We start from the raw sequence: 62,248 nt of genomic DNA on the forward strand, positions 1-62,248 counted from the left end.
CCTTGAAGAAGAAGCGACTTTGGATCTCCCTAAATTATGCCGCAGGACCAAAATGTTGGTGTCAGAAAAGTGGCCAAACGGGACATTTCAAAGCAAGAGAACAATATTTTTTTTAACCCAAACGTGACCAGGGGGGAATGTGACGAAAGCCAGGCCTGAAAGAGAAAAGAGGAAAAAGGAAGCAGATGCTTGTCTCTTGGCTGGGATTTTGACACACACACACACACACACACCACACACACACAAACACGGTGACAAAACAATAATGACCAATAGCAAGTAGATCTCAATTGTCACGGGACAGCATGTCAGAGGTCACATACCTCAGCATGTACTCGCCAAAAAAAAATGCATCAATTGTTTAATGCGCTTTTCCCTCAGCAAGAAATGACGACGAAAGCAACACTGGCATCACTTGATGTCGATGAAAATATAAAATTATATATTAACTAACATTAGTGATAGACCGATTTTTCAGGGCCGATACCGATACCAATTATTAGTTGTCAGGTCGGCCGATAACCGATATCTGAAGCCGATATTCGTTTTTTGAAAAAGGGGTAAAATGGTGTCAACATTTTGAAAAACAGCAACTCCAAAACTTGATTAGTTCATGTCGGCAAATCGTTTTCTTTTAGTTGAGACATTAAAATTTCAGCAAAGTTCACTGGAGGTGAAAAAGCAAACAGGCAGCTTACTGCTGATTGGCTGCCACCCACTGCACAAATACCAATCAGGTGGTGTTGTGGGCTGGCCAAGTAGGCTGCAGCGAGCCAAAATAAACCTTCTTTTTTTTGAAAGGTAAAAAAAGAAAATGCCAAAAATCAGCCTGGCTGATCATCAGACTATCGCGAACTGACGCACCCGTCCAAAGCAAACGCTATCTTTAGTCTTGTTTGTCCCCCGAACGGGCCGACCCAACATGCTTGTCGTCCGCACCGACCGACTATATACCGCGGAAGTAATCTGACGTCCTATTTTGTGTGTGGTGTCTGTGGCGGGGCAGTGGCGGGACCTCGTTGAAACAAACGTGGTCTCCAGGGGCCCGCCAAAAAGAGAGAGAGGGGCAGATGTAGTGAACAAGAGTCTGGGGAATCATTTAGTACGCGTTTGCGCGCTCGTGTGTGTGCGTGTGTGTTGTGTTGTGGGGGGGCAATCCATCCGTTGTGGTGGCGTCTAACCTTGGCGAGTCCTGCCACGTGTGACGGGGTTACACACTTTGCTGGCGTGTCGAGGATCATGCACCTTGTCTGGAGGAGTCAGCATGCGTGTGTGTGTGTGTGCGTGTGTGCGCACATCGGCATTCAAAAATGAGACACAAAAAGGTAGAGAAAAGGGAGAGCAAGCTTGTCAGATTGTTTAGTGTCTTTGTATGTTCTTGCCCCCGGGAGAAAGGCAGGGGGGAAAAAAACATGCCTGTGTGTGTATTGTTCTGCTTGTTAGGAACACACACACACACACACATGCACGCACACACACGCACGCACACACACGCACGCCGGTATCATGGGGAAAGGACAACAGGAACGCGGCAATTGTCCTTAAAAGAATGAAAGACAAACACCGAAGCGAGCACACCCGAAAATGTTTGTCGTTGTACAAAGTTTGTTTTGTGGTCTCGCAGGTGCCAAATCGATTCCTCGAGGTGGCCCAGGTGACGCTTCGAGAGTTCTTCAACGCCATCGTGGCCGGCAAAGACGCCGACCCGTCATGGAAGAAAGCGATCTACAAGGTGATCTGCAAGCTGGACAGCGAAGTCCCGGACACCTTCAAGTCGCCAAACTGCCTGCAGGAACTGCTGCATGACTAACGAGGCGGACGCAGGAAGCCCCGGCGGGTCAGCGCCGCGGTAAACGTGCAACTCAGCCGTGCCGTACGATGGACGGCGAGATGCCAAGAAGAAGTTTGTCATGGGCAAAGACGACGTTCTTCCTGCCGGCCGGTCGCAAGAAACAAAACGAGCGTCGCACTTCACGACCCATGCATGTTCTTCATCCTTTTGCGGACAGAGAACGGAACCAACTAGAAATAAAGAAGATAATATATAAATATAAAAATCTTTTTATTGTGGATGTTTGTAAGTGTCATGGACAATTATGGGAAAAAAAAAAAAAAAGTGATGTTTCTGTATTTTTTTTGCTTTCCTCCTTTGTGCAAGCTGACACACTTTCACACACTCTTCCTGATTAGCACAGCTCGGTAGCATTCCCTCAATTCCCTTCTACGTTTACATTCTGTTCGTCTCATTCGGTGCGGCAAGACTTGATTGGGTGTTTGTTCTCAAAGTTTGGCACGTTCATCCACCGCCGTTTGATGGGTTGAACTTGAGCAAGCCTGTTGTACTTTTTGTGTGTGTGTGTGTGTGTGTTTGCGGCTTTGTTTGTTCAATGTTCTTTCCAAACACAAACATGATGGAAATGCAAGTTGGTTTTTCCTTTTTCTATTTGATGATACGTCAATCAAAAGACATGAGGGCGTCTCCTTTTTTTCTTGAAGTAAAAAGTGGATCTGCTGTATTGAAATGTTTACTGGACTCAAAGATGATCATTCACCACAACAATCATTCCTGTTTCTGCTGGTTTCGGGATTCTTTTTTTTTTTTTTTTTGCAATTACTTCCGCCTCCTTGATGGGAAGGGGGGGGGGTGCGGGGGGGATAAACTGGCTCGAGTGATAACAATTTGCACAAATGTAAAACTCATGGCTCCCATCTAATGGTGTCTGCAGACAAAAAAAGTCACTAAGTTTTGCTCCACTTTGGGCATTCGCGTCAAAAAGCTCAAAGCGTCACACGGCCCACTTTTAACAGCAGCAAAAAAAAAACAAAAAAAAAACACACACACACTGCTGTATTTTTAGATGTTCTAACGACTGACCATTCTGATATTGTTTTATTTATGATGATAATCGCTGTTAATATGATTCGAATTCTTCTAATTAAAGCTTGCTACACATTGGACCTCTCATTTAGTCGTCCATCACACTGCAACATGAAAATAAATTATTGACAAAAAAAAAAAAAAAAACGAAAAAGTGGAGTATGTTGTATTTTGTGGCATTCACCATCAAACCAAGCGGTAACCAGGCAACACGATGGCCACTTTAAGTGCGTCGTCCTCGCTCGCTGTGTTCTCCATCAGGACATGTGATCCCTCCTTGTTGTTGCTGATGAATTGAAAAGAGGAGCGCCGTGTGATTATTGTCAGCACAAAAGCCTCAAAAAGCTGCTGACGCCTAGATTAGCCAGTACAAAGACGCAGGGGCAGGACACGCACATGCGCGCACGCATACACAAACTCACACGTGAGGACACACATGGCCCATCTGCCCTTGAGAGCGGCCACCCCCCCCCCCCCCCCTCGCTTATGTGCCCCGATTTTTGGGTGTCCACACCTCGGCGAGCCACCTTCATTTGGGCGCTTTCGTCTCTTCTGGTGACACTTGGCGCCGACGCATATTGGATGTGCATGACCACATGACCACACGCCACACACGCCCTTGTGTGCACCAAACTATCATCACCGACGCGGCCTCAAGTGCAAGAAATCTACTGTGGGGGAGGGGGGGGGGGCGCACATCTCTGCCGTGCCACACACACAACAAAAGGGATCTCGCAAAACTGAAGGTTAGGATAGGCCGATTATCGCCCAAGTCGATTATCGTTGCTGATATTCAGCATTTTGTGTGGTCTCTACAAAATATGGATTTTATGAACAAATGGAAAAATGCTCATAGAAAATTCCATCAATTAATTTGATGCTATATTGGGATATAGAAGTTGGTTTTTTTTTTAATTATCTGTCATTGTTTGTTGGAAATTTTTAAGCACTAAAATACTAAAGGTATCGGTACTTGGTATCGGTGTGGGTTGAGTGGTCGTACTGTTATCGGATTGAAAAATTGTGTTATCAAACAACATCAACAAAAAGACTATTTTGGTCCCATAAAATAAAGAAAAATATTCAGCGTAAAATTCCCAGAATAAATCTTCCGAGGAATATTTTACTCTCAAATTTTACTGGGAACTAATCGTCTTTTTAGAGTAAACGCTACCTAATTTTCTGCGCACTATCGTTTATTCATTCAAATGTTCAGTTCATTTTTAAAAGAGATGCGACTGACCCTGGAAACTCGCTGCTCTTTTTGTTTCAGTTTGACCATCAAAGCGAAATCAAAGTTCAACATTTCAGTGAGATTAAAATTTGATTGCCGGTAGAAGACTTTGGGCAGCACATCCTGTATTCGTCGAGGTTTTCATTAAAACTTTCAAAGGCATGCTGATGATACTGGAAGCACCCTCCACTTTTTGTTAGAATTTTAAAACAAAGACGTCTACCGGCTTAAGATAAGAAAAAGAAAATCTGTTTGCAAATCCGAAAAGACGCTTGAAAGCATTGAAACAAAGTGTTGGAGTATTTAAAAAAAAAAAAGAAAATGATAATTTCCCTTTTACCACAAATAAAAAATACAAAGATTCATCTCCAAGTTAGTTTCGTTCTAAACTAGAAATAAAAAAAACTAATAATAATTTTTAAAAAAATGACCTTACCGCTAACAGAATACATTTCTTTCTTTATTTATTTATTTATTTATTTTTTGCAGCCTTGAATAATAATATGCGGAACATATTATGTCATGACGTGTAGGACCTGTCAGTTTGGGCCCATTTTCTCAATGCTTACTTACGTATGCTATAAATGGAAAAGTTGTGTCCCAACCTGACTACTACAAATTGTACAAACAATAAACATTTTACGTCCATGTTCCAAGAGATTTCAAAGTTAACGAGGCTACACTGCAAGGTAAGAAAATTGGCCTGAATCCAGCAAGCAGTAAAAGAAAGAAAGTGCGCCATCAGCAAAGACTTTTACCTCTGCCAATGTTGGGCAAATATGTACACAAGAAAAAAAAAAAAAAAAGAACAAATGTCCATAAAAGTCAGACACATCACGGAACCATTAAGGTGTCAGACTCTATTTCACGCTACCGTGAATTGTTTGAGGTCTACGTGGAGGCCGAGCTGGACTACGTGAGACGACCATCCGTGCGTGAGTGCAAAAGCACTTGGAAAGACCATAAAACGCACAGAAGGAGCGAGATGAGCGGCTTCCCGTGTGCCAAACGGCGCGACGGACTGAACCGGAGGTGGGTGGGAGCACGTTTGCTTCTTTAGGATCTCTCTCTCTCTCTCTCGCTCGCCCTCTCTCTCTCCGTCTGCCTGTTAAAGCACATCTGAACAGCGCAACAATAAAACAGCTGTGTTTGTGTTGGCCTGCTGATTATTTCATTGTCAATCTCCCGCGCACGCACACGCACGAGATGGCATGATATTGCACGTTCTGCGTGAAGGCCTCTTACGGAGGGGGGGGGTAACAGAAGGTGACTTGTTTTGAAGATGGAGGTGCTGTGACTCGGCGACGGCTGCGGTACGCGCCAAACAATCGCTCGCAAACGGTCTACGAAGTCAACGGCGTGGACGTCCAACAGACGAACGAGTGATGCAAACCGGACCGCCGGCTTGCCGAGCGCACCGCAATCAGGCAGCGCGGCAGGTTTATTTGCTCTCATCGTCAACGATGACACCCAAATGCATCGGTTTGTTGCTCGGAAACAGCTGTTTCCAATCCCAAAACACTCAGCAGCACCCCCTAGCGCAAACGTTTCTATTCATTACGACCTCAAGCCATCCACCCTCTGTCTTCCTTCCTCCCTCCCTCTCGGCTTTAGCGCCACGCTATCCTTCCTTGCATCCTCCCTCCATTCCTCAAACCATTCTCGTCGCATCCTTAGGATCTTCCCTTCTTTGGTGGTTTTATGATTTTCATTGCATCCTTCCGCCGAACTTTTCACGCTCCCTAAATGACCCCTCTTCCATGAAACCCGACATTATTGTTCCTTCAATGCAGTAATCCCTCGCTCTATCACGGTTAACCGATCTGCGGCTACGTTTATAGGGACAAAAATTTCTCGAATCTGATCAAAGTTCCGATTAAAATTACGATCGGATGCGATGTTTTCATGGACACTAAAAATATTGATCCGATTAGGACCTACGTGTTTTTGGATCGGAACAAATTATTTTGACATGTGCAGAATGACCAAATATACCTAATATAGTCATGAATGAAGGAGCCGTAGCGATTTCCGTGCAAACAAACAAACAAAACAAAAAACAAAAAATCACTCCATCGATTTCTACTTTCAACATTTGCGTTATTTTGCATATTTCACTGCAAATGTACCACTTCAATCTTGCGTGCACTATCGTCACGGACATGCGCGGTAAAGACGGTTTGTTACGACGTTTCAGAATTTTCACGTGCACTGATCGGATCATCAATTGACCAGCATAACCACTCTCGTTCGGAATAATAATTTGAATCGGAATGGGCATGATTAACATGAGATTGGGTGTGCCAATGAATTTTCTTTTTTATTCCGATCAGGCATTTAATTTGAACAAATGTGTCCATGTAAACGTAGCTACAGTCTTGGTAAGGCAATGGATTCTGACAAAAAAAAAACGACATAGAATGAAAGAGATGAAGAAGGAATTAAATGCTTGTTGGAAAACTTTGCGGCCAGAATGTGTGAAGCCTCGTTTTACGTCAAATAGTCGAATAGCGGAGCCCAGAGTTCAAAGCAAACATGGTGGAGCAGCATTTTGCTGTTATGCTGCACGTGAATTGATGTCAGCCCCCAGTGGAAATGCTTTTAAATCTGCTTGTTGCTAAAAATGTTTTGTGCACATTCCTTTAACTCGTTCGCTGCCATCTTGGCCCACGCACCTTTCTTCCATCGTCCCTCCTCTCCTCTCCTTTCTTCTTCCCTTCAACCCCGATCTTTTTCCATCCGCCCCCCTCCATGCCTGCATCCTTTTCGTCGACACAACCGTCCTCCCTCTCTCCTCTCATTCAATCAGCAGTCTGCTCGCTAATCAAACACCATCTGCCCTTCCATCCCCAACCTGTCGGGAACAGCTGCCAGCCACTCTCTTAACAACACTTTTAACAACCCCGTCGAATCTTCCACCGCCTGCGGCCGGGCGGATGTTGCAGATGAGGGCCGCCCCCCTCCCAGACGGGGGCGGCGAGCGGTGCGCTTTTGAAAAGAAAACGCGTTTCGAGGGAAGCCACAACGATGGAGGAGTCAAACTAACTCTCACCGGAGCCGGGAACGATTAGGAACTGTCGGCAAAGAAATGACACGACTTCGGCAAAGAGGGGAAATGAGAAAGCAGAAGGTACAAACAAAGTGATAAAACAATGGCACTCCATAAACGAGATGATGCCTAAATAGTAATCGGGGGAAGAATCAGCCGCCTGCTCAAAAACAGGATTTGAAGCTAATGGTGGGAAGTAAAAAGCTCCCAGCGCGCACACACACACACACACACACACACACACACACAAAATCATTTGTCACATGCACAAGAGCCACATAATTGTCCATCAATGCCCATTTTCATGTTGCAGACATTCTTGTCATCATGCACAAACACGCAAATACTCGCAAATGATTTCAAAACATGCCAAAACATTCTCAATTGTTACAGCATATAGGCCAGATGTTCACCAGTGCACGTGTGTGAAAACGCGCACACGCGCGCACAGCTGCTGAATTTGCTTGCCTTTGCTTTACATTAAAACGCATCATAATACAAAACGCAAAACAAAACGTCGTGTGGCATAAACTCGGCAATTAAAAATAAATAAATAAACAAACACATTCAATTCAAAGAACTGAACTGAAATATGGCAGATGATTAAGAACCTTTGCTCAATCCCCCACAAATGTTACACGAGCTTGAAATTTGTCACGAGTCAAAGATGGAGATGCCGACGGCGACCATCACACACCCTGAAATGGTCACATTTGTCCAACAGAGAGAGGAGTTAAAAATCAATAAGACCTCGTGTAGAGCAGATAGAGGGGACTTGCACTCTCTTAATGCACATTTAAATGTGCGTGCGTGCGCACACACACACACACACGCACACACACACCCACGCTCACCAGCTTGAACACACTGAGGGAGTGTGTCAGCCACGTGCCACATGTCCAATTAGGGCATAAAGTCCATCAATAAGAGCCTTTCAGGGATACCAGGGGTTCCATCAGCTTGTGTGCACACACACACACACACACACACACAGCAGTTCCATTTTAATCTAACTCATTCCGACATTCTTCTGCTTTGTCCGTCATCGTGTTTCTATCCCGCCGCGGAAGTTAGTCGATTGCCGACGAGAAAGATGTAGATTTTTTTAGGTGTGTGTGTGTGTGTGTGTGTGTGTGTGTGTGCGTGCCAATCGGATCTAAAAGTATTGGAACAGTGAGGCCAATTCATTTATTGTATGCTGTAACCTGAAAAAAGAAAATGGGCTTGACATTGAAAGATTTCGACATTGACATTTTAATTCCTACCTATTCATTGCATCGTCTTTTGTGTATTTTATTCAGCGACAAGATACTGCATAACAAGTGAGAAGTCTGATTCCTTTGATGTCAATGAACCGACATTTTGACTGGAAATGACACTTTTCGTCTCAAAACGTGCATCCTCCAGCGATGGGAAGTTGACAAGCCGAGCGGCTGCGTGCCTCGGAATATTCTTTTAATCTCAAGATGTTCCCATTGTTGAGAACCAAGATCTCGCCCCCCCCCCTTTCCCCACCCCACACTAGCAGAGGAATTGAATTCATCAAGAAACAGATAGCCTCGTTGCAAAGTTACGCGCTATAAATACGTGTGTGACACACACGGGCAGCGGTGTCAGCTCACCCAGAGGATAATAACAAACTCCTACTTGTTGATCGCAACATAAATAACGTAACACACACACACACACACACACCCAACATGGACACAATGCACACACATCTGTGCAGACTCTTTGGACATGACAAGTCAGCTGGAGGGAGGAATGCAACACGGAAAAGAGGAAGAGAACATATTACACACGCCCCCCCCCACACACACACACGCACACGCACGGACGGACACCTGTCAACTGTCAGCAGAGGGGTCCAAACAATGGTGCTGAAGGGGGAAAGCAAAGGAGTTTTATGGAGGTTAAAAGAAGGTTAAGCTCTCGGGTTGGCGTGCGCCGCCACTCTAAATCAGTTCGGGATTTACAGTCAGAGCTCAGTTGCAGTCAAATGTACAGAGAAGAACGGAAACAAATCCTGCAGGAGAAATAAATAAAAAAATTAATAAATAACAGAAAAAGATTTGCTTTCAAATGTACAACCAAAAAAGGATACCGCACTGATTTGTGTTGGGAAATCTAAGCGCGTCATTGACACATTTTCCTCTTTTTCCGAAAAGGCCTGCTCCAAAATTTGGGAAGCCGCAGGTTTGTTGAAAGTGCCAATTTTTGGAACTGCACTTGATTCACTTTCCATCCTGTGTTTTGTTCTTACAGTGTGCTGCTGGGTTCTCCCCGTGCCTGCGTGGGTTTTTCTCCGGGTTCCCTCCCACGTTCCAAAAAATGCAAGGCATGTTGATTGGACACACCGAATTGGCCCAAGTTGTGAATGTGAGCGCGGCTGGTTGTTCGTCTATGTGTGCCCTGCGATTGGCTGGCAACCCGTTCAGGGTGTCCCCCCCCCCCCGTCTCCTGCCTGAAGACAGCTGGGATTGACTCCAGCACCTCCCCCCCACCCGAGAGCCGCATGAGGAAAAGCAAATAAAATACAAATGAATTCCAACGAAGTTGTGATGTCGCGTAAAACGTAACTGACACGAACGATCGTGGTGGAAGTTGGACTTCAAGCGCCTACTTCATAGCTGTGATCGATGATAGCCATCAGCCACAAGTGGACGTCTGCTTGCACTTCCTTATAAAAAATACTTTACGCACTTCCATCTTTCGCATGGACTCCAGCGTGCCTCTCCTGCGCTGAATTCAAAGGCAATGAGAGGCGACGCTTTCATTGCCCGAGAAAAAAGTTGATTGTGTTAACTCCCACAACGACGCAAGCGCCCCTTTATAACTGAGCCCGATTTAGAAAAGAGCAAAAGAAAAGAAATTCCACCTCTGCGGGAAGAGGAGGAAGAAGCCGCTTCTCCGCAAGTACCGCCACGGGAAAAGGCTTCGCTTGGTCGACAAAAAATCGTTTCGACATCACATTCAAGTGGCTGACACTGTGCTAAAGCGAATGGAAACAAAATTGCTGTCTTGGTAAAGTTCAACAGCTGGAAAAAAAAATTAAATCATAAAAAAATACCAGGTACGCAAAAGGTCCTCGCTCACTTATCTCCAAGTTTGGTCACTTTATTTTTTTTTCTCTGATGTCTCTGTTTTGATTGTGTATTAAATTTCGGGATGTCAATTTGCCTCCATTTTCCTCTCTCTTCTTTTCAAACCACCCGCCTCGTGTAAAAGGATGCCGAGCGTGACGTAACACGTCCTAATTGAACGCTTTTGGTGTCAACCTGTCAGACTTCAATTTGAGCTAGACTTGCGCTGGGCACGAAAATAGGCTCCAAAATATTGTGTCGCTCCGTGTCTCACGTGCTTTTGTTCGCACGGAAACTACAGTGGGGTTACTTCAAGCAAAGAATAAAATTGAAAAAAAAATGTTTGAATGTTGTTAGTAAATCTGGAGACTTGTGCTGCGAACTTTTTCCTCTTTAATCCGACTTTTACACAAAGTCCATGATTTGCCAGAACAAATTTGAAAACAAAAAACAAAACAAAAGAAAGAACAAAAAAATGAAGATGGTCAGGACAGACCAGTTGAACATCGGAAAACAACCCACGAAAGAGTTACTTGAGGTTTTAAGGGGGGCAAAGCAGGCTGATATTTAGTGATTGGATGCAACACACACGCACTCTCTCTACTTTCTCTCTCCCTTTTTCATTATAACGTAGCTTCTTCTTGCCGACTAAATCTACTTATTATTGTATTTGCGCTTTGTGCTCATATTTTCCTTATCCGGTTCTTTAATTCAAAATGACAATCTGGACATTATAATCCATCGTGGATTTAAAAATGTCCCCATATGCTCCACGGGCCCCCAGCAGTGACACAATCCAAATATTTTAGGCCTTATGGTGGAGAAAACAAAAAAAAAAGTGATTCAGATGGAAAGGGAGAGCAAAGTGACAGCATGAAAAGATCAGAGAAGGAATTTTGTAAACCACATATTGATCAAGAGGAGCAATAAAACCTAGTTGTATTTTTGCAAATTGATTTCCAACAAGTACGCCCCCCTCCTCCCTTGTTTTGTCTTGGTAATATAAAAAAAGGAAATGAAAGCTAACTCTTTAGATTAGATAAATTGAATTGCTGTGATCGCACACGCTTTGAGTGGATGAGCAAGCGCTAAATCTTCATCTCAGGCAGAGTGCGCGGCAGGTGAGGGAGGGGCTCAAAGCTGGAAATTAAATAGGGTCAATGCAGAGGGCAGAGTCGCATATTCCAAAAGAGAGCAGATGAGCATTTTTTGTGTGTGTGTCTCTCACTATCCCATAGCACAACACTCAAATTAAGACGCTCGTAGACCGAACCAAGCCAGCAACACTACGGCAGACAAACATCAAAAAGGAAGTTTAAAAAGTGTTACAAAATTATCTATACATATATATATATATATATATATATGTATACATATACACCTCTAATCTCGTTGCACACTTGAGTACAATGACAATAAAGGGATTTCTAATTTCTAATTTCTAATATATACACATATATATATATATATATATACACACACACATATACACATATACATATATATATAAAACCTATGTAATAATTTGATATGTGAACAAAGGTTCGGATTTATTGTACTTCTTCCAATTCCCTTTGAACATGTAAACCGAGCTGATCTACGACATCTGATCATTTTCGTTCCTCCCATTTTTTTTATCTTGTAATGTTTATTTGTTCAATTAAATCAAATCAATCAATCGGAAAAGGTGCCTTTGTGAATTGAGTAGTCCTCAAATTCTTTCAATAAATAACTTGTTTATAAAAATAAGAATCACAACAATTAACGAGTTGATCACAAATGTACAGATAAAACATGCATAAATACTGTCGACGTGCGAGACGACTCTAACGACTCTAAATTGTCCGTGTGGGTAAATGTGCGAGTGATTCGTCTGCATCTTCCCTGTGTTTGCCTGACACCCAGTGCAGGATACATCTCGTCTCTTGCCCAATGACAGCTCAACTGAAAACTGAAAACGGATGGATGGATTTTGGATCCATTGAACACGTACTGTAATTTCATCACAAATATGACTTTACTCTCGCTTGCGTGGTACTTGCAGCGTTGCAAACTTTATTTAAAAGGAAAAGAGCACCCTCTTGCGGTGAAAAATTAAAATGCAAGTCTCAAATAAGATGAAAGTTTTTTTTATTTTGTTTTTTTTATGACTGCATTTGAAGAATTACACCCAAATTGGTTCCTCATAAAAGATGTTGCAAAGTACACTTTTTGGGGGGTGGCTCACGGGCAGCTAGTAAAAAAATATGATTATGTATTATTGTTTTGATTTTTCTGCTAAAGTATAGACAAATTCGACAATATTGCACCCCATAAATGGGTGTATTTAACAAGTTTTACAGTTTACAGAGCGCCCGGAAAGTATTCAGAGCATTTCATTTTTTCCATATTTTGCTATGTCATAACCTCATTAGAAATTAAGAATTTTCTTTTTTAAATAAATAAAATTTCACCCCAAAAATTTAAATTGCAATAAAAAATTCAAAAGCATGTTAATTGTTGAGTATCGAATTTTGAGAGGGGAAAAAATGTATTCCATTTTGGCATGCAGCTGTAACATAAAACCAGACATCAAATAATTGAAAAAAAAACATATATATATATATATATATATATATATATATATATATATATATATATATATATATACATATATACATATACATATACATATACATATATATATATATATATATATATATATATATATATATATATATATATATATATATATATATTTATTTTTTTCTGTTAGTATGTGTTGCTGCATACAGGCTAACAGAAATATAGATAGATAGATTTATATTTTTTTATGTTAGTATGTGTTGCTGCACAGTGTGTGTTTAAAGAGGTATAAATCTTGTTGCCGTCCGTGCAAGACTTTTTTTTTTAGATGCGAAAACAAAACAGCCGTGAGTACACAAAACAGCTGTAGTCATTTTAAATTGAGTACTGTTTACTGATGAAATAGTTCCTATCGCCTTTCCTGATTGCCTGTAGACCGACCCAAGATGTAGTCTATCCCCAAATCGCCTGGGATTTGCACCAGTTATGAACCCACAAAAGCAACGAAAACGATCTGTATCGACAATGGGTGAACGAGTAGTTCCTGCAGCCTCCAGCAGATGTCCTCAGAGACCAGATTGTTTTCTGACTGTCCGACTCTAGCGTCTCTTGACTTTAATATGATGGGACTTTTTGTGACACACTGCACAGTGATCCAACGTAAACAATAGAATGTTTTTGAGGTCACTACAGCCACATTTCCACGTTCTGAATCTTCTGTAAATGCTGGCGCTGCAACTGGAATGAGGATTGAGAAAATGAGCCGCCAGGGGGCCTCAGTGATCCGTTGCGATCCAGGCAAGCGACAGCAAAGAGCTGAGTCTCGAACTCATCATCAGCTGTGAGCCCGAGCTCATGCAAAAAGATCACTTTTGTGTTTTGTCACGCAATTCCGGCAGCTATGCTCAGCAGTGTCTACTCGGATTTGCAGTGAGGCTGCGTGTTCTATAAGCATACAGCTGCTGGCTGATGGATGGCTTTTGATTCCTCCAGGAACACACAAAAAAAATTATATTGCCTCAAACACCAACAGCATCACAGTCAGCCTGGGTCAGTTAATTCTTTTCTTGTGGAAAAAAAAGAAAGCCGGAGAACATATAGCGTTGGTTTTGGGAAGTCACAGCTCATCAGTTGAGATGTTTCCAATATGATGGGGCTCTGCTTCTTACGTAATCTCTGCACAATACCTCTAAAAGTGGCACACAAAAACGAGATGACGAGGGGGGGTGAAGTTAAAACGGGGACACGGATCCCAGGAGCACTCGGTACAAGTTTTGGGAGGATCTGTCTTGCTCAACTGTAGTTAGCAGATACAGTCTGCAATTTTTACTTCAGTTGCACTTTTCTGCTTCCTTGTTATAAAAATAATCAAATAGTTTTACCGCAGTTTAATCATCCAGTGTGTTTAGTGAGAGTGTGTCAGTGCTTCTCGATGTTGAGGGGGGGGGTTGAGTGTGACCCTGTGGAACATGTTTTTTTCAACCATACTACAATAAAGTGTAATTGCACCTCCACTCCAGTAGTTGGCAGTGGCGCTCTCCTTACCTATCGTGCGCAGCAAATATTAACTCTACGGTGTCGGTTTGTTTTGCAACGAAAATGCTTTTATTTATAGTTGCGACGGAGAGTGGGTGGTGGGGTGGGAGGAGTGCCCAAATTATTTTCTTCTTGCTCGGGGGGAGAGGGTAACAGAAAATAATTGAGAAGCACTGAACTGTGTTATGGCAGCTTTAAAAACATGCACTTACAAGTGCAACCAGATGATATAACGGATAAAGTAAATCAGGTCACCAAATTGTTTTTTTTTTTTTATTTTATTTTTTTTTTTTTGGGGGGGTGGCATATTATAATATAGGATTTTACAGCACACTCTGTAATCGGCTGGCACACCTGCCACCCTAATGATGAGAAGCAGAAAATGGATGGATGGAGAAGTGATTGTAAAGAAATTTGTGTTTGTAAAATCATTTGTTCAAGGTTAGTGCAGCCCCACATACTCGTGGTTTGCTAACCGCATATTCGCTGATTTTACGCAACCTTAGTCCCTTTGGATCCAAGAAAATTTTGAGCTCACTTTCCCCCCTAACAATATCATATTAGCCAGAATTCAATGAAGCAACCAAAAAGAGTTCAAGTCCGGTTGCTAGTTAGATAGTACAGCACAGATTTTTGGGTTTCCCCAAGATGCCTTTGGGTGATCAGGACTTGAGACAAGTGTCTCTAAAGCACGGCGAGATCATCCCCGCTGTGCCAGCTTTCAGATTGATTACACTTTGCTCTGCGATCAGCTTTTAAATAATTCCTTCCCAGCAGGATGTCCAAAGGCAAGCCCAGATTAATGCATCATTAGAAATGTTTAAATTTATTCTTCCTTCAAGAGCTTTTATGCACCCATCGGGGTTTTTTTTTTCCACGCACAGGCAGTGAGAGGACAAGGAATGCGATGAAAAAAGATGCATTGAAGTCAGCGTTGCATAACGCGATTAGACAGCGGGGATCTGAAAAAGGGGCTCTATTGTTTGCAGGCATGTGAGGTGCAGACACACAACGGGTTAGAACCGCATGACGTGCACAATCAGAACGCACAAGCCACAGGAAGAAATACAGGAGGACATGCGCGCCATCTTATTTCACGTTGGAACGCGACGGCGAGTATGATGACTTTCGCTTCCGAAACATTAAAAGGGATAAAAAAAAAAAAATGAGGCTGACAGGTGAGGCCTGTTGTTGTTGTCTGCCTGTACACGTGAACGCTTGTGCACTGCTTCAGGCGGAACACACAACAGGATCACAACTCTGCTCTCCGTTAATAATTCATGTTTTTTTTTTTTAAACAAACCAGAAAGAGACATTCAAGCATTTTCTTGCAATTTCACCACTTCATCTCACTCGGGAATTTGTCACAGAATCTAATAAGTTCTGTGGTTCTGCCATAGAGTAATAACTGCGTTTTTACAGCCGTAATAAAGCAAGCAGGGCGAGGCCAAATATTAATCTGCTCCATGGAATGAAAAATCAGAATGAAAAATCAATCATAAAAAAGCTTTTCTTCTCAGGTTGTTTAAGTGAGACTTGATACTGGGGCTCATTTGGCGGCACTGAGGTTTATAGAATCCCAAAGAGAAGCGCAATTGGGGTGTGGATTTAAGTAGTTTAAAAGAAAATGAACAAGTCGATCTGCTTCTTTATCTAATTTGGTTTGTTCTAAAAATAAATAAATAATAATTAATTAATATATTAAAAATTTTTTTAAACAGCATCAAGTGATCTAATCGTGCAGCCATTTTTCCATTGTTTCAATCTTGTGAGTATGATAATTCCCAAAAACGTGACGCGTATCAGCACTTCCTGCCCGCTTGCCGTATTTTCCGGACTATAAGCCGCTACATTTTTTCTAGATTTTGAACCGTGCAGCTAATACCAACGGTGCGGCTTTTCTGTGGATTTTTCTTTCACCACTAGGGGGCGGTCTATTGTTCAGAAAATACGCTAAATAAATCTCGCGTTTTTTTTTCCTCTCGGGTCTGTTCTGTTTAAATTAGCAAAGTTGTTGCCGTGTTAAAAGGCACGAACTGTTCATGTAACTTTATGGGCATTCTCAGTACAAAATCATTCTCTACATGCAGTAAACAACTCATTTTTTCAACATGGAAAACTTATAGGTGCGGCGCGTATATCGTTTATTTTTTTCTCCCCCCCCCAAAAAAAGAATTGCTGCGGCTTATATGCGGATGCACCTTATAGTCCAGAAAATATGGTAATTTGCGGACAGAATTGGTAAACATTCAGCAATAACAAGCAACCCACCATGTATTATCGAGGCAAAAAAAAACGGCTGTTGTTGCATCAGTCAAGTTGAAAGTTGGCATCGCACCGACTGTCCTCGTCGACGGCAACGCAGCAACCATCCCAAAATCACGTTCAAATGCTAATTCAATGAAAATTACGGACGGTGTCCCTTCAAAGCAGTTTACCTCACTTAGCTTTTTTTTTTCCCACACAATCAGAATGACAACAGGACAGAAGGCGGCTACAATCAGCATTCAAGCAACAATTAGACTGAATTCTTTTTTAACGTGCAAGTAAAGTTAAGGTTGTGTGTGCACCCTGCATGAACAAAAGTGTGTGTGGAAGAGACTCAGCTGCAGCATTCATTCCCCATTAGCTTTTCATGCATCTCTAATGCAACCCGCATGCAGGATGTCTCCGCTGGGGGTGGGACACCACCCTCTGCTTCAGATGTGCAAGATGGAGGAGCTAGAATATGACATGCAACCTCTGTACAAGTGATTTTTTTTTTCAGAAATCATCGGGGGGTGCATTGCCACTAAATTTATGTATGAATATACTTGTAATATTTTTTTATTTATTTTTTTAATCCACTCTGGAGGAAAAAAAAAGACCTGACAATGTGTGACTGGTTAATTTAATTGTGTGTTGAAGTTGAGTGTTTATTGCAATTGAATAAGAATTTATGGCAGTAAGGCTGCTCGACAAAAATATTCATCATGATTATTTTAGTAGAAATTGAAATCACAATAATTCAAACGATTATTTTTTTGGAGCGAGGGGACAAATCTAGACTAATCAAATTCCATGAAACACAATAATTATCTAAGTTTTAAATATTTAAAAAAAAGTGTGAATGCATAAATTTGAGCAGGTTTCCTTGGACACAATACAACTTTATTTATATAGCGCATTTCACAACAGCTGGAGCTGTAACAAAGCATTTAACAGATGGTGTAATATAAATTCTAATTGTCTTTTACAATGATGTCAATTTGTAATCATTAAGTGTAATAATCATACTTGTAATTGAATTTCGATTAATTGCACAGCCCTACGATGGCATGGAAAACTCTCTAGGACCTTTCATCAAACAGAGAATCTTTATAAATTGAGATCACAGAACCAAGTCATAAGTTTTGGATAAACCATCAAACCGAGTGTTGCGCTCCACACGTGTGGTGAAGACATCTTCAAGGGGAAGTCAACCCAAAAATTTTATGAGAAGTATTTCAGTCAAATTTGGGATTGACGAGTCAAAATGTGGCATTCTGATTAATATGGCCTCTGGGGAATATGTGTGATGCAGCAAAATCCATCCATTTTTAGCTCGCTAAGGGGGCGGCCATTTTGTCACTTGTGTCGACTGAAAACGACATCACAGTTTCTCAGGGCTCAGATAACAACCAATCGTGGCTTCGCTTCAGAAAACAGGTGAGACGTAATTGGTCATTAGCAAAGCAAGTGTGGTGTCATTTTCAGTTGACGGAAAGTGACAAAATGGACGCCCCCTGACACGGCTAAAAACAGGTGGATTAACTCATTCACTACCGACCGAGTTAAAAAAAAAAAAAAAAGGATCTTTGACACAGTATTTTTCTTATTGATACGCGTTCAAATTCAGTGTGCGTAACATTTTTGCCTTCTGGTATACTGATGTGGCACAAAGATGCTCTCGCTCCCCACCACCAACTGTAAAATTGAGATAAGAATAAATGAGGTGAATTTGGGAGTGCATCAAGGACATGAAAGTGAACCAATTAAATGAGAGTCTTTGCTTGCTTTGATTATCTGCTCCGACTTTGGTTATCAAGAAGGAGCTGCAATCATAATGAGGTGCGAGATTGAAACCTGCTGGTGCGCAATCACGGCGTGATCCGGAGAATGTGACACAATATTATTAAGTGAGAGTTCCACTTGTGCGCAAGGAGCGTTTTGAAACACAATGAGGATGGAAAGATGACCTTGGTCACCTTGGAAGATGAAAAGCATGCAAATGGAGCATGTGCCCAGAAGCAGCTGCGCTCGGTTTGTTTGTTCGTCGCCAGAGAATTCATTGATATCAGACTAACACACTATTTCACGCTTCTCCAAAACTGTTGGGAAAGTCCAAGCGTGTTTGGATTTGGGTTTCTGCATCCTTTTCTGTCTTGGTCGTCTCAACTGTTCTTAGGCACTCGGACATATTTAGCCGAGATGCCAAATCTAGGAGGGTTCATTTTGGTTCTCATCAAGCCTCGGAAAACTGCATAAGCGCTCGGTCACTGGGCCGAGACGTGCCACATGTTTAAGGGGTGAAGAAGCCAAATACAAATTCAGTAGCTTCGCCGCGGACTACTTTGGAGTTGAGGACGACTCACAAACAAGGTACATAATAACAAAGTAAGTAAGTAAATAAATAAATAAAATCATTGGGCAAGTCAAAATAAATAAATAAATAAAATCATTGGGCAAGTCAAAATAAATAAATAAATAAAATCATTGGGCAAGTCAAAATAAATAAATAAATAAATAAATAAATAAATAAAAAGTGTGCAAAGCTCACGTCAACATTTTAATGTCTATTTAACGGTGCTGGTCGGAGATCTCAAAGCTTATATGTGGACACACAAATACACAAAATCTGTTTGAGAAGAGCGTTCGTGTGCAAAGTTGACTGAGTTCATTTATCAGGCAAAAAAACTAAAGACTGACGTGCTATTTTTTCCTCTGTTAAATTCATGTCATTGTGAGACTATTGTTTTATTATTTACAAGATATGAAATTTGTTAAAGCTGGATTTTCTACGTTAGAGGTATTATTAAGAAGATTGTCATATTTAAGGAGTTAAGTTAAGTTAAGTTTTTCATTTTGATTTATTTTCTACCCGTTACAGAGGATGTATAATTTAAATAAGGGCTGCACAATATTTTGAAAAAATATTTCCAATGTGATTATTAATATTACGGTACAAATTCATATGCGTTATTCTAAAAAAAACATTTTTTTTTCAATTTTCACGTTAATGTGATGTCCGTAACGCGGAAACCTCATTCATGAAAAATAAGATTTTTTTTTAAATGGACATAAGTGTTTTCCGCAGGACAGTGACGATACCTTTCCTGCATGAAAAATGTTATTTTATTCATGAGATAGTTTTATCAATACTGTAAGATGCAGCACCCATATTGCATGTTTGTCCAACATCCTACATCTCTACTAGAGTTACACCGTACAGAGTATCACAAGGCCGGGCCAACTGTCCTCGTTTCTAGAAATCAAAATATGGTCACCCAATTCAAAGACACTTGGACATGGACAAAATTTCCGGGGGGGTCGAACCCACAACCAGAGTGTTGCCAGACGACCACTCTACCTGAGCCATGCCGCCCCAATAAGGTGCCACTCTATTTTTACAAATCTCTTGTGCGGCGCAGCTGCTCTCAGACAAATTGGAGAGCCAAAATGTCTTTGTCTTCATCTGTGTCATGCACTCGCTCATGTTCCTCCTACGCAGCTCAGCTTGTTTGGCTGCAACTGCTCCCTTCACATCCTCACAATGGAGTCCAACTTTCGACGCCGTCCCTGTCAGCCCAAATGCAACCATCCCTCTCCGAGACCGCTCATTCTCTTTCGCGCACGCTGTTTTCCTCACCGTCTTTCCATATCTATTATTCATGAACGTGGCTCCGAGGGGAGGAAATAAAGACACATCCGCAGCTTTCTTCCCCCGTCGCTGTGACTTTTATGGCAATGCTTACACAGTGATAGAGTGGATTTGCACCGAGTGTTAAGTAGCACAGTCATGTGATTAATTGTTTTCAGTTTCAGAGACTGGAAAAGGACAGTTATCCCTCAGTTTAGTTCAGCAGATTGCTTGGAACGGACAACTCAACCGGTTAGTTCCAGTTTGCGATCAGACGACCAAGGAAGAAGATTTAATGTGACGAGCTGATGCCAGGCGCAATCGATGTTTACCATGCACGAATCACCTTTCAATAATATTGGTCAACAGCAAATTCGAAACAAACCAGAATTTGATCGAAACAAACTCAAAGGGGAAGTCAACCCCAAAAATTTCTTAACGAGAATATGTTCTTTCCAGGCCCACTCGTCGAAACACGACATCCTGATGAATATTGCATTTGCTGAATATGAGTTGAAAATTCATCTGTTTTTGTCCATCTCAGGGGACGGCCATTTTGTCACATCTCTCGACTTAATATGACATCAAAGTTGCTAAGGGCTTAGGTAACGACCAATCATGCCTCGGCTTCATTAAAAAGTTGACCCTTGATTGGTCAACTGTGATGTCATTTTCAGTCAAGAGACGTGACAAAATGGTCGCCCCCTGAGATGGCTAAAAATTTATGGACACAAATTTATTATCAATAAGAAAGACATGTTTAGACTAGTGAAAGCACATGTGGGGTTTTTTTTCCCCAAAGATTTTTTTTTTAGGTTGACGGCCCCTTTAAAGAAGGTTGTTGTGGAAAACACACACAAAGTGTGTCCATTGGGTAAATGACATGCAGTTGGTATTTGATATTAAGACTAAGCTGTTGAGTCCATGAGTGGCATGACAGGCCGAAATTGTTACTTAAAAAAAAAGGGGGGGGGGTTGATGGATTGAAACACAGCAACAAAATGACTTCATTAGCCTTTTTGCATAACCACAAAACACAACACAGATAAAGCACTATGCTAAAACCTCTTTATCCGACGCTGGTGGGTTTGGAGCTGCGATTGCCCTGCTTGCAGACTTTTTATTATTTAATGGCTGCCAGGATGCCAGTTCCGACACAATTTGGGATGGGAGGAGCCCAAATGGGAGCGCGGCACTGCGAGGCATAAGGGCTCCGTCTGCCGGGACTCACGTCTTGCCTCTCGGTTCCTCGTAAACACCAAAGCGAGGCGGTGCCACAAATGCAACACGCACACTGAACACGTGAGCAGCTAACGCAGGTACGACACGCCGACATGTTGCGAAATCCTGAACCTCATCACACTGCACGATCACTCAAACGTCCCCTTGCCTTTTTCTGAATTGGAAGCGGGAAAAAAAAAATGTTTATACCCGAGCCCTCCCCCGAGTGTTTCATCTGCCACACGTCAAATTCATCCATTGAACCGCATTTAATTTGTTACAATTAAAGTAATGTCTTGAAACAATCTCTGCTCTCAAGTGTTAATGAAGCAGCGGCTGAACAAAAACAAGTCTCGAGAGCGCAGTGGGATGTTTTCGAGACGTTTGGGTGTCCTTAAGCCCTTGCATCATCTCCTCGTTCCTCTCACGCTGTCTTGAGAGTATGCAGTCTCATGTCTTAATTACACGAGAGAAGGAGGGGGGGGGGGACTCTTCCGAGGTGCAACCATGCATCTATGAAAAACAAATGTCCCATTACACAGGAGAGAAGGGCGTCACCTGGTGATGCAGACCGAAGAGTTCGTTTTTCATCACGACCAGACAAGCGCAGTCGCAAAAAAGATCTTCAAGTGCATCCATTTGTGAGCGGAGGGTGCTGGAGCCTATCCCAGCTGTCTTTGAGTAGTAGGCGGAGTCCACCCTGAACTTGCCAGCCAATCGCAGGGCACACAAAGACAAACAACCACCCCCCCAAAAAAAGGGCAATGTGAGCTTTGAAGGTGAGGAGGAAATTACTACCCTAAAATGTAAAACTTACGAAACTTCCACTGCCAACTGCATTCGATCTTGTCCAGTTTTTTTTTTATTCTGATAATCTTAACGTCGCTGTGAGTGCACCTCAATCATCTTCCCAGTGTCGGTCGGACACTTTCCAGATCTTGATGGCTTATCTGCTTTGGCTGTGGAGGGAGGGGGGGGGCGGCTGACGGCGAGAAATGACGCGCAAATCTTATTTCAATGTGGCTCGACCGAGCTCAGATGAACATAAAATGTCATTTTTTTTCACCACTGGTGGCCTCTAACCACTTTTCACCCTCAAGCGAGAACAGGGAGGGTGTTCCAGGAACTGACCAATAATTTCAGTCATGCTTTTGTTCTATCAGTAGTATGCTGAAACATTGTTTGGTCCAACTTTAGGAGCAATATTTTTATATCACTCTTGATTGGCTGTTAGTCAGCAAATTAGAGCATGAGATGGAAATAGAATATGAGGTACCACATAAAAGCAAAGCAACGACCACAGAAATGGCTTTATCTAGCATACAGGTGTCAAACTTAAGGCCAAGGGGCTAGATATGGCTCTCCACATCAATTTATGTGGCCTGCCAAAGCAAATCATGTGCGTCAATGAAAATATCGACCAAAATTTCCGCCATACTTTTTTTTGTTACCTTTGTATAGTAACTTGAACAGTAATTTAGTATTATCCTTGAATTCTGATTTCCTGGTATCGAGATAAATATCGAATTGTCTTTTATTAATAAGCACACCCCTGCTATATGGTTCATCAGTCATGTCAATCCTGTGAATGTATCCCACCTGTTATATTTCATATGCAATAAGCAACAAAATAAAAAGCACCCAAGAGTGGATCGTCTGCTACGACTTAACAGCGTCTCGCGCCTTATAACCGCATGGCGTAGTTAGTACAAGTGAAAAGCTTCACTTAGCAGCTGCTGCCAACATACAGTGACCTCTGCCAGGGGGGCGCAGGGGCCTGGGGGCCCGCCTGCTGCTGCTTGCAACATATGATGGAAAAGCACTGAGCACTGATAAATGTTGATGCCACGCTATTTAGCTTTCAGTAAAGTGCATAGAGAAATGCAAAAACGCTGCCAAAAAAATTAAGAAAAATACTTGCTTGCACACACGCACAACATTAGATACAACAACATGGCTTCTTTCGCTCTTGGACAAATTTTCTGGTTCATTCATTCTTCTTAGCAGTGGCGAGTCGCATCTGTTAGAAGGGTCTGCTTGTAGCAAGAACGGCAACGGGAGCTATAAAGTCATAAAAGTCCACTTATTGTTTTGTACACGCCTCGTCTAGCCAGCAACACGCAACGATCTACAAAGCAAATTCTGGATCACTGGTTCCACAGTCGGTTCCCGTGGTAGGGTTATCGTTTGGTCCCGTTTGATGTCACACAACAAGCACCAATCCAATGTCTTAAATTTAGTTATTTAATATTAAAAAGGGAGGCCATGTACAGTGGGACATCCTGGAACAGGACAGTTGGAACAGGACTTGCCCTGATTCCATGTCCGACGAGTGTCAAATAATGTTTTCCTGTGATTGCAAAAAGGGGTCACACACGACGGCACAGTTGTGGGTGTCAAGTGGTCTCCCATTGTCCATCTCACATGCGCAGCCGGCGACATCATCCGCAAGGGGAGATCTTGCAGTTTACCTGCCAAAGTCATGCACGGACCCAAGCGAGTCCATTTCTGTTCCCGCAATGTCAAGCACTCTCACTGTAATGCAAATTAAGTGATGCCACTACATTAGGCTGGGACTTTGCTACAATCCATCCCACAACGGCGCAAACGCCCCATTACTCCCAATTGTACAGGTGCAAGGTCTAACAAAATACTGCCACTACTACCACATGCGGCCCATTAAACGTCTTAATCCGGCCCGCCAAACTTGGGAAAAAAAAAAGACTATAGCTTGTTAATGTTTTATTTTCGAAATACTCTGGTATGTCAATCACAGATATTTCGTTTTAATGCTTTTGTTCATTTTTATTTAAAATTAAATGTATTTTTTTTTCTCAGAACCCATCGTGGCCCACCAATCAAAAAGTTTGCCCACCCCTGATCTAATCAATGCTTTCTTAGTTGTTTTTTTTTAGATCATGTGCGGCTAAGTTTGCCAGGAAACGTGATCCTAGTCATGATACGCTTAAAGTGGAAGAATCATCGGAGTTGTTCTGAATGCAGCAGGCTTCATCTTGCTTATTTGTGATCAAAAAGTAACGTGGCACTGGCATGACAACTTAAGGCATTATCAGCATCTGTCACTTTATATTTCAGCAAACCAATGAATGAATTAGACTGCTTGAAAGCTCATCATGTGGCGGCAGGAGAGGAGGTTCTTATTCCAGTTTGTCTCCACCAGCTCTGCAGCTGACGGCAGCCACTTTGAAGAATTAATTAGATTCCCGAGCAGACGTTTCAGCTGTGGCCCAGAAAATACTTAGTTTGAGAAAATATTCTCTGACATGCACTCAACGTTGAAGGATCTCAGACGCTGGAGCTCAGCTGGGATCTGCGTCCTTTTAAAGGGTTTAAGTACATTTGAGAAAAAATATAGTAGACAATGAAGACGGAAAGGAAAAGAGATATAATCGAAAAAGAAGAGTAAACACATACATGCTAGGATTTTTTTTTGTCTAGTTACATTAGACACCGCCATAGTTATATTTCATTTTGATAGTTACACAGTATATTCATGGTCTTTTTTTTTTTAATTATACATGCATGCTGTAATTTTGATTTTACTATTTTCTTTATTGTACGTTAGTGGTGGCACATTGCAAAATGCACACAAATTGCGCTTACCGTACTTTCCGGAATAAAAGCCACTGCTTTTTTCCTAGATTTTGAACCATGCGGCTAATACAACGGTGCGGCTTTTCTGTGGAATTCTCTTTCACCACTAGGGGCGCTCTCTCGTTTAGAAAATAGGCAAAATAAATCTTGATTTTTTTTTTCTCTTGATTCTGTTCTGTTTTAATTAGCAAACTTGTTGCCGTGTTAAAAGGCACCGTTTCAACAATCTGTTTATGTACATTCACAGTGCAAAATCGTTCTGTACATGCAGCTAACAACTCGTTTTTTTCCAACATAGATGAGTTGCTGCGGCTTATATACAGGTACGCAGTCCTGAAAATGCTGTACTTTACCGCAAAAGGGATTTGGTTATAAACCGAGTATCCCCTGTTGTGAAAGGCATGGCAGTTTTTTTAAGTGGACTAAATCATTAGATTCAGATCAGCAAAAATAATTATGCACCAAATCGTTTGCAGCCCCTGAGCCCGCTTCCCCAACATCCACCGTCTCCCTGGGCATGACACTGAATCGTTGGCGAACGGGGAATCACCGATTCCGTGAACGGCAATAGCGTGGCAGTTTTATAAGGGACAGTAAAATCCCTCCTCCATCTGTCGCTGGCTGCTGATTGGTCGCTCGCAATGATTGACCAAATGCGCGTTTCTGAGTTCAGATGAACTAAGAATAGAACGAATCATTCGAGGTAGAGATCCATTTACTCACGTTCACTGAAAAGATTCACTTGGCGCACAACCACCAGGACTGAAGGGGAACAAGTCACAGAGACCCGTTTGAGACGGTTTACTCAGCCTCGGTGGACTTCGACCGTCTACTGTGGGCTTTTCTAGTTTTCTTGGTAAAGACACAATTTTGAAACGGCTCTTCTACCGTGCATAGTGACAGCTCCATTAACCATGATTCATAAATATTTCCATCATTTTGCTTGATTTGGATCATGTACCACTATTTCATTGAAATCCCAGCTGCATTATTCTCATCCTCTTAACGAAATATCTTTTTAAATAGACGATGGATGCTAAACAGTGAATTTAAAAGAGCACAGCACCCAGAACCATGCATGTCATGCGGTTCTGGCCATACTGCACCTTTGGCAAGATTTAAGGACTCTCTCTGATTCTATGTGTCCGCTGTAAGGCGTTTCCTCACCAGCTTATATGACATCTGTCACAACAAACTAAGCCTCTCCACACAGAGCGAGGCCTCATAGGCAACGGAGAGACACTGCGGCCCGAGACAGCACGCAAGCATAGAAGCCACAGGTCAGCGAGGAGCCTGCGATATTTTGACAGCGATGAAATGTTGCCTGGCATACAAACACCAACTGCAGCCGCTCACAGGCTTTGTGCAACACGCATTCTACTGTGTGTCAAAGAAGAACTTAAATGATACACACATCTTTGGAATACATAAATGGTCACGGGAAAATTATTCATTTGGGGTTGCTTTTTCCAAGTATGTGTGGGTAAAATGAACGTATAAGTTGAACAGGTTGTAAGTTCCAGGACTAGTCACACAGGACTTTATACTTGAAATCTAAACTCAAACCTAAAAGTTATCCACCCCCCTGGTGGAGCTATTTTAGGTGAGAAGGGAGGTTGCTTCAGCATAGGGATGCTCGTCTTGGCCAGGAATTGTCTGCTCTCTCTTTGCGCACTGACAAAGAAAACATTGCAGCATCTCTTTGTAGATGTGCTTTTTGAGCATCTGGTTGACATCAAGAGATGACTCGCAGTTTGGAGTTTGGGTTTGAAATATATCTATAGTGACAACAGTCAGTCCTGGAACTTTTTGGCAATGCCTCGTATTAACTCATTCACTACCAGCCAAGTAAAAAAAATTTATCTTTGACGTATTTATCCATCAATGGTAGTCAATGAGTTAAATACTACTAGGGATGGGTTTTTAAATAAATAAATAAATGAATTTTAAACAATTTTCCTTTTCAAAGCCCGATATCGATTCACAAAACCATACATCAACACTTTTAATAACGTCATTTTCACATGATTTCACGCCTCACGCGAGATCTTGTCACTCCGCAAAAGAAAGTAACGTATCAAATCAAAATGGCAGAAGCCGTGAAGTCAACAAGCATGAAGGCAGATGTATTTGTTTTGACGAGGTCATGTTAAATTAAAGATACATGATGAATGGAACTGCATGGGCTTCAATTCTTAATGTCAATGTTCATATTTTTAGTTACAGCAAGCAGTTGGTACTAATGGCAGCATTGGTTCTTCTGAGAATGCCGTCCATACGAAAGACAAATTGGTGCTGCACAAAATCCTTGATTCAATCGAAAATCAAACAAAGTGAATCGTAAATTGAAAATTGAATCAGACCCTTGCGTATCGAATCAAATCAATTTTTGAAATTTGAATCGATACCCAGCCCTAAATACTACTAACAGTAACAAAAAAAAAAACATATCTAAAAACAGCATAACTCCAAAATTACAAATACTGTCATTCAGAGGAGATATTTGCAAAATGTGAAAAATACCAAACATGGGTGTTTTTTTTGGGGGTCTCCGAATGTTTTTTTTTTTTTTTGCCAAATCTGGACATCTGCTGCCATGGGATAATTAAATGGGATAATCTGCATTTAAGAAGAAGAAATATTTTCAGGAGGCTAACACGCTGTGACCTGCGACACATCAAATGCATCCTTCTAATGAGCTCCCAGGCCACTTGAGTTCAAGCCAAATGAGGACGTTTCTTTGGGATGAGAGGCAGCTGTCAACATTCACTTGAGGGCTAATTACAGTTTATTTTGACGGAACTGCAGTTGTCTATTACACACAGCGGTGAACCTTACAACATTTACAAACTTTATGATGAACTCACCTCTGCAATTTATGCTCGGAATCCGCGTCTTGGTCAGAAGCTGCCTGTTAAAGGACAAAGTGGTCATTGCCAGGAAAAGAATCGACTGATGATACAACAGCTGGCCCATACAATTGTGGCTTTAGAATAACAATAATGTTATTATGATTGACACTGCCATTGCCAATCTAATTTAACGTCAAGTGTTTATGATGGTGCTTGTAGTTTGCAGTATGTGGAACTGAACTTCATAATGCTGATGGCACGCCTTTTTCATTTGCTGTAGGCGTGTACGGTAATCAATGTAAAATATTGTACTGTATGAAAGCTGTTGTCAATTATGCTTTGATGGTAATAAGTTATCATTAAATGAAAATAAAACAAAATGCATGGTGTTTGGTTGGATGTGGTATGACTGTGACATAAAACTTAATCTAAATCGTTTTGAAATTGTTGTCACTGAAACAAAGTTTTTAATAATAATAATAATAATAATAATAATAATATTGCCTTTATTAGTCCCACAATGGGGAAATTCGAGATTCGAACCCTGGCCTCCTGGGGAGACTGGGTCCTGAACGCGGCGCCTTAGACCACTCGGCCATCCTGGCAGGAGTGACAATTGATCATAAATTGTGTTGGAGGCCACAACAAATTAGCCAAAATCAGTGGCTGTTGCCTCATCTAAAATACTGTGCAGAAGTTTAGGGAAATGTATAGAAAACAAATATAGATGCAATTATTAAACTACAGAGAAGAGCGATTTGAATAATTAATGATCTTTGATTTTAAAATTCATGGATTTTGTTTATCGGAAGACACTGGAAATCCCATTTCGTGTAGCAAACGAAAACCCTGTTTGTATTGACTTTTCAAAAGAATTTAAAAGGATTATCTATGTTTGATACACATAAAGCGAGGACCGCTATAAAATACAGATGTTTCAGTTTTTTGCTGTGAAATTGTGGAATGGACCTGATGATGCATTGAAGCTGCGTAAGTCTTTGTTGAGGTTTAAGAAAAGTGTAAAAAGCAAAATATTTCATACTTATAGTGCCATAGATTAAATGAAAAACAGAGATTATAAAGCGAGTGTATTATTTCTTTATTTTGCTCTGTTGAAATTCGTCATTTGCGGTGTTTCAGTTCGTTCTATATTCACACGAGGACTCACTCTGTCAGTTAAAACCCAACAGGATAACAGACTTTCAATAGTTTCAAACAATGCGTTCGGTATATTCAACTCAGTTAAAAAAACAAATTAAAAAAAACCATACAACTCGGTCACACGCTTGTGACGTCACTCCGCGACACCTCAATGTGTCAACAAGGGACCAAACAATTACTATTTATATATTACAACACGCGGGGCTGACAGACTATAACTTTTTTTTCGGTTGAAAACGCTTCGTTTATTCATCATCATCACCATCATTATTATTAAAGCTAAAACTACAAAGTACAACCACAATCGTGTATTGGTGAATATATACAAGTCGCAATGTTCTAGTCGAAAGTCCCCCAAAAAATGGAATAATTAATGTGAAGAAAGTGGTACGACTCATAATTTTATTGTAAACCTGCAGCAAATGCAGAATATCATGCACAGCAGTCAAACACGTTTCCTAAAAAAAAAATAAACAAGCCAGCGAGCAGCTGTCGTCCTGCAAACTGGTGTTTTTGGACTTTGGAGATCAAGACAAGAGACTCCTTACCAGTTTACATTTCTCACATTTCCTTGGGAAAACGGGCGTCTGTCTGCTGCAAGGTATTAGGAATAGGAATCCTCCATCGAGATGGGGTGGGAGTCGGGGGCGACTTTACTTCTTTGCGACGTGACATTCAGCGTGATTGTTTGAATTAGTAGCCCACAATCGTGTGCATTTTGAGATCGTTCAACCAATCCCACTATTGACCCCGCCCACCACCTCATTTATTGGCAAGTGACACATTGCTAGTATTTCCCCCCCCCCATGTTACGTTTGATAACTTTTATTGCACGTTGTAATACGTGGCAGCCAGTATCACGAAATAAATGTCCGTCCAACGAACCATTAAATGACTGCCGTCAATGCAAATGTATCAAAAACATTATTCTGATTTGTTTTTATGACACTACCAAAATCGTGGGGTTAAGTGGGAGGTTCTCAAGTGCAATTAAAAAAATTAAGATAAAAAAATAAGGAAAAAATTGTACGTATACAGAGAGCCGTCATATTCTTTGGAGTCGTAAAATAAATCAGTTGGCATAATGAATGAGTTTGAACGTGTCACACAAAAAATGAAAATCAATAACAAGAGCAGGAAACATGTAGGACCTGACTCAAGCGCATTTTATTGAACATTTATAACTGTTAAAAACATGTATAAAATTGGTCCTGTTTCAGAAACAAGGCACGCATAGTCAAAGTCAATGTTGAGTGTTCATGTCATTATGAGCATTTATCATATATCATCAGCACGTTCCATCTCAGTATGTCTATAATAGTAGTATCAAGCATTCACTAATATAAAAACACGTTCCAATGGGGTATTTTTTTTCCCCCCACAGAGGTTAAAATTTTATTCCGAGCAGCAAGACAATATTCATGCAACGATGGGAGTGGAGGAGAAGATGGGAGCTGACAGGCTGATGGATCTTCAATAGTAAGTCTCTTGTTCCACCCAACCTGGAAACACAGGACGACATATGACAGAAATAAATTATGGTGCAGTGCCGTATGTTTCCCGCTTCTGAGGGTAACATTGAAAGATAAAGCCAAGAAGTTTTCTTTAACTTGACATGAGCTTGGAACGTAGCAAAGCAGGCAAGCAGGAGGATGTTGGAACGCAAGATAATAAAAGCACGGTTGTTGAGCTCACCTCCTGGGCTGCGTCTGATGATCAGCTTGCGGATTTCATCATAGATAAAGATGAGGAGGGAGTATGGGAATGCGCAGAACCACCAGTTGGCCCTGGAAAAAAAAAACAAGGAAATTCGATATTGCGCTGCGAGGCGGGACAGTCGTGCGGCATCCCACTCACCTGAGAGGGTACATTCTTAGGGCGACGTCCATGCCGGGGCAGTAGGAGAGGAAGGCGGCCAGGGCAGTCTCCTCAAACAACCCAAAGATCAAGATTTTGTTCCTGTGGAATGAAAATAATATATCATTTAAAAAAGAAGATACAGGAGATTCATGGAATACAATTTGATCCAGGAACGGTATCTTTAAGGGCTAAATGGTTCGAGCAATGCTGTTGAGCAGTGGTGGGCGGTCAAGGCCTTCTTTGCTGGCCTAACATAATCAAGAAATCGTGATCATATTCTTCACATTGATGTCATATTATATCCTAGTGTTGTATTTTTAGTTGAAAGTTTCTATCCAATCAGAATAAAGCTAGCTCGTGTTGCCAGGCAGATTTCATCATACCAGTAGCACGCACTAAGCCTTCAGATACCATCGTGCGGCCGTCTCTTCTGTGTGAGTGTTGGGGCTCATACAGTTGCGATAGCCAATCAGATCCCGAGTGGATGAAAGTAAGGCTTTCTCGCTGGCCTTACGCTGAAGGCGATGAACGCGTCTTGTGATTGGATACCCACTCGTGAGGGGGCAACGCTATGCAGAATCAACACACCCGAAAGTCGTAACTGGCGACCGTTTGGAAATCTGAAGAATATTCTTGCTTTTTTAAACAACAATGGCAGAAGGATCTAAAAGTGTGGATTTAATTGCAGATACACTTGCGCGGCCATTTTCAAGACAGACCTTTCGAGAGAAGCTTGGTCGTCCAACACTCAGTAGTAACTGAGGTGTCTTTCTGTATATTATTTGTCCAGCTTTCGTGTCATAAATGATGTCAATATGAGGGGATTTATGCAAGTCGGACTAAGAAGGCCTACTTGTGAAATGCGCGGCCTGCCACTGCTGTTAAAAATTGTTAACATTTGTTTAGCTCGACAATTTTCCATCCACCTCATGCCCTGCTGGAAGACAGAGTTCCTCCTGGTCTTGCAGATGATCAGATCAGCCCACTGGACAATGACAATGCTGGCAAAGAAAGCCGTGTGGCAGGTAAACTCGACGATCTTTCTCTGCTCATAAGTCTGCACACACAAACAGGCAGCAGCGAAATAAAGACCCGCGATGTCGAACGACGCCGCGCCAGCGCGATTGTACTAACCCACTGCTGCCCGTAACTGTCTTCCAGATCGTTGCAGTACTTGTTGTCCCAGGACACTCGGATGCCCAACAATGTTCGCGGCAGGAAGCCGTTCTCAGCCAGGATGACGAAATAGGTAAAGAAGCCTGCAAGGGCCTGGATCATGCCTGCAAGCGGCGACATGATTGGATAAAAATGACATCATCACATTGTCAGAAGGAAAATAGTTAATGAACTTCTGACGACTGATTCTGAGACTAAATTCCAGATCAATACATAATTCTTTGTGAGATGAATAACAGTGGAGTTGAAATATTGTTTAGTGCAGTGCTTCTCAAATAGTGGGGCGGACCCCTCTGGGGGGGCGCGTGTGACCCTGGGGAACACATTTTTTTTCCACAGTACTCCAATAAAGTGTAATTGCACCTCCACTCCAGTAGTTGGCAGTGGCACTCTCATTGCACATTGTGCACAGAGATGATTAACTCTACGGTGTAGGTTTGTTTTTGAACGAAAATGCAATTATTTATAGTTGCGACGAAGAGTGGGTGGTGGGGTTGTTTTCTTCTTGCTGGGGGGGGCGGAACAGAATATTAAGGAGAAGCACTGGTTTAGGCCCATTGCGTTTTTGTATTTTGTTTTTACATAGTTAAGGCCGGCGGCATGGTGGACAACTGGAGAGCACAATGGCCAAACAGTGCAGAGGCCGTGGGTTCGATTCCGGCTGCGACTGTGGAGTTGTTCTCCCCGTACCTGCGTGGGTTTTCTCCGGGTACTCCGGTTTCCTCCCACATTCCAAAAACATGCATGGCAGGTTGAATGGATAGTCTAAATTTGTGAACGCGGATGATTGTTCGTCTTTGTGTGCCCTGTGATTGGCTGGCAACCAGTTCAGAGTGTACCCCGCCTACTGCCCGAAGACAGCTGGGATAGGCTCGCGACCCTAGTGAGGAGAAGCGGTACAGATAATGGATGGATGCACAGTTAAGGCTGCTCCAACAAGAAGGCCAAACCTATTCTTGGCCTCATTACGGAAAACAACATTGACCTCTCATCACTCAAACGCTTGGTTCTCGATCACTGCGGGCCTATTTCTGGTGTATGTTTCTCTTCTATTTATCTTGGACAACCTAGATACCAGAAAACTCTAACAAGGACACAAAGAGGCCTGCTTCACAATCACAAGCGCGGTTTAAAAATGTACCAATCTGTCCGTAGGCGATGCTGATAAGCCTCTCGTTCACCAGTTTGTCCGTTTTGGGGTTTCTAGGCTGTCTCTTCATGATATCGCTCTCAGCTGCTTCGTAAGCCAGTGAGATGGCAGGAACCTGAAAAGAAGCATTTGACAATTTAGCTACGCACGGACACAAGTCAAAAGCAACTTGAGACGTCATGCACACACCATGTCGGTTCCCAGGTCGATACAGAGGATGGTGACGGTACCCAGCGGCAGGGGGATGCTGGCAATGATGAAGAGGAGGAAGGGGGTGATCTCAGGGATGTTACTGGTCAGCGTGTAAGCGATGGACTTCTTCAAGTTGTCAAAGATCAAACGCCCTGATTAGTAGGACAAGCACACGTAAATTGTGTTAAGAAAAAGATTTCAACCCAGACAGCTCGACAGCACCACGTTACCTTCTTCAACTCCCGTCACAATAGAAGCAAAGTTGTCATCCAGCAGGATCATGTCAGCCGCCTGCTTGGAGACGTCCGATCCGGCGATCCCCATGGCGACGCCGATGTCGGCCTTCTTCAGAGCTGGAGAGTCGTTGACGCCATCGCCAGTCACGGCAACAATGGCTCCCTGTGTGGTGAAGAGTGACCGACGGATTTAGGGAGCTGTCGGCGACTTTGGGAGAAGAGTCGTCGGCTGAATTTCGAACCTGTCGCTGGCAGCCCTCCACAATGATCAGTTTCTGTTGAGGGGAGGTTCTGGCAAAGACAATCTCGGTGTGGTACTTCAGGATGTCGTCAAGCTGCTCTGAGCTCAAGTCCTTTAGGTCTCCACCGTGGACAACACAGGCTTTCGCATCCCTGCAGCAAAGTTGAGGTCACTTTAACTTCAAGTGCAACATGTACTCAATTATGGTTGAAGAGAGAGAGACGTTTGGCACAAATTTTAACTTCCTGGCACTACAACCGATCAAAAATACCCAACAGTGTCATTTTCCTCAGCCAGTACCTCGGGTTGACTTCATTGATTGGAATGTTGAGACGTGCAGCAATGTCCTCAACAGTCTCGTTCCCTTCAGAAATGATGCCAACGCCCTTCGCGATGGCCTTAGCTGTGATTGGATGATCCCCCGTCACCATGATCACCTGAAAAACAAAGTGTTGCATTGACTTTGAATTTTACCGTTTATTTCTCAACAGTAACTGAGCAGCAGAAGCGTACCTTGATGCCAGCACTCCTGCATTTGCCGACGGCATCGGGGACGGCTGCACGAGGAGGGTCTATCATGGACATGAGGCCGATGAAGCACAGCTTCTCAGTGGGGAAGTTCACCTCATCAGTGTCAAAAGCGAAGCCTTCCGGGAACTGGTCATCAGGCAAATTGAAATGACAGAAACCTAAAAAAAAAACAAAAACTGATCATGAGTATCTGATCATGATCAGCGGCGCTGCTGACCAAAATTGCCCTGATGCTTACCGAGCACTCTCTCCCCCAAACCGCCCAATTCCAGGTAGGCGTTTTGGAAGGCGTCCTTCATCTCGTCATCCAGAGGCTGCTCTTTGCCCTGGATCATGATGGAAGCGCAACGGTCCAAAATCCTCTCAGGGGCACCTTTCATAACCAGCAGATGGTTGGACTCCCTTTCAGCTGAGGAATTCTTGTGAATAGAAAGCTGAGAAGCAAAAGTGCGACTGTTAAGGCTCTTGGAAATTTGAATTGTTGTTCTGGCCTCCAATTCTGGCCAACAATACCTGATACTTGTTGGTCGAGTTGAAAGGGATCTCTGCAATTTTGCTACTTTTCTCCCTCATCTCTTGGACGGATCCACAGCACAGCTCAATACATTTCAGAAGGGCAGACTCCGAAGCATCGCCAGCGACATCTCTCTGGAGGAGAAAACATTGACCACCGACTGTTAGCCCAGTGCTTCTCAAATAATGGGGCGGGTGCGATGCTGAGGGGGGCGTATGTGACCCTCGGGAATAAGCTTTTTTCACGGCGTACTGCAATGACGTGTAATTGCACATCCCCTCCAGTAGTTGGCAGTGACGCTCTCATTGCCCATTGTGCGCAGTGAATATTAACTCTACGATGTAGATGATGTTTGTTTTAAAACGAAATTGCTATTATTTATAGTTGCGGCGGAGAGTGGGTGGTGGGGTTGCAAATTGTTTTCTTCTTGCTAGACGGAAAATAATTGAGAAGCACTGCGTTACCCCTTAAGCGCAAGCCTTTCAGTTTGGCTTCAGGAAGAGTAAAACTTGGGCGGTGTTATCGCTCTCCAAGATGAAAGGAAATTTCCAAAACACAAAGATGCTTATTTCTTTTCTCTCATTTATGCCAGAGGAGGATAAAAGGAGCTAAAAAAGATAGCTGGTATAAGAGAGAAGCAAAGCCAAAAAAATCATTGGCAAGAACATTGTTTTTTGTTCCCGACGTCAGCATTTCTAAAGCATTATCACTTAATTGGTACCAAAATGAAAGAGAAACGCTGCAGATATTCATTGCATAAGATAATTACATCCCTGAGGAATGGGCACTTTGAAAGAGAAAACAATTGAATCCTACTTTTAGGATGGGAATGTTGGTCTGCTCTGCCAGGAAGACAGCACGGTTGCAGAGTCCAGCAATTCTGGCCAGGGCGGCCCAAGTGGCAGAGCTTTTGTCAAACGACGTCCCGCTTTGGTTCTCAGTGGTGTCCGCCTCGTGGATCTGGTTATCGAACCACATGTGGGCAACGGTCATCCGGTTTTGGGTCAAGGTTCCGGTCTTGTCTGAGCAGATGGTAGAGGTGGAGCCCAGCGTCTCGACAGCTTCCAGATTTTTTACCAAGCAGTTCTTCTTGGCCATACGCTTGGCAGTCAGAGTCAGACATACCTGGACACGAGAGGCCGATTAGATGCTGAGAACCGACTCGAGGTTGCGCAAAGGCATCGAGGACTCACAGTGACGGTTGCCAAGAGACCTTCGGGCACATTGGCAACGATGATGCCAATGAGGAAGATGACGGCCTCCAACCACGAGTACCCAAGAATGAGCGATAGGACGAAGAAGGACACGCCAAGGAAGACTGCTACGCCCGTGATGATATGGATGAAATGCTCAATCTCGATGGAGATGGGAGTGCGCCCAACTTCAAGTCCTGACGCAAGCGTGGCAATACGACCCATGACGGTGCGGTCACCGGTACTGATCACAATGCCTCGGGCAGTTCCTGTTGAGAACAAATCCAGGTTCACAAAGTTCATATTGGAACTTCCCTGTCCTCAGTTGCGTGACGTAACTTTGCGTCATACCTTCAACACAGTTGGTGGAGAAAAAAGCAATGTTCCTGGTCTCTAACGGGTTCTCATTGGAGAAATCTGGAGTGCGCGTCTGCGGCTCCGATTCGCCAGTCAGAGAGGAGTTGTCCACCTGAGAATTGTCACATTGCCTGTGAATGAGGAGATAGTTCCACATTTCTGTTGCGCTAAGATCTTCTCTTCTCGTCGTTTTACCTTGCAGCCATGGGCAGAAATGATTCGCAGGTCAGCAGGGATCCGGTCGCCACCTTTCACCTCCACTAAATCTCCGACTACTACATCCTCTGCGTTAATACTCTTCTTCTCACCATCACGGACGACCAACGCTTGCTATGGGACAAGATATGACGGATGCAGTTACTTCATGTCACACACGCAACATTTATTTAACAAAGGCAGTGAGCATGTTGAGAGAGAGAGAGAGACAGAGAGAGAGAGCAAAAGACAGACAGAGAGAGAGAGAGAGAGAGACAGAGAGAGAGAGAGAGAGAGAGAGAGAGAGAAATGAAATAAATCAACAAAAAGGAATAGCGGAAGGTCACCTGTGGGACCAGGTTTTTGAACGAGTCCATGATCTTTGAGCTTTTGGCTTCTTGATAGTAGGAGAAGCAACCAGTGATGATGACAACAGCGGAGAGCACAACCCCCAAGTACAGCTGCAAAATAAACTTGACATTTAGACCTCCGCACGGAGTCAATCACAATTTCCAACAATCATATAAACACTTTAATATGGTATGGAGGAACATCAACATTACATTATCATTAGCGGGGTCATGCTCCATGGCAGCCTGGATACCGTAGGCCAGGAAACAGAGGATGGCCCCAGTCCACAGGAGCATGGAGAAACCTCCAAACATCTGCATCAAGCCAAATAATTCATTTAAAAAAAAAAAAAATCTGGAAGCATTGTTGTTCAAGAGGTTGCAGGAAGCCGTTACCTGTTTGCAGAACTTGACCCACTCTGGAGTGGTGGGGGGAGGGGTGAGGGCATTGGGTCCATCTCGGGCCAGAATCTCAGCCGCCTTGGCATTAGTCAAACCCTAACATGGTACAAAGAGGAGTCAAATGGGAAGAGAGCGGCTACGCTTCCTCTCATCAGATAAACAACCAGAAAAAACTCAAGAGCTACGACTGTTCAACTTGAACACCGGCACACATTTACGTCCAGGGATACCAAAGATGATTTACCTCGGAACAAAAAAAAAAAAAAAAGGGTCATCCCCTTTCATCAGCACAGAGAAGAATGTGGAGGGAGATGATAAAGTAGAGCTGTCAAAATAACCCCCCAGTTTCTGTGGCTCCTGAATTATTCATGATTCATGACCACGGCACACACATGCAGTGCTTGAAGACGCCACGTTTAAAGGCGCTGATTAACTATTCTCCTTGATCTTCGCTGCATGACCGGGAGCACATTTGCATGAACAAAGGGACAGTTTGACAGGCGGCTGGTCAGGATGCACAACAGCAAACGGTCCCAAATGTAAAATCCATTTCATATTAACAATGCCAAAGAAATATGTTTTATGTTAGAAGCATGCAAAACAGGTGTCAACAAAGTCAATGCAGGCCTTTAAAGTACGATTTAGTTTTATGACCGCCACACACTGCGAGCGGCTTCCGAACCCGACTTGGACCCGACCGTCGTGAAAAAATGACAGCGAGTCTGGATTTCGTTTCGGGGCTCCTTGATTGGAGGTGCATAAAAAGATGAGCGTGTCAGTCGGGGAAGGCGCAGGTTGCTACAGAAAGAGGACAGGGGCAGGAATAAAAGCGAAAAATGGACATCAATAAAAAGCTCCCATTCATTTGAATGTAATCGGCGCGGTACATATTTTCCGCCATTGTGAAATCTTCCGTAAATTTGGATTGGCGAAACGTCACATCGTGCAACTGCGATTCAAATTTTGAATCAGCGCAAAATCAGTGGCCGGGATTCGAGGCACACTTGGCGAGTGTTGAGTGGAGTTCCGCCGCATCACTCGGTGCACGACGGCCCTTAAATGTGAAGAACCCTTCAGCAATAAACCAATTTTATTTGTCTCCTCCACGCAACTACCTCTTAACCTTAGTTTTAAGGAGGTGGATCTGCTGCCGTTCAGCGGAATGCTTTTTTAAGGACTTCTTATTACGTTGAAGCACAGCGCAGTCAAAGAGGAGGTGCAATTTGCAACAAATGTGTATAAAAGGTGAAAGTTCTCACATTGCTCAAATCTGTTCCATATTTGCGATTCAGCTCATCCAGAGTCAGCTTGTGATCGTCCTGCAAAGATACACAGAAAATATTATCTCTGACACATTACGATACGTTATGTATACATCGACATCTCATTGTGAGGCTGTCTGAAGCATATTATTGCGATGTACATAGAAATAGTTTGTCATCTATTAAAATGTGTGAATCTGAAAAAAAAATAAAAATCTCCAATTTCCTGAGCAAAATAAAGTCCACTGATTCCCCGGCCCAATCTCACACTCACCATGTCCACTTCCTTCTTCAGTTCATCCATATCTTTCTCTTTCTTCTTCCCTTTCCCCTTCTTCTTGCCTCCTTGCTCCGAGGTGGCCGCCAGCTCATACTGCTCTCGTCCTTCCTGGAAATACAAACGGGCAGTGGAATGAAATTCATTATTTCAAGGCTGTGGAACTCAACCTGATGAGGTGGGAAGGAGCTTGTGGTACATACAGGTGATGACACCAAGTTTCGAAATCCAACTAATAGATATCTTCCAGTGGCTCCAGTAAAATCACAACACGTCAACGTCAATTAGCAGTGACGACTCCTCTATAATTCAAAGCTGCACAGGGGTGAGAGGCGTTAGCATGTTGGCGGGGATAGGCATGTGACTAATAACCAGTCATTTGTCCACAGGCAAAGCAGGCCTCCTGGTTGTCATATTTCAAAGCCACGTTGACCGTTTTCACACTAAATCCCGCGCACATCCTTGGTCGGAAATATGCAAAGTAATAATGTTTGGAAAAGTTTCCCACCGAGTTGTTGGAACAGAGTGTGTGAGATCCCTGCACATGTTATTGTTGCATGAACCCCTCCCCCCCGGTCAGCTAAGCTGGGAAAACACTGGTCCTGCATCACTACGGTCAGATTTTAGCCTCGGGACACCAAAATCCTCCGGGGGCCATCTGGCTTTCGACAAATAATTCCACAGCAGTCCAGGGGCTGAAGCTGGTAACCGGTTGATTTTGAAAAGGTTTGACGTCTAATTTTTTTTTTTAAACAATAAAATTCAAAATAGTTACAATTACTGGTTTCAGGAAATATATAACTTCTGATCATTCTGGAACATTCCAAATCAATGTTTATTTACCCTCAGAGAGCTTTTATGACACAAAATGTAAATGCATTAGACAAAGCATTAACGATGGAGATGAATTAAAATTTTATAACACACTACAAATAATTAACCCGGTTAACGCAGTTGTATTTACATCCTGTAGCAACAATGTCGAAATATGCTTTTATATGTTTTCCATGTTAATTCCAAGATTTTACTGAAGTAAATTTCAGTTCCAAGCTTTGTAAAAAATGTAATTGAAAAACACGATTAATCGCGATCAATTGGGTAAAATTTTGCGATTAATTATTTAAAAAATTTAATCGCTTAACAGCACTAAAATGCATTCTTGCCCCATTTATATTACTACATGTTCACAATTGCCCCTTTGTTTCCTTGTTATATGTATTTTTAACAACAGATTTAAATCAAAATCATAAATCATGGGACATAAATACGACTGTTCAGTCAGATCAATGTTTTGGGTGAAAATGCCGGTAAAAAGTGAACAAACTCAAGTTTTCATTCAGAAAAAGAGCATGAACTAAAAACACAATTTGCCCTAGCGGGCCACAATAAATGATGTGGCGGGCCAGGTATGGCCCTCTTGCTGCAAGTTTGACACCTGCGCTTTTAGCTGGATGAATGATGCCTTCTGACAAGGTGACAAAATCTGAAAAATGTCTTGAGGATACCCAACATCGAAGCAAATGGCAAAGCGGGGACTAAAACGGCTTCTTTGGTGAGATCACGCTTTATTGAAAGTTTTGGATCGCAGCACACTGGCCAAAATCAGAGTTCACCATTCTAGCAGTTGGCCACCAGCCAACTTGCTTGCGTGTGACAGATCAACTTTAAGAGAGAAACTTCAGAACAACGTCGGAAAAGAGCATTTAGCAAAAAAGTTGCGTATCTTAAATCACTTTTTGCTGGCAAAATTCCTGTGAACGGACCTGGTTGGCGTCAGATACCCGAGCTGCTCATTCAGCTGTGCCGAACAATGCCCCGCAAGAACACACACACAAACACAAACACACACTCCTGGGACTTTGCCCGGTTGCTACCGGTGACCAAAGCCACACCTCTGGGGAAAAGTGAATGGACAGTCGGTCACATGTCTTAACCCCCCTCCCCCCTTTTCACTTCCCCTCAGCCACCAAGTATAAATGGTGAGAAGACAAGTGCATGAAGTTTTAACACTCGCCTCACGTCCCCTGCAACTTTCAGCGCTCGGCATCCAAAACAAAAGACTCCAGATGAATCAATGGCTCTTGTTGTTGAGACGGCAAACTCGCTTGATGGGAAGAAAATTTACACAGCTGACCCTTCAAACCAGCGACAATGTGAAAAGCATGTGGCGGAATGGAGGAGGAGCTCGCTTGCATCCGGATTTTAGAGATGGACCTGACGTCCAAAATCTGCTTGCATGTCATCAACTATAGTCGAAATAACAGTGCCTTTTTCCCACGCTTGTTCCTCCTGGTTCTCGCTCTCTTTCACCCAGTGACTGGGTGGAGAAACCGGGGGGGGGGGCGGGGGGGGGCTGGCCTGAGAGACAAGGAAAGTGAGACCGGGGCGACACGTAGGACTCAGCGGAAGGGGGCCGACGGGAAGTGTGTGGAGTGTTACAGATGAAGGGGCGGCATTTGACGACAAAAAAAAAAGTTGGGGTTTACTTCCAATGACTGGTAATCGGAAGGAATGTGATGAGAGGCCTGTGTCAAAAAGATTGAGCGTAAACATGGAGCCAGGGTGCCCTTTCGGATAAGACTAACTGCTGGGTCAGGAGACAAACACAATAATGTCTTCTGATTGAATCAAATCTGGCTCGTTTCTGGCCAATAACACCAAAAGCTCGAGGACTTAAATCAGAGCCTGAAAGACGTGGCCAAAAATAAAATACATATAAATTGAAGAGCGCCTTCCACCAACCTGTGTCTGAAACGGATGTACTTGTGGAGTTGGTCCGAGCAGCGCAGCCAACTTTCTCTTGCGGGAAGACTTTCGGCAGTGTCTCTGTGGGACTTTGTGTCCATTCATCCAGAAAATTGCACGCAAGGTCAGAAGTCACTGTTGTCGGTTCATAAAGGCTCTCCTTGTCGACGGGCTGCCGCGCGATAGTCATTCAGCCGAGATTCGGGGGAATTGTGCGTTCCCCACGATGGTGAACACATAGAATTAAGATTAAGATTGCGGAAGAAACAAAAGGGACTCGCCAATCCTCAACTGATTATTTGGGAGGCTCTTGCCCTTGTAATGCGTATGGCTAAAAGTGCACATGTTTGTGATGTTGAACATGACATGTCCACAAAAGAACAACAGCAACAAAGCATGTAAATTCAAAGGCACTTGTCATGATCAAACAGCGGCTTGTCCAGACAATCAACTGACAAAGGATGACATACGGGCATCGTGTCAATGCACATTGTCGCAGCAGAGGGCGCTAATGCATTCGAGAGACGCTTTTCAAACTTGTTTCTAATCGTTTTGTTTCTTATTTGTTCAAACCTGTGAGAAAAAAAACCCTAAAAATCCACCATCTCTTGTGCCTCTAATTTGATATGCATGCACGCAAGGAGAAACAACCAATCAGGTCACCATGATTTGTCGCTCATTCACGAGCACAGCATCGCAGCTTCGTACCGACCTCAGAAAAGCGGCTCATGTGTAATGGAGTCAAACGATAAAACTTCATCTTTTCGGTTTTAATGGTTATTTTTTTGCAAGACCGCATGGGTGTGCCGGAGTTTGCGCGACAAATGGCATCAAGTGATGTCTTTCCGTCTGATAGGTTGTTTTTCCTCAGGTGTGGTGGTTTCTTATAAAATCCAAGTATGAGGCCCCGGAACGGGAGATTTTTCATTTTCATCGTGTACGACTGTCAAGTCACAATGAGTGTCGCAACCGCGTACACTTCTCGGCATTTTGGCTCAGCAGAAACCTCTCATCATTTTTGAGACAACGCTTGTTCCTTGACAAGTTATCGCCACCGTACAAGTGACGTGTGTTGTTGCAATTCCAAATAACCGGACTGATTTCTACAGTGCGCAATCCATGCTTGGAGCAGCTCTCCCGTCAGCGGCGGCAATGCGGCAACTGGTTGTCTTCTTACATCACCACCGCACCCCCTCCCTCATCAACTCCTTCACAGCTCATTTGTTCGCTCTGTTTATTGCAACTTGAGGCAGATGGTGGGAAGCGTAAGAAAATTGTGAAGGCGAGCATCATCTCCAACATGAAGAGGGCCCAGAAACAACAATCCTCTCGCTCTGACCACCCACCTCCTCACACCAGGAGAGCTGTGCGGCGGCGATCGTCTCTTCCACGTGTGGGGATGAGATGGGGGCAGGGTATGCCTTTCACCAGCTATTGGGTTTTGGGGGGGGGGGGGTTATGGGCAGCTATTGGCCGAGATGCGAAGCGAGCACAGATTTGCAAGAGCATCATGGAACGAGACAAGACAGAAGAAACGGGGAAAGGGGGGGGGGCTTAAAGCTTAAAGGGGCCCAATCTGGTCGACGTCTCCCCTTGTTCTCTCTCCTCAAGCAGCTCCACATCCCCGGGGCTGTCGGCTGAATCCATAATGAGTGTTAGTGCTGCGCAGCATGGTGGGGTGTGGCAGCCCCCACACAGCAACTTCATCAATAAGAATTCAAGTGGTCACCTAACAGGTAGACACAGTCCCCCTTTCAGGGAAAATCATAACAGGGCAAAGATGGACCTTCAGGAAGCTCACTTTACATCCCAAATCATTTGAAACAATATCATCCAATCCACAAATTAGAGCATATGAGAGATGCGATGATGTGGACTTGCCAAGTATCTCCCAACAAGATGAGACTTTGGATAAAGTTGTGGAATGAAAGGGTGAACGCATCCCTCGCCCCAGAACCACACCTGAACCGAAATGGGCCAAATGTGTAACACTTCAACAAGCGGCCGATTGGAATGTGATTTTTTGTGGCACAGTGAGAGCCAAAGTTGGCCGGCATCAGCATTTAGCCACATCGTGTTATGCAACATGACCGCTTCGCCTTGCAAACTTATGTTAAACGCGGCGAGGCGATGACAACAACACGGAAGTGTTGTGACACAAAAATCAACAAGGTCGTCGCTGGACTAATGCCAACATCAGCATTGATTCATCAAACACTTGTTTGAATGCATTTTTGTTTTTACTCGGAGGTGGTGGTGGTGGTGGGGGGGATAAAAGATGTACTGTACTTACTCCTCTTCCCATGGCTGATGAGACGACTCTTCCCTCTTCAATAAAAATTCACACGGAGAAATCCACCTTCAAATTAAATGCAACGAAACACATTAAAATTAAGTAAATAAGACAACGTTCTCTGCCGTGATTTTTTTTTTTCTTTTTTGTTTTTTTTTTCCTCTCCCTAAATGTTCAGCACGTGTCGCCCCTCTCCGCGAGCTCGAAAGCAGCCGCGCTGAGTGTCCCATACTTATAGACGGCGTTCCTTCCATTGTGACGTCACACGACTTGCCATGACAACCCCACGAATGGGGGCGGGGCGTCCTCATTTATTGGCCGTTTTTCTTGCTCTAATCTCTCCATCCATGTCGCTTTTTTTTCTCGATTTGCCAACTCAGAATAGACTTGATTCATCGAGGATGGGGATGACAATACACTAAAGTGGCAGCAATTAATTTTTTTTGCTTGTTTGTGTTGGTCGTACACGTTATGTATGTAAAAATATGTTGAGAGTCATCATGTGTGAACCAACCACACTCACTGATTCATCCACACCTCACCCGACTTGGCAGCTGGTGTGCATGGTGCTTTGCGTGCAGCCTGCTTGCTTGTTTCCAAATTCTCATTCACACATTGATGAGCAATTTTCTCTTTTGTGGCAATAAAAAAAAAAAAGTGGCATCAAGTGGAATTTGTCACACACGCACTCGGGCCCCTTTTGGCTGTGGGGCCCACTTGGCATATCCGCGCCTCTCCTCCCCTGACAAGTGGAGCCCCTGCTCATTGTTTCTTCAAACATATTTCTCTGGCTCGGTTCTGCCACTGGGAGAACTGCGCTGGCTTGGATGCCGAGTACACTCTGTCACCCTTTCAGCGATGCAAGGTTGCAGGTTGACAATGCTGACAGGCCAAGCAGACACTTGGGTGGGCACATTTCTTGTCGCCTTGTGCCAAAGAGTACACTGTCCAGCTTTTTATGAAACGGAGAGTTTGTCCCTGCATGGACTTCAAAAATGAAGCTTGGAACTCATGAACCTTAAAATCTCCTCAGCATTTTCGATGGATACATTGCAAATCACCAAACAAAAGCCCAGGTGGACTTAATGCACAGATGGGTGCACAGCAGCAGTTCTGTGTTCGAGCGCGTGCACGTCAGCGTGTTAGTGAGCTGTATTTTTGTTTTGCATTCACATCCCCGCATGTGCGATCAGTGTCGCTTGCGTGTTGCCAGTTTTGCTCTATAAATAGCATAGATTTTATTTAGATGTTGGAGAGAGAGACAGAGAGAGAGACAGAGAGAGAGAGAGAGAGAGAGAGAGACTGAAGGGGGGCTCTCAAATGAGTTGCCATAGCAACAGGCACGTTCTGGTGCTTGTGAACGGAGGATGAAGGCATGATAATGTCGACCTCCTTCTCTCTTTCTCTCCACCCTCCACAGTTGAATTGTTTACTGGCATGAGCATTTGTCAGAAATATTTGAAGCAAAGCGTCGACGAAAACACACCCTCAGCCAAAAAAAGGCCATTATTTTCTTTCATCTTTCTTTCTTTTTTTTATGGCACAGATTCGTCTCTTGGGCGGCTAAAATGTTGCGTCGGGAGGGTGTCTGGCACAACTAGGCATGAATGCAGACGTTGAAGTTATTCATAACTCAGTTTCAGGATAATGCTGATTGCAATTTTGGACTAAAACCAGCACATATATTTTAGTGAAGTTGGGAGGGGGGGTGTCATGTCACACGATGTATACTGCTATACTGTCCACAGGTGCTTAGAGCAGGCGTGGGCAAACTACGGCCCGGGGGCCACATGCGGCCCATTAAACGTTTTAATCCAGCCGGCCTAACTTGAAAAAAATTAAATGAATAAACCTTGTTAATGTTTTATTTTCTAAATATTATGGACTGTCAAAGACAAACATTTTTTTGTAATGTTTTTGTATATTTTCATTTAAAATTAAATTAAATGATTTTTTCTCTGATCCGGTGAGGTTACCAAAACACTCCATCCACCTGCTCCTGGTCCGACCCGTCTGTCAAATTTTAGAACCCATTGTGGCCCACCAATCAAAAAGTTTGCCCACTTAGAGACATTGTAATACCGTGGCGAAGAGACAACTGTCTTTATCCAACATTTAAATTTATACAGCTCAGGAATAAACAAAAAGACAAAAAAATAGTGGACCATTTTTGGTATTTAGAAAAAAAATCTTTTACATATCTGACGCATGCTTGTGTTACAATAATTGTATTTGGAAATATGCTTATACATATATATATATACATATATACACTATATATATATATATATATATATATATATATATATATACACACACGCACACACACTTCTAAGTGTGTAAGACCCTATACAAGGTACACGCCCAAGAGGAGTGAAGGGTCCTTAATGATGACCAAAGTAAACACAATCGATGGCATGAGAGGCATCTCAGTTCATTTTCACTGAGGACCTCTTTGCATGAATGCTCGACAGTGTGACCCTTTGCAAACACAGGCTCTTGAGATAATGGACACACACACACACACACACACTGTTCTGACACGCTTGCTCTTTCTGGTCGTTGTAGATAACGCTGACACGATTACCAGATGCGATGATGAGTACACTGACAGCATCTGACACAGTTAATGTTTTGTCTCTTAGCTTAGTTCAAATACTCGCCTTGCTTGCTGAGCTCTAACTTTGCATACAAGTCCAGGACCCAACTTTTTGGAGCAGCTGAGGCAGAAAATCCTTTTTTGCTTGTTGACCAGACGTGATTCACTGGTGCATAACCGCTGACCCTTAAAAACCCCTCCTACCCTCCGAGCGCAGTTTCCACCCCGACACACGTCGGATAAAGGCGAAGGAAAAACATGTTGACAAAAAATAAATAAGTCACAAGTAGCCTCGTATTACATAATAGTTTATTGACATGTAAATCAAGAAATTAATTTATTGATGGAATCGGTGTGGTGCCTCAAACTAGTATGTAACATGGCAGTAAATAATGTCCCATTCTGGCTCAGTAGTAGGTTTCCTGCTCCACCCAACCTGCAAATCAAAGGAGACACAATTAGCGACTTTGCCAGAAGGCCGCTCAGAGATTATTCTCTATGGATGCATGATAATTACAGACCAGATCATAATCGGGCCGATCTGAGGAGTTAGGTTGTCATATCGCATTTAAAAAAAATTAATAAATAAACAAAAAATAAAAAATGAAAAATAAAAAAGCTCTGATTTATTTCATGTTTTCTAATTAGGAAAAATATAAAAGAATGAAGATGAAAATTCAATCCAATGACGCTGTACGTTGCTGTCGGTGGACTCTTTTCTAATGGAAACTCACTCTCATTCGCTCCTAACAAACATTGCGTTGGTCATGTGGTACGTATGTTTCCTGACAAGAATGTGCATTGAGCTCACGTTAAACGAACATGCCATCGATCGTGTGTTGCACTGGGAGAAAAAAAATATAAAATCAAATCTTTTTTCAGCCACTTAGAGCATTGTCATCGCTACGACGATGTTTTGAAAGACTGTGAAAACGCCTGAGCGTCAAAAAAACTGCCCAAAAGCTATTCATGAAGGAGAATTTGTACATTTTGCGCAAAAATGTGCGATTTCATTCCGTAAATGATGGCCGCTTGACGACCAAGCCTTTGCCAACGTTGAGTGCGCTGGCTAATTATGCCGGCTAATAAACCACTTGGCGCTCCGGTTTGTACTTCCAAGCCGCCGCTCTTTTGGATGCAAGTATACCAGCAGAATACGACATGAGACACTCTTTGCGTACACCGATAGATGGAAATAAGAACACAGGCTCCACTTCTGATTTCTGGACGGATGATGTTAGCCCTGCTGGCGTTGCTAGCTTGCTAGGTCTGACCGCGCAGTGGATGAATGAGAACTTAGTAGGAGTGTTTCTTTCCTGCAGCTGTGCACAAACTACAATTAACTCAAAATTTAAAAAAAAACAAAACAATAATACATAATGTTTTATCGGTTTAAATTTTGAAAAACTGAATTGTATCGGTTTGAAATCAAAACTATCGTGCATCCCAGTGCATAAAAGATTAGTCCCGGTGAGATGAGGCGGATGTTACGTTTGTTGCATGAATCCCTAGATAATGGCATCATCCTTGAGGTAAATCTAATCTAATTTGGTTGAGCCTCTCACAAACCAAATGTTTCAACTGTTATGAATGTTAAGCTGCGCTAAAAATGTTTTTGCTTGCAATGTTCGTTTTTTGATGGAATTGTAATACAGTCACATGTTCGCCATGGATGGGCAGCACTCACCCATGAGTGCTGCCAGGCTCAGATGGCACACACACACACACACACACACACGTTCATACAGTGTATGGAAACGCAACTGCATCATCCTAAGCCTTCATACAGGTTGTGCCTGTTTTGCTCAGGCAGTGGCTAGAATCAAGCGTTAACAATGGCTGAGTTGAGAGTTCAAGTCCCACAAGGCCCCACCATCTGCCACGGCTCGCTGATCCGCATTGAGGCATTGAATGATATAAATGCATGCACATATTGGGTCAGCCTTGTTATAAATGCTGGAATGCAGATGTCAGAGTAAGGAATGAAAATCAGCGCCACAAGCGCCTCACTCTTTCGGAGAACAAAAAAAAAAAAAAAAAAAAATGCAATTTGTCTCATTACCTCGAAAGGACGGCAATCTACAGTCCTGTATAACCTCACTACTTAGTTGTGGACGTCATTCAACTGCGTCCTCATTGATAGTTAGAAACGGAGATAGAGATAGAGAAACGGCTACATTCTAAGTTCAAACATCAGCTAGAAGAGGAGAAATCGTCTTACCGCCAGGGTTGCGTCTGAGGATGTATCTTCTTGCCTCATCGTAGAGGAAGATAAGCAGTGAATAGGGGAAGGCACAGAACCACCAGCATGGCCTGAGGTCATCGACAGAAAGGAACAGAAGTTAGACATGACAAATGATGAGAAGTCGTATTTCTCTCACTCTCAACGATTCTCTCTGAATCAAACGTTTGATAAATATTACTGGTGTAGAAAAAAATTTAATACAATGTCAAAATATGAAGCAGTTTAAAAGAATGTCTGAAAATATGCGGCACAGAGAGTGTGGGCAACATGTACAGAACTGCACATGTATCAATTCAAAATCCTCAAATCAATTCAATTTGATATACAAAGGCCTGATTCGATTCGATTTGATTTTCGATTCACTTTGATGGATTTTCGATTCAATCAAGGATTTCACGCAATACCAATATTACTTTTGTATGGAAGGCATTCTCAGAAGATCCAATGTTGAAATTGGTACAAAGTGCTGTAACTTGGTGCATTTAGTAAAAATATTCATATTTACATTAAGATTTGAAGCCAACAGTTACGATATTTTCTGGACAATAAGGCGCACTTATATATATAAACAGCAGCAACTCTTTTGTGCGGAAAAAAAAAACAATATACAAACCGCACCAGACTATAAACTGCAGTTTGTTATGTTGAAATATGTACAGAACGATTTTGTAGTGTGAATGCACGTAAAGGTACATAAACAGATTGTTAGAACAGTTCCTTTTAACACGGCAACAACTTTGCTAATTAAAACAGAACAGACCCAAGAGAAAAAAAAAAAAAAATCAAGATTTATTTAGCGGATTTTCTGAACTACAGAGCACCCCCAACTGGTGAAAGAAAAAACCACAGAAAAGCTGCATCGTTGTATTAGCTGCATGGTTCAAAATCTATGAAAAAAGTAGCGGCTTAGAGTCCGGAAACTACTTTAATCATGTACCTTTTCTTGAACATGACCTGATCAAAACAATAATTAGATCTGCTTTCTTGCTTGTTTTTATTATTATAAAAAGTATCGCTATATGGCTCTATGAATCGATATCGGGCTATGAAAAGGAAATCGATTAAAATTGATATATCGATTTTTTAAACCCAGTCCTTGGAAGAAGTAGTCCCCTCTCAGTTAACAAAGGCTGAACTTTGCATTTCGTTCACCACGACACACCAGTGCAGCAACAATTTATCTGTCAATGGTGAACAAAACCCGACACAAAAGCGTTGAGAAATGATATTGTTCAAGATTGTGCATGTTTACTCACTTGAGAGGGTACATTCGGAGTGCGACGTCCATGCCAGGGCAGTATGACAGGAAAGCGGCCAGTGCGGTCTCTTCAAACAGACCGAAGATAAGGATCCGATTCCTGGGAGGAAAAACAATGAACACACTTAGGGTCTGATGTTGGTTTGTACTCGTGAAAACTCTGGATGAGGGGCAAGAAGATGGTGCCATTTTTCATGATTTTCATGAAGAACCCTTTTAGGTGATTTAGTTACAAAATGACTTTTGTATAAATATACCGGGATCATATTCTTAGTCATTTTCTTTATCTTCAGCAGGAAAATCTCTTCCATCACACAAAAATGGACGTACTTCATGCCCTGCTGCAGGATAGAGTTCCTCCTGGTCTTGCAGATGATCAAATCGGCCCACTGCACAATGACGATACTAGCGAAAAAGGCTGTGTGGCAGGTGAACTCAACAATCTTCCTTCGCTCGTATGTCTGGATCGGGAGGGGGAAAAAAAAGTGGCGTTTGTTTATTCGAGCCTCTTTTCGATCACGTTTGTCATTTTAGGCTTTCTCTGAGAGTGACTGACCCATTGCTGCCCGTAGCTGTCCTCCAGGTCATTTACATGTTTGTCATCCCAGAACACTCGAATTCCCAGTAAGTCCATGGGCAGGAATCCGTTCTCCGCCAGGATCACAAAGTACGCGAAGAAGCCTGCGGTGGCCTGCATCATACCTAGTAGAGGATCAGAGCACTGAACTTCAGAACTGCGAGAAAAAAACAACAAGCTTTGTCTTTAAATTCTTGTACTAGCGGAATGAAGATACCGATTTGTCCGTAGGCGATGCTGATAAGCCTCTCGTTCACCAGTTTGTCTGTTTTGGGGTTTCTAGGCTGCCTCTTCATGATATCGCTCTCGGCTGCTTCGTAAGCCAGTGAGATGGCAGGAACCTGGGTGGTTGTGAACAACGCTCGTTAGCGAGGCGCAAAATGCCACGGCGGAAAGTTGCGAGCAAAGTGGACCAAAAGAAATTAGACACCCACCATGTCAGTTCCCAGGTCGATACAGAGGATGGTGACAGTTCCCAAAGGCAGGGGGATATTAGCAATGATAAAGAGGAGGAATGGTGAAATCTCAGGGATGTTGCTGGTTAGTGTGTAAGCAATGGACTTCTTCAAGTTGTCAAAGATCAGGCGGCCTGACCAATGGAATACAAGCAGATCATGAGCCAAATTGAACGCGCAACTGGCCGGTGTCAGCTCGCAAGCACCGCGTTACCTTCTTCAACTCCCGTCACAATAGAAGCAAAGTTGTCATCCAGCAGGATCATGTCAGCCGCCTGCTTGGAGACGTCCGATCCGGCGATCCCCATGGCGACGCCGATGTCGGCCTTCTTCAGAGCTGGAGAGTCGTTGACGCCATCGCCAGTCACGGCAACAATGGCTCCCTGTGTGGTGAAGAGTGACCGACGGATTTAGGGAGCTGTCGGCGACTTTGGGAGAAGAGTCGTCGGCCGAATTTCGAACCTGTCGCTGGCAGCCCTCCACAATGATCAGTTTCTGTTGAGGGGAGGTTCTGGCAAAGACAATCTCGGTGTGGTACTTCAGGATGTCGTCAAGCTGCTCTGAGGTCATCTCCTTCAGCTCCCCACCATGGACAACACAGGCCTTAGCATCCCTGGACAGGAAATCAAAGTGGCATTAGCTGGCATCCAGGTTTGGTTCCGACAATTTAAATTTTATAGTTGGAACAGATGGTCTGGAAACCGCACCACCCTACTTTTCTTCACGGGCTGACAAGAGAAATGTCAGTTGTGTTTTGTGAGTGGACTATCAAAGTGGACTAGGAAGAAAACAAAATGGTATCCAATGAGAACGCCAAAGACAAATTGGTACTGCGTTAAATCAAAAACAAAAAAATCAAAGTGAAACGTGAATCGAAAATTGAATCGAATCGGGCCCTTGCATATCGAATCAAATCGATTTTGCAGTACCCTTAACGCTGCAGCTCAATGAACTGCCTCTTCCCTTTGATCACAATTAACGAAAGAGAAGAAAGCATCATAGGCCTTCCCATCACAATTTGTGCAAACACAAAAAATGGGGCAAAAGAAGTTGAAAACTGAGCCATAAAAAAAACGTTTGGGAGCCACCTCATAAATGCAGACCATGAATCGCTTTATACTCTTGAGTGGCAGTTGCAGTGCTTTATCTCAGTGACATAAGCCTCTTTGGCACAAACCATCTAAGCCGGCGGTTTCACTTCTTTTCCGCGGCGGACTTGTGTGTCAGATACTGATACAGAATAGGGGTTGAAGGCCACCCAGGAATAATTCTGACATAGCATCAGAGATGTAACAGAGGTCTCTTTCCGTCAATGCCAGTAAATGAGTTCATAAATATAAAATAAAACGTTGAAAATATTTTGTCCACGCCGGTGGCAGCAAAGTTAGAAATTCTGGAGGAGCAACAGAGTGATGAATGTGTTTGTGAAAGTCGAGATTTATTTGTCTGCAATGACTCAGGGGTAAAAGCATTTGCGCCGAGTGCCGTGCAGGCAGTGATTTAAAGATCAACATGAGGAAGACTGTATATTTTTGATGCTGCAAGTATTTCGAAATACCAACAGTCACAAGGTCTGAGGGCGGGTACAAACCTGGGGTTGACCTCCGATACTGGGACATTCAAGCGAGCGGCAATGTCTTCAACTGTCTCATTGCCCTCAGAGATGATGCCCACGCCCTTGGCGATGGCCTTTGCCGTGATTGGATGGTCGCCTGTTACCATGATAACCTTTGGGAAGAGAATAAGGTAAAATTGTTGCTCGACTGTGCGACAATGTGCGGCTATCAGCCGGCAACTAGGCGCGCATTCTCGGGTCTAATTTTACCTTGATTCCAGCGCTCCGGCATTTTCCAACAGCATCGGGCACAGCGGCACGAGGAGGATCAATCATGGACATGAGGCCAATGAAGCACAGCTTCTCGGTAGGAAAGTTGACCTCATCAGTGTCAAAAGCAAAGCCTTCTGGGAACTGGTCATCGGGCAAATTGAAATGGCAGAAACCTAAAAAAAAAAAATAATTTATGTCATTTTGACATTTTCTATCCGTATCACCAGCCAATCAGAGAAATCAACCTCACATGTAATGTTGATTTTAAACTCAAAATGCTGTACGTGTTTGTGTACTGACAGCAAAATCCAGATTGCCCAGAGAAAAGCCACACAAGCACAGGGAGAACATGCAATTGCGCTTTTTTTAGTATTTGGATTTACCAAAGTCTTACCGAGCACTCTCTCTCCAAGTCCTCCGAGCTCAACGTAGGCATTTTGGAAAGCGTCTTTCATTTCCTCATCCAGTATCTGTTCTTTGCCATGCATCATGATGGTGGAGCAGCGATCCAGAATTCTCTCTGGGGCACCCTTCATGACCAACAGATGTTTGCTCTCTTCAGCGCTTGAATTTTTGTGGATGGAGAGCTGCAAACCAAGTCAGGCAAACAAAAAATAGTTTCAAACTCTAAAGAGATGTTCACAAAGTTCTCAGAGAGACGGTTGAAGTCTCTCCAAATGTTAATCGAGTCAACAGAGTGATGTTCCATTCTCCCTTTAATCGACATTATTGTCAAAAATGACTTCTAAAACAATGTGGGATCCGTCCACCAGGGGGCGTGTGTGAGCAGTTTATCTGCACTTGTTTTGCAGTTTACCTGGTACTTGTTGGTGGAGTTGAAGGGGATTTCGGCAATCTTTTGGTATTTCTCTCGCATGCCTTTGACAGAACCACAGCACAACTCAATGCATTTGAGCAGAGCGGCCTCAGACGCATCTCCAGCTACGTCCCTCTGTCAATTGAAAGGAGTCAGATCGGTGGACACATTACAACCATGAACGACAGTGGTCTTCAACAAACTACAAACAATTTGGTGGTGCTCATTCCGGAATTGATCAGAATATCAGCCAAGTACCAAGAGCTATTTTGGAAAACATTGTCCCTGTTCATACGACTGAAAAACTCAATATGTCTCTTTCATTTCATCAACACTTTCATCTGAATGGATCCGTGACATAAGCCTTGTCAACTAATGAATTAAACATGACATTAAAACAAAGCTTGTTGATAGCCTTGACCAGTGGTCAGTTATTCACATACTTTTGTGGCAGCTAAAACTAAAAAGTTCACGATCTGATGAAGGGACAATATCAAAACAAGTGAATACCTTTAGGATGGGAATGTTGCTCTGCTCAGCCAGGAAGACAGCACGGTTGCAGAGTCCAGCAATTCTGGCCAAGGCAGCCCAGGAGTCAGAACTCCTGTCAAAGGACGTCCCACTCTGGTTCTCAGTAGTATCCGCCTCGTGGATCTGGTTATCGAACCACATGTGGGCAACGGTCATCCTGTTTTGGGTCAAGGTTCCAGTTTTGTCTGAGCAGATGGTGGAGGTGGAGCCCAGCGTCTCGACGGCTTCCAAATTCTTCACCAGGCAGTTCTTTTTGGCCATACGCTTGGCAGTCAGAGTCAGACATACCTGGAGACATCCAGCGTTGTGGTTGCAATCAAACAATGATTATAAAGAAAATTTGATCTACCGCAAAACTCACAGTGACAGTTGCCAGGAGGCCCTCGGGCACGTTGGCGACGATGATGCCAATGAGGAAGATGACGGCTTCGAGCCACCCATACCCGAGAATGAGGGAGAGGATGAAAAAGGACACACCCAGGAAGACAGCGACACCGGTAATGATGTGGATGAAGTGCTCGATCTCAATGGCAATGGGAGTTTTGCCGCCTTCCAGACTTGATGCCAGGGTGGCAATGCGACCCATAACCGTGCGGTCTCCTGTGTTGATGACGACGCCTCTGGCAGTGCCTGTGAAAAATGTTTTAAAAGTTACTCGACATTCTAGAAATCAATACCTCCTTGATGTTTTTTTTTTTTTTTTTTTCGAAAAGCAAGACCTTCGACGCAGTTGGTGGAGAAGAACGCAATGTTCCTTGTCTCTAATGGGTTGTCGTTGGAGAAGTCTGGAGTACGGGTCTGAGGCTCCGATTCACCAGTCAAAGAGGAGTTGTCGACCTGGATGGCCCAAGCCATGGTGAAATAAACAAAAATACATTCCGGGATAGGCTGTTCCAAGCCAGCATGTCAAATGACCTTGCAACCATGCGCAGAGATGATTCGCAAATCCGCCGGAATCCTGTCTCCGCCTTTCACTTCTACCAGGTCTCCCGCGACCACATCCTCTGCATTTATGTTGCTCTTCTCTCCGTCACGGATCACCAAGGCTTGCTAAGTATGAAACGTAACGTGACCGCATGTCACCTTTGGCGCCTCATCGTGAATATGAGGGAGTCGCGGAAGCTTACCTGCGGGACCAGATTTTTGAAGGACTCCATGATCTTGGAGCTCTTGGCCTCTTGGTAGTAGGAAAAGCAACCGGTGATGATGACGACAGCGGAGAGCACAACACCCAGGTACAACTACAAGAGCAAGAACGGTTAAACAAACCGGGTCGATCAAATATGCCGATCGCACTCACGAAGACTGCTTTACGTTATCATTGGCGGGTTCATCTTCAGAGGCAGCTTGGATGCCGTAAGCGAGGAAACAGAGAATGGCACCAATCCAGAGAAGCATAGAGAAACCTCCAAAAAGCTGACAAAGAGATATTTGGGATTCACAATGACCATATTGGCAAATTGTGACTATTGAATCAATTGACTCTGGAATGGAAATCCATTTTACCTGTCTGCAGAACTTCACCCACTCAGGGGTCGTGGGTGGCGGCGTGAGAGCATTCGGACCATCCCGGAGCAGAATCTCCTTTGCTCTGGCGGAGGACAGACCCTAAACGGATTTGAAATGCAATTGTAAGAATATTAAAGAATACGTAAATTAATGGATGAAGAATTAAAAAAATAAAAAGTAATAAAGAAGTTGAGATAATGGCAAGGAGCAAGATTGTGTTCTTCCGGAACAGTATGTACTCCGACTCTCAGTCAAGGTCAGGTTTCGTAGTGGCAGACTAAAAAAAAAAAAATGTGGGAGTTTGCAGAGTCAATGAGAATGAAGACTTTGTTTAGGAGAAAACCGAGACAGATCAAGTTTCTGTAGATAATCAACACCAGTCCAGAGTCTGGTGCACGTGAGGCTGTATTGTGCGTTGTAATCGGATGCCGTGAAGCCCTCAAGCTGAAATTTATTTGACATAATTAATCAAGAAATTGCGAACTCGAAGGCAGCCAACACCTGAGAAAAAAAAAAAAAAAATCAACGACTCCTCCAGAGGTGCATTTGAAATGATCTGCCGATATATGTTCTAACCACGAAATTTATATCAAAGACGGACGAGTACGTGCATGCCGCCGGTGAGTCTTTTAGTTAATACGATTTGAATCGCTTTTGTTCTGTCTTGTGCAGGTATGAACACAACAACCATAAGACGCATTCGAAACTTACCCTGGCCAGGTCAGTTCCGTACTTCCTGTGAAGTTCATCCAAAGTGAGCTTGTGGTCGTCCTGCGGAAGAAGAGAGGTGTAGAGAGATTTTCAATTAGAATCCCCTTTGGGAGAAAAATCTACGGTCATGTCCTCTGAGGGGAACTCAAAGATGTGGGATTTGAACGTACATGGTCCAAGCAGACTTTTGAGTAAAAGTGTCTGTTATGGATTGAAAAGTCAAACGCGTGGGCGAAGGCTGCAAGAAAGCAGTGAATGCTTTTTTTTTTTTTTTTTTTTGTTCTGTGACTCAAAGACCTTGTCACCCAACGGAAGTCTGCTGCACCGGAGGATGTCTTACGGTATGTGCATGGCATTGAACAATAGCCGTGTCAACACAGCTTACGCATTGCTACATGTGTTTTCTTAGTCAAAGTGATGTAACCGAGAGGGACACAAGCGAGGGATACGAACAAGCCAAGCGGCTCTGACGTGCATGCAAGCGCCTACACGGCATTTGTGTTCGAACGCCCACCAGGAAAAAAAAAAAAAGTCATTTGGATGATGAACTAACAGTCCTGTATCAAATTCGACAGCGCTCGCAGGGCATTTCAACATTTTCCAAAGTTCAATTCAAACCTCAAGCGAAGATATAAGAAATTGTTTCTTGACTCCCACCAATGGAAAAATATTTAGGAAAAGTTAGAGAAAATTAGGGAGGATTCGACGGTGACGCCACACTGCTGATACAGTTGTTATGGTACCGCTATGTCCTTCGGCGTCGCGAGGACTTTGAGTTCACGTTCAGTCGTACTGAGCCTCGTAATCATTAATATTTCACCTCTAGAGCCATTTGATTGCCTTTTGAGTTATTAAAGTACCGTTTGTAAGTCCAATTCAACCGCAATGGGCCGTCGTCTGTCGCGGGTCCAATAACGAGGCCGCTAACTAAAGAACATACTGTCCACGTCGTAAGCGAATCTTAACCAGCACTGATCAGTTTGACCTTGGCAAAGTCAGTAAAGGTAATTGATCAAAGAACCAAAAAAAAAAAAAATCAATCTTAACGTTTCATGTTGTCTGAGAGGGAGTCGGAGCGGTAAACGTTTGCATTCATTAGTTTGTTTGTGCTTCCAAGCGACCACATCATGACCTGACCTAGTGAAGGACACCGTCAGATCTGAAGAAGGTCACCCCGTCCTTTATTTTAGCCACTCAGGATGCATGCAGAACATTCGCAAAGCTCCTCCCACCGAGGGGCAAGTACTGCCGATTCGAGAAACGGAACTTCTCTGTGTTTTCACACGAAATTATTATTTTTTTTTCCTTGAGTGTAAACTTGAAACTGTCTTGTGACCTTGACAAAAGTCCAACACATTCATGCAGGGAAAAAAAAAATCCTGCACGGACAGACACACTTGTATCTCGTCCAACACAGAATACGTCAAATCAAATGTTCTGTTGTGAAACAAGACTGAGCAGTCACACTTGAGCGACTTTGTTTACACTAAAAACGTCAACTTTGTGTTTCTGCGCCCAGGATGGCTTTTCCAGCCTCCCTCAAAGATTTAATAACGTCCAAGGTGAAATGGCCAACACGTGACTTGTATCCGTTTAGAAAGCAGCTCTTGTGAAATTGAGGGCACACAGCCTCCTTTCATGTGACTACGCCATGAGGTCAAAGCCGAGTGTTTGTCCAAGCCGTGACGGTGACCAATGGCAGCTAACGGTGGCGTGTCAGAACCTTAGATGGGTCATGCCTGCAGACGGCATGGTATGCTTTTTGGGTTCACAGAGGTCGCCGCATTTCATGCCTTTTTCCCGGTCATTTACGCGAGGTGCAGAACTCACCAAATCCACTTCTTTCTTCAGGTCATCCATATTCTTTTTGTCCTTCCCCTTCTTGCCTTTCTTGTCCTCGCCATCGGAGGTTGCGGCCAGTTTGTACTCATCTTTCCCTCTCTGGATCAAAACGATAAGAGGGACAAAATGAGTCTCGGTGGAAGAGAAGGCACATGCGAGAAAAGGCTGCCTCTTTGTTTCTCAAACATTTAGACAGACATGTGCTATTCACACGTTGAAAGTCAGTCAGTCAGCCAGGCAAGACTTTGAAAAGACCCCCCCCCCACACGCACAAACAATCTGAAAGCAAAACTGAACCCGAGCACAAACCCAAAGAGAGCTTCGAGACTTCCCCAAAACTAGGCCAAAGCACGTCAGCAACAAGTTCCACTACTTACTCCCAGCCCCATGCTTGCGGTGTCAGCCCGAGAACAGCCAATCCAATTGTCTTTAACTTCAACTTTGCTACTCCGCCTCTCTCTTGCTCTCTCTCTCTCGCTCGCCCCCTCGCTTTCTCGCTCTCTCCTCTCTCTGCAAGCACGACGTTGTCCTCTCTCGCCCAAGCAGAGAAGATAGGCTGCTTGTCATTAGCATACCTTTATACCTACCTGCCAGGCCAAAGGGGGAAGAGGGGGGGGGGGGGTCGGAGGAGGAGTTTGGGGCAAGGGGAAACTGAACGGGGTTGGTTGCGTGGGGGTTGGGGGTGGTTGAAAGCGAACAGGTGAGTCGCGGTGGCGTTTAAGGTGGTGGGTGGGGACTTGATGGCAGAGTATGGAAGCGTAAGTTTGTCCTTCATTTGCTCCTTACACTTCGGCCCACTTTGGGATTCCTTTCACTCAAGGTTAGTGGAAGGTAAAAGTCCAGGGCGCTCATGTGTTTCAATGACAAAGGCCCAAAGAGACAAAAGGGGAGAAGGTCACTTTCAGGAGTCAGAGTTCACAACAAAGTATCGCTTAACCTAAGATAAGATGAAATGCTAAGCTAGTTTGGTGAATGCGAGTAATATACTCGATCCTGCGTCAGGAGAAGTCCGGCAACAACTGGGTTCCCCACGAGCTGATTTTTTTGCAAGTACTTTGGAGCGATAAAAAAAAATAAAAAATAAAGCTGAGCTGCTGCTGAAGCAGGAAACGCGTACAGGAAGTGGAGGGTTTGTTTGGTTAGCAGGAAGCCATAAAGCTGAAAAGAGCGAGCTTCAATGAATGACTGAGCCACGCTGTGCCCCTCAAACGTCCTTGCAAGTGTTTTCGCAGACAAAGGACGAACAGTGACTGGCATGGCATTCGAACATGAGACGGCTGTATGAGCCACAGTTGATCTCAGCAACCCCGCAGAAGCAGCGTTTCAAATTTAGCGACTTCTTTTTTTTCCGACTCCGCTTGCAACTTAAGTGGAAATTCTTTATTTCTTGGAGTAAATTTAAGATTTAACAAGGCAACCTTTCCGTTGGTAGAAGTGACCCTTGAGTCCATTATGAAACGAAGGAGCTCTGTTACTTTTCCGTGAAACCGGCAAGGAGGAAAGGTTGTCCTTGTTTGAGGGAAGGGAGGGGGGATGGGGCAGGGGTGGAAGTGTTTGTAGTAAACCTCCAACTGTTTACGGTCACAAAGCTGTGTAGTGGAAGGGCGAGGTGTCAGTTTTTTTTGGGGGGGGACAATCCAGTTCATTTTGCTGCATAACCTGTTAAAGGCGAAACAGGCTGCTTATCTAATTGATAATCATGTAACGACGAAGGCCCAACAAAATTTCAAACTGGTGTTGGGGGGGGACGACAACAAAAAAAAACGACCAAAATCAGGATCCCAGCAGCTCTTGAAAACTGGACTTCTTTGGGATGCTAACTAGCATGAGCTTAGCAGCGTATCAAGTCAAACACGTGCAATCCTTGTCTCCCCTTTCACAAAAAAGTACACGCCCACTTTGAAAACACCCCGGAGTGGTGACGTTTTCCAAGCCAAACCATAATTTTGCCCAACCGATGACGTGGAGAGCAGTTGTGGCTCTTGTTTAACCCTAAACAAAGCCTTGCACGCAGAGGTAGCGTGTAAGCTAAGCTAGCAACATGCTCTTCGCCAGCTCAAGGCTGTGAATGAATTATGAGACTCTTGTCGAGTTTACCTGACAATGTGCAGTAAAAATGTTTCATCCTCGAGCGGAAATACTGCCATGATCCGGACTTTGGACCTTGAGATGAGGAAAGACCTTTAAAATGTTTAATAATCAAACCAAAGTTTCTACGTTTTACAGCTATGTGATAGAGGCTAGACACTGATTGACTAAAAGCGGGATCAACTCCAGATTAGCCTCGCTGAACTTCGAGGACGTCACAAATGAATGACAATGAAAGAATTTGGATCATTATCTGGCTTAGGAGCTCAAAGTCAAAACTTTTAACAGTGAGGCATTCTCTGCTGGCCGAACATAATCAAGAAATCCTAATTATATTCTTCACATTGATGTCATATTATATCCTAGTGTTGTATTTGTAGGGTAGAGTTTTTATCCAATCAGAAATTAGCTAGCTTGTGTTGCCAGGCAGATTTCACAACACCAGTAGCACGCATTATTCGTCCGAGGCCTTCAGATTCAATCGTGCGGGCGTCTGTTCTGTGTCTCGAGGGGGCTTTTTCCATTGATAGGCAGTTGCGCTAGCCAATCAGATCCCGAGTGGATGAAAGTAAGGCCTTCTCGCTGGCCTTACGTTGAAGGTGATGAACGTGCTTTGTGATTGGATACTCACTCGTAAAGGGGGGGCGCTATGCGGAATCAACACACCCGAAAGTCGTAACGGGCAACCGTTCGAAAATGTAAAACATATTCTTGCTTTTTTAAACCACAATGGCCATAGGAGGGAATTTAATTGCAGATACACTTGCGCAGCCATTTTCAAGACAGACCTCTCAAGAGAAGCTCGGTCGTCCCACACTCACTCAGTACTGTCTTTCTGTATATTATTTGTCCAGCCGTGGTGTCATAAATAATCGTATTATGAGGGGGATTTATTCAAGTCGGACTAAGTAGGTCTTTTTGAAGGCCTTCGTGTGAAATGCACGGCCCGCCACTGCGTTTACGTGACGTTGGTCCTCCTCTTCTGGCAAACATCTCCACAATTTTGCGTGGTGAAGTTAGGACTCTCATTTATAATCAGGATGTTTCTCTCCATGAATGCACGAAGCTCGTGAACAGGCTATGCCATTGTTTTGAAAACAAAGCAGCTTCCATTGTGTTCGTATTACTTGAATATCTGGGGGGGGGGCAGTAAGAGGAGGGTGTTTCTCAGCCTCTTGTGCTAAGATGGCAAGTGAACGTCAAGTATATATTTAGAAATTAAACGAAGAGATGTTCTCTCCGGAAAACGTGACTTCTACTTGAACCCGTCCGTCTGAAACGCCGTGATAGAAAACAGAAGACAATCCGAGGATGTCCCGGCATCTCACAGTGGAAACTATTTAAATCATATTCTCTCTATTTGATTACTGCGAACCAGTCTGTCTTTCCTCCAATTGAGACTTTTGCATGCCTGCTCTAAATTCCCACCCCAGGTGTTTGAAATAATGGAATGTGACTGTTGGCTCTTATTTGACTAAAGGCTGCATGTAGCGCTGACATTTTTTTTGGGACCATGGTAGGTGAATGGATAAAGTTGGAGCAGGGATCAGTCGAGATTTTGCAGAAAAAAAAGAGAGGGAAGCAGACACGATATAAAACCGTCAAAAGTCCAATTGATGGCTCAAAACCTTGGAAAAAACAAGACTGACTACAAAGAAAAGAAGAGTCTGTAGAATTACCTCTCTACAAAGAAAAGAAGAGTCTGTAGAATTACCTCTCTCTCTCTCTCTCTCTCTCTCTCT

The 62,248-nt window shown here is 43.3% G+C and overlaps 3 protein-coding genes across 3 annotated transcripts in view; 1 reads left to right on the top strand and 2 right to left on the bottom strand.

Moving 5' to 3' along the window:
• The window catches only part of prox1a (prospero homeobox 1a), a 19,756-nt gene extending 16,918 nt beyond the window's left edge, over positions 1–2,838 (top strand). Inside the window, exon 7 of the mRNA XM_088291819.1 lies at positions 1,625–2,838. Coding sequence (XP_088147945.1) covers positions 1,625–1,810 — 186 coding nt within the window. The 3' untranslated portion in view covers positions 1,811–2,838. The remainder of the gene's footprint in view (positions 1–1,624) is intronic.
• A 27,382-nt stretch (positions 2,839–30,220) lies between these two features.
• On the bottom strand, positions 30,221–44,265 carry LOC148339444 (sodium/potassium-transporting ATPase subunit alpha-1). Its single transcript, XM_088289782.1, has 23 exons — positions 44,047–44,265; positions 39,006–39,119; positions 38,729–38,788; positions 37,464–37,565; positions 37,281–37,382; positions 37,065–37,178; positions 36,718–36,852; positions 36,517–36,634; positions 36,166–36,434; positions 35,789–36,097; positions 34,972–35,106; positions 34,697–34,892; positions 34,441–34,616; positions 34,228–34,364; positions 33,929–34,079; positions 33,681–33,849; positions 33,448–33,602; positions 33,250–33,373; positions 32,067–32,212; positions 31,859–31,989; positions 30,930–31,031; positions 30,768–30,859; positions 30,221–30,574 (listed from the first exon to the last, which is right to left on the bottom strand). The coding sequence occupies exons 1-23, from the start codon at positions 44,056–44,058 to the stop codon at positions 30,546–30,548; spliced, it is 3,078 nt and encodes a 1,025-aa protein (XP_088145908.1). The 5' UTR covers positions 44,059–44,265; the 3' UTR covers positions 30,221–30,545.
• Positions 44,266–46,932: 2,667 nt separating this feature from the next.
• On the bottom strand, positions 46,933–58,982 carry LOC148339445 (sodium/potassium-transporting ATPase subunit alpha-1). The gene is made up of 23 exons (XM_088289722.1): positions 58,796–58,982; positions 58,407–58,517; positions 56,577–56,636; positions 55,863–55,964; positions 55,671–55,772; positions 55,484–55,597; positions 55,272–55,406; positions 55,076–55,193; positions 54,718–54,986; positions 54,336–54,644; positions 53,826–53,960; positions 53,403–53,595; positions 53,006–53,181; positions 52,772–52,908; positions 51,643–51,793; positions 51,395–51,563; positions 51,160–51,314; positions 50,943–51,066; positions 50,705–50,850; positions 50,479–50,609; positions 50,147–50,248; positions 48,867–48,958; positions 46,933–47,081 (listed from the first exon to the last, which is right to left on the bottom strand). Exons 1-23 carry the CDS (start codon positions 58,805–58,807, stop codon positions 47,053–47,055), a joined length of 3,072 nt encoding a protein of 1,023 aa, XP_088145848.1. The 5' UTR covers positions 58,808–58,982; the 3' UTR covers positions 46,933–47,052.
• Positions 58,983–62,248: the final 3,266 nt, after the last annotated feature.

This window comes from Idiotropiscis lumnitzeri, chromosome 3 (assembly GCF_059441095.1).
Source record: "Idiotropiscis lumnitzeri isolate Australia: NSW breed Sydney's pygmy pipehorse chromosome 3, RoL_Ilum_1.0, whole genome shotgun sequence".
Classification (NCBI taxonomy): Eukaryota; Metazoa; Chordata; class Actinopteri; order Syngnathiformes; family Syngnathidae; genus Idiotropiscis; species Idiotropiscis lumnitzeri.

Excerpts from the sequence above, each read along its gene's own strand:
- LOC148339444 (XM_088289782.1), bottom strand. Across the intron at positions 33,603-33,680 it reads TGTGACGGGAGTTGAAGAAG|GGCGTTTGATCTTTGACAAC; the intron begins GTAACGTGGTGC and ends CCTACTAATCAG. Across the intron at positions 31,032-31,858 it reads GTCTTCCAGCAGGGCATGAG|GAACAAAATCTTGATCTTTG; the intron begins GTGGATGGAAAA and ends TTCATTCCACAG.
- LOC148339445 (XM_088289722.1), bottom strand. Across the intron at positions 51,564-51,642 it reads TGGAGGGCTGCCAGCGACAG|GGAGCCATTGTTGCCGTGAC; the intron begins GTTCGAAATTCG and ends TTCACCACACAG. Across the intron at positions 50,249-50,478 it reads ATCCTGCAGCAGGGCATGAA|GAATCGGATCCTTATCTTCG; the intron begins GTACGTCCATTT and ends TTTTCCTCCCAG.